We start from the raw sequence: 60,948 nt of genomic DNA, 5'->3' as shown, positions 1-60,948 counted from the left end.
TTTTGGTTAGTTCTTCAATGTATTCAACAAGATGAATCTATGATGCGAATTGAAAGTATATGGCATGAACAACTTAATAATTTAATACCTCGAAAAAAAAATAAAAATATGCTTCACTTCAATATAAACTTCATGAAACTATTACCAGTTATGTAAATAAAGAAATTAACAATGGATATTTTTTTTAAATTCCATAGGGAAACTATTGTAACTAGGTATTATAAACTATTGTAAATTTGTATTTAATTTTGACTATTGTGAATTTATATTTAATTTTAGACACGTTTTTTTACTAATATATATAAGGACATATTTTTTTACTATCATATTACTTTTGTGAACATATTTAATTTAATTTCGAACACATTTTTTGAACCACTGAAAATAAAATATTTTATAGTACCAATATTCCGCTTATTTCATTTCTTTTGTTCAAAACACAGTAACCGTACCAATTTTCCGTTAACAATAATACATAATATACAATACATAATATACAAAAAATAAAGTTTATAAGGTTCGCGTAATAACGATTGTCATAAACCGGGGAGGAGCCAGTGTTTCCCAACTTTTAATGAACCGTGAACTGATATCTGAGTACAAAATAGTAAATAAAAATTTACTATTTACCGATTTTAGCATTTGATCATCGGACAAAGAATTGCCGACTTTTAAAAATTTCTTAGAGTGGGAAATTTGTCATAGTCTGCTCCCCCCCCCCAAATTAGACACCTGGTTGTCGAGCTCACATTTGCCACGGCGTAGAAAAATATCCGATGCGAATTCGTTCACACCGCAACACGTTTGCCGTACACGCCGGACTCGCGTAGACCACGGTGTTACACCATCAAAATGTTTGCGCAAATGGTTTGATCGTATATCAGAGGACACTTATGATTATTAACTATACACAGCTTATATTATTGCCTATACTAAACTCCTCAAAAATGGTCCGATTGTAATAGAAAAACTTCTTTCATCTGTTGTTGCGACAGAAATTGTCAGTCTAACTAAAATTTTAAGATATTATGTATGTATTGGACACTAATTTTAATCTAAATGATTTAATGTATCTCGATTAAACATTTATATTTTTAAACTCGGGATTAACTAATAAAGAACTATTGTTTTTTTATTCACGGAAATGACCGATGGACGTGTAACACGCGAAGGTAAACGATTCCTGCAGTAACGATTATAACATTTGAATTATTTTCATAAATCATAAATTATGAAATTTTTCTGTATAATATTATCAATTGATACAAGATACCACACAATTATGGGTGTGTGGATTGTATGTATAAGAAATTATAACCATTTCTGTTCGATGTAAATTGTTCATATTATTTTATTGGTATACGAAAAATTTAGGATTCTTTAATGATCAATACAGAATAACGAAATAATTTTTTTTTGCAATGAATGAAAAAAACTTTTTTAGGGGATTTGGGGTTTCCCCCTCTCTCTCCCACTTGATTACGCATTGGGAGTTGAGTGTCTTAACTACATTTTCAGATATTTTAGCGTACCGCTATTTTTTTTCAAAAAAGGATTCATGGGACGGTCAAGTTTTTACAAAATTATAAAATGTTATTATGTTTTATAAAATGTAATTTAATAGTGTGTGTTATTTTTAAATACGTGATAAATGATGATAATCAAACATCGACATCGACAATTTTTGTTGGCATACACAATTGTGTACACCTGTAGTTTATTTATTTTTTATTTTAATTATATTTTTGGACTTATTATTTAAGATTGAGAATTTTTTAAATTTTTTTACGAAAGGTTATGTTTCAAACTTTGATAGTGAGTGTAACAAGTTATGGAACATTCATTGGTTTGGGGTAACATGTTTGAGGATGTCATAAGATGTGGATTAGGTTCAGTTTTTAATTAGGAAGGGATGCAAAATTTGTATGTATTATTACATCTCTATTACTATTATTATTCTCTATTATTTTTTTCTAAGTTAAACACTAGTTGAATACATAAAATACACAGATCTGGTAAATTCTTTGTTATTAAATTTTTATTAGTTATAATTTGAACCCTGAACATATGGTGTTATTTTTTTTTTTATTCTTATCACTTATATCCTTATCATTTACCAGCTGTGCGGTTGCGGAACTAGTGAGACCTATGATACCGTGATCGAGTGGGTGTCGAGATCAGGAACAAACACACAGAATAGATTAAACCACGATGTAGATAATCTACATCGTGGATTAAACTGTATCTCGGAATACGCATGGAATTATATTGTTCCAATTACAGACTAAGATAGGCACGACGATGTGATAACAACGTTTAAAGCAAGTATGGTATAAACAACATAGTGATAAAGACGACGTCGGACATTAACAACAACGGCAGCATCAGGAGCAGCAGCGACAACAAATGACAATGTCGACAACGGTCGATCGTAATAAATCTGTTGCAAACACAGCAACTGCTCAGTCGAACGTGTAAAGGTTTCGTTTTTGACCCGTGGCGAATCCACCATCGCGTGAGTTGTGCGTCTTCGCATTTTCCCGCCCGCGTACGGGTAGTGGGCGCGCGAGAGACGAACAGAAAAGGAAATGTCGTTTGGAGTTTGGCCATTGCGCAATGTCGATCCTGTGAACGGCCAGCAGTTGAAAAAACGTAATGTTCTTGATACGGAATGATACGTCGCCTGCAGCAGTGGAGGAGGAGATGGCAGTGACGGACAATGCACGGAGTGATGGCTATTGCATCGGTGGTCACATTCAACGATCGGCATCTGACGTCAAGTGAGTTCTATGTCTGTTGTTTGATCGATTTTTTTCTTAAGTTTCGTCGACCCGTTTAAGCTTTCTAACTGCTAATACATATCTGACGAATTACGCTATTCCGGTATGTAAAAAATTTGTTTTTACGGTCATAAGTGGCATCTAAGTGTGTGAGTTAGTTGAAATTTTAATTTGGTCCGTTGCTATTTTCGAACGGTTAAGTTAACCGGATTCCGTTGCAAATGCTCTTGATATTTTCTCGCGTTTTTCACCCATGAAGTTACCCGGCCAACAGAAGTAGAATCTTGACAATCCATTTATTACTTAAAAAAAGGATTTTATTTTCATCTATTCTCATTTTGTCGTTGTTATTATAGTTGAAACGATTCTCGATAATTGTTATCATCATTATCAGTTAGAAATAAACAAGTTAATATATATATATATATATATATATATATATATATATTATGTACTACGTCGGAACTTACTAGCACCTATTCATTTTTTCTGACATTTTTCTATGGTTCTAACAACGTGATGTTATTATTACTAACCAGTTTTAATGTTAAAACTGTAAAATAAGGGATGAGGTTATTGGTACATTGTTAATTTTTTTTTTTATCAATTTGTGTATCATAATTATTATATATTAGTTAAATTGAGAGGTATACACGTGTGTATCTGATTTGAAACGATTTTATTACTATTTTATTAATGACGAAAATGTAATTTAATTCAAACTATTGATCTAAAATTAATCTTTATAAATCTATTGTGAATGGCAAAATATTGAAATTATTAATTCGAGTTACAGTTAAAAAATGTACCAATCGGTACCAATTGGACTTGGAAATTTTATTAAATTTATGTTTTATTTTTAGAATGAAATTCATAAACGAATGCATACAGGAAATCAATCCTGCTATGGAGACAATTGTGAAGAAATGTAAGTTTATCACTTATTCTATGTAATTTATTTAATATTGATCCACGGAACTTTGAATTTTTTACCCGGATTATGAATCGGTGAAAAATCATTGCTACTCGCACTTGGTGGGAAGTGAAGACATTTGAGTGATCGTGAATTATATTAATATCAAATGTGCTTGTTGTTTAGAACCATGACTGTAGATAGTAATAAAGAGATGAATAGATAATAATAATCTAATTTTCATATTAATTCAAATGATATTTTTATCTCAGAGCTTGCGCTAAGAAAATTTTAGAACTGCCTAACATTTTAATATTTTTGTACATGTAGATTAAATAAATTTTTCACTCGCTAAATTCGCTTAACAACCACTGTTTACTAAACTACATATTGACTACACATGTAAACACTTAATACATTACTTTATTTATTACAATTTATTAATAATAATAACAGATTAAAATTTTTTTTTTTTATTTAACAAAAAATATTAAATAAAATACATAGCTAATTTAATTAAACAATATAACATATTTTAATAAAACAGAAAATTCATGATTTTTGGTACTGACCAAATTGGTTTTTAGAATTGCCCATTTTAATTTAGAACTACCATTAACGCAATCTCTGTTTTATCTTAAGATTTTAAGTATAATCAGGCGTAAATTGAGTTAGCGTGAAGGATAATCGTTCATATTTGTGGTTATTAAAATTAAAAATATATTTCATTTCAAAGTTTACCCGGCGTGGTTTTTGATAATAAATCGAGGGATATTTTTGACTTTTACATTATTGAGTATATTATTTTTATTTTCCTATGTCTTACAAAATACTTTTGCCATTTAACTATTTTGTAAATTGTATGAAAACTTAATATTGTAATTATTATTGTAATAATGCGAAAAAATAATAAGTCAAAAATATACTATTTTTAGATTTTGACGCACCGTAGTATCGTTGCGTTACGCATTACTTTAGAACGTTTTTAATTTTTAAACTTCGTGCGAGCAGCAAAATTTTTTTTTTGATTCCTAATTAGTTTGAAAATTAATATTGATTAAAAAGTAATACTTTGTAAAGTAAATTTATTCCCAAGTATCTGAAAGTTTATTTTACTAAGGGCACAAATTAATGCTTAAATTTTATTGTGAAAGACACATGTGTCTAAATGGTAAATCTAAATGGTACCGAACTTCAATTAATTGAGAGAGGAAACAAAATTAATTTCCGGATACCCACCTCTTAATTCACCCTACTCATTATATTGGTCCCTTGTATTATAAGTTCCATATTAGATGCCTAAAAATATTTTTTTTTCTTATAGAATGTTGATTATAAAATCCTTACTATCATCTACTAAAAAAAAAAGAAAGACAACTGTACCTCTTGGATTATAGTCTATATCAGTGGTGCCCAACCCGCGGCCCACGGGCCATATGTGGCCCGCAAAGATATTCTATGTGGCCCGTTACGAATTTTCTAAAATTCATAATGTCGTTTGATATTAAATTCTTTAAAAACTGAAACCGTTTCACGACACACAAGACAAACGGCTTTCCATTAATTTCAATGAAAAAGTAATTTATAGACCATTAAAAATTCGGCAATCAATATATTTGCGTTTTTTTTCTGTCTGCCATTTTCATAGGCAAACTTTACAATTAAATATCGATATCAACCGTGTACTTAAAATAACGTAATGATCAAACTAATGTGTACCTACGATGTGTACCTTAATTCATAATCTTTTCAATAGACAATAAAAGATAAAAAAACAAGTCCAATATATAAGATTATTTTTGTACTTTTATACTTTGTGGCTCGCTTGAAGATAATTGTTTACCAAGGTGGCCCGCCAAACAAAAAAGGTTGAATATCACTGGTCTATATATATAGCCATTGTCTAGTTAAATATTTAATGCACTTCAGAAGTTTAATTTTGGTTTTAAGAATACCTATATAATATATATAATAATATAATATATTTGAAATAAATTTTAAAAATTACTTTCTGTGCCCTAGTTTAATAAATATTATATTATCTATTCTCTTTTTTTTAAAAAAACCAGATCATATTTACTAATATAAATATTGTTAAAAATGTTTTTAAACTTAAATAAATATTTTGTTTGAAATAGATGACGTATTATTCAATGGTATGGTTCAAAATACTACGCTTACAAGTTTAGAAAATTATTCTTCCAATAATACAACAATTGATATTGGCTCTACTATAAAATGTATGAGTTCTGTTGAAGAAGTATTATCATCTGACAATACAAGTTGTATAATTAAATTAAAAGATAAATATAAAGGTTTACTACCATCAAGTTTAAAAAATTATTCAACCAATAATGAATCAATTAATTTTGACTCAACTGTAATAAGTGTGAATTCTGTTGAGAAAATATTACCATCAGATGCAAATACATACTGTGACACTAAATTCAAAAATAAATTTGAAAATTTATTACCATCAAATAAAACAAATTATGTAATTAAAGGAAGTGATAGATGTAAAATATTATCAATACCAAATCATATAAGTAATGAAGTAAAATTTAAAAATAATTGTGTTTATGTGAATCATATAAATGAGAGTAAAATTGATGACAAATTTGTAAAAAATAATAGTTCTATAGAAACAAAATCAAGCTTAGATAATGCATTTATAGATTGTATGGGTGAAATTCACAGCAACTTATCCTTAAGTGACAATATTTTTGAAAAAATAATTACAAAAAATGAAAATGTAACGATTCCAATAATACATTCAGATTTACACAATCATAAAAGAAAATCATCATTAATTTCAGATAGTTGTAATAGTATAATTGAAAGTGATAGCTCTTATTTTAATACCTCCAAAAAAATATACTCAATTGATGAAATTAAAGATTCTGATAATCTTCCAAAGCCAAGACCAAAATCTCGTCAAGAAATTGCTGTTGGTATTCCTAATATTTTTGCTGATCAATCATCTGAAGTAGAATATTTTAAAATAACTTTAGAACGGTTTTTGCAGCAAGGTATTTGCTTAAGTTTACCACCCACAATTAATAAGTGTATTGAATGTCGTGTTTACCAGATGAAAACAAACTTAACAAAGCGTGATTACGATAGTATAACATGTAGATTTTATGCATTCCGGCAGTTAAAATTTACAAAAAATGGAAATTTGGCTGTTGCTGGTTATCCTGATCCTAATAAAAATATTCAATCTATGGATATGGGTATGTGGTTACCTGGTCAGTATTCATCAACTCCAAGTGATTTTAACATTCAAGTTTCAAGAAAAATTTTAGAAGATGTAGGAGGTCAATTTTGCAAATTTGTTCAAGATGAAAGAGAAGCTTTAAAATTGAATTGGTCAAGTCAACAGCACAAACGTAAAATTGTATGGAAAAAATGTGTTAATGGTATTAGAGAATTGTGTGATGTATGTAAAACAACCATATTCAATCACCATTGGTCTTGTGGTAAATGTGGATTTGTAGTTTGTGTTGATTGTTACAAGAGTAAACTCGAGGATAAACAACCAAAATCAACTATAAAGAATCAATTTAATAAAAAAATTTGGTTACCCTGTTCTGATCAAAAAGATCATGAGGTTGATCAATTATCTATTACTCAAATATTAGCTGGTGATGCTTTAAATTTTATTTCAAAACTTATGCATAAAGTATGCATTTCTCATAACATATTATTAGATTGTAAATGTGCCAGAAAAATGAAAAATTTTATACCTTCTATTTCTACTGATACTATTGCGGATTTTTTTCTGAGTGATAATTATAGAAAAAATGCTGACAAATATAATGATAATGAAAATACAAAATTGAATATTTTATTGAAGAAAAAATTGTGTGAATACCGTAGATCGACAAAAGTTACTGATATATATAAATCCAATGATAAAAGTAAAAGTATTTTGTCTAGGAAGAACTTTAAAGAAAAAAAATGTTGTTCATTTAAATATGTTAAAAGAAAACAATTATTTGCCCCGCAAATGTCATTATTACTTGAAAATAATCTCAGTTCACCTTGTATGTGGCTTTGTGAAGGAAACCTGTTATTTTTATTAGATCCAAATGATAACAACAACTATAAACTTTTTCAGGTATTTATAATTATTAAGTTTTTACTATATTTTAAAATAATAAAATAGGCAGTTAGACATTTTTGTAGATGATAAAATTTATAAATATACAGAATGGGATAAAATTGTATAATGGATAATTTAAAAAAAAAATGCAAAATTAAGGTTTAAATTTAAACTAGGGAAATTAGAACTAAAATATTACAAAATTAGTTGATGTAGTGATACAGGAAGATAAAAAGAAAATATTTTGCAAAAATACATACAAAATAAATAAATTTAATAACTATGAATAAATTAATAAAAACTAGTGGTGGATTGAATTCTTATTTTTTAATATTGAACATTAAAAAAATTTTTCAAACCTTCATTGAACTTTTATATTTTTTTCCGAACTAAACTTTTGAGAGTATTCAGTTGATATCAAACACAAACTTCAATTTTTTCATTTAGATATAAAATATAAAATAACTTAATTATATATATATATATATTTACTTTTTATTTTCAAGTATTCTACATTTTATGTAAAACAAAAGAAATTATATTGAAAAAGGTAAAATACAGAAACAGGTAAATAATAGTAATGTTTTGTTTTTTTAAACTTCAAATGTACCATTTTTCTATAAAGAAAAAAACAATTCTGATAGATAGATTGGATCAGCTTTTATTTTCAAAGATGATATAGTAGTAGAATCAATTCTTAATAATGGTAGATTGAACTTTTGCAAAAAAATATAAAAAAAAGACATCTACGTAAGTAAAAAAAGCTTTTAATTATAATGCCATATATTCCAAATAATAATGTTAATATTTAGTGAAAATTTCAAGTTTTTTAACCCTTTTTTAGGTTATGATGAAAATAGACATTTGATTTAATTGTTAAAACCTTAAATTTTAAATATTGTAAATTTTTCGTGTTTTTGTAATTTTGTATTAGCTTTTCGCAATTTTTCAGAAGACTATGGAGAAATTCATAAACTTTCCCATTTTAAAGTACTAATTAAACACTAAATAATTTTTTCTATTTCCCATGTTAGGTTAGGTTAGGATAATCAGAGAAATATTTTTGGTTGAAGTCATGAGTAGATACAGAAATAATGTCAATACATGTTAAAACCAATAAATTCCTCATATATAATACATTTCGCTCTGAATCTAAGAATTGAAAAAAATGTACACTCACACCAGTGGCGTATATAGGTTTTCATTTCGGAGGGGGCCAATTATGTAATTGATTTTTGGGTGAAAAGGAAGGAAGAAGTCAGAGCCGTGTCAAACATTTCAACGCCCCGTGGCAAAACTGCCAAAAAACGGGGCCACTGGGCACAGGTAGCATATTAAGTGCAGATATGGGCGCCCCCTTACTTTTAAAAAACTACGGCGACCAAGGGCAATTGCCCCCTTTGATCCCCCCTTAACACGGCCCTGGAGGAAGCACATTTACGAAAAAAATTAATTTAACACTATAAGACTTCTCGACTGTCTTTACACCATCAGAGAAATAAGAAACTCAATTTTTTTAATGATTCATTATTTTTTAAAAGTATAAAAACTACATTTTAATAAACAAATTTTTTATTTGAGTCACTCTAAATTCACTACATATTTTCTTAAAAGAATAAACATATTTTATAAATATAAAATTTTAAATTATTGCGTAAGCAACATTCTCAGTGTCGCGACAAATTTTCGGAAACCCCCAGTATTAAGACATATCCATGTTAAAAATAACAATCTTTAACAATAGTGTTTTTCATTTCGGAGAGGGCCCGAGCCCCCTCGGTCCCCCCCATAAATACGCCCCTGACTCACACTGTTTCTAATTAGTAATTATGCTTCGATATTATTACATTATAAAACAAATGATCACAATTTTTTTAGTTGATTTTTTAAGTTATAAAAATTTAATTATCTAATTAAATAATTAAATTTTGAAACATCATGATCAGAGATTAGAATAGTTCGACCTATAATTTCTTTAAAATATTGACTCATCATCAGTTGTGTTGATTATCCATAAAAATATTAACACTTTTTTTTTAAAAAAAATATTGAAATAGTAGATATGTGTTTCTTAATTAATGTTATTTATTTATATCATGTCATACTTTAAAATCATATAAATTATTTCATTATTAATTTTGCAGAAACAATGGAAGCGTGGTCAACCAGTTATGGTAAAAAATGTTGGTAACAATTTAAGTTCTTTGTTGTGGCATCCAGAAGCATTTTCTCGCGATTTCGGTAATTATACTAATGACTTGATCAACTGTACCACTGGAAAAATAATCTCCGACCAACCCATGTATAAATTCTGGGATGGATTCGAAAATGCTGCTGAAAGATTATGCGATAGTCATGGCAAAACAATGCTATTAAAACTCAAAGATTGGCCTCCATCAGCAGATTTTGCTGAGACACTGCCAGATAGATTTCAAGATTTGATGAAATGCTTGCCATTGAAAGAGTATACTCATCGTACTGGTAGATTCAATTTGGCTTCCCGTTTGCCTAAATGTTTTGTTCCACCCGATTTAGGCCCAAAAATGTATACAGCTTATGGTAATGCAGGCACAAAGCACAAAAAAATAGGGACTACTAACTTGCATTTAGACATATCTGATGCTGTTAATGTTATGGTTCATGTTGCAATTACAAAGAACTGCCAAGAACTTGGCTTCAATTGGCATGTGAATAAAGCTTTACAAGTCATTGAAGAAGCAGGTTGCGATGATTTGACTAAAAGACGTATTTATATTAACGGTGAAATTCCGGGTGCGCTGTGGCATATTTACCATGCATCCGATGCAGATGCCATTAGGGACTTATTAATTAAAGTTTCTGTTGAACACGGATTACCTCTGGAACAATGTAGTGATCCAATACACGATCAATCACATTACCTAGATGATAATCTCAGAGAACGTTTGTTCAAAGAATATGGAGTTAAAGGATACACTATTGTTCAGTGTTATGGTGATGCGATATTCATTCCTGCAGGAGCTCCACACCAGGTACAGTGTATTACAGTGTACTATTTGTAGCATATCTAGTGCTGGATCTATGGAAGGGAGGAATGGGTGTGCTTGCCCCAGGCACTGTAAATACAAGGATGTTTTTTGAGTTTATGAAAAATAAAATAAAGCTATGTAAATAATCAGTACTTCAATCCGCATAAGGGCGTTACATTTTAATTGGTCCTAGATCTGGCCATTGTATAATATATAATTAAATAAAATAATAATATTATATTGTGATATATTGTATCATAATTGAGTAATTATTTATCCCAAAAGATATTAAAAACAATTATCAATGAATGATTAAAAAAACATAATTTTTTATCAACCATTTCAGGTTAGAAATCTACACAATTGTATTAAAGTTGCTGAAGACTTTGTGTCACCAGAAAACGTCCATCATTCATTTCGCATGACGCAAGAGTTTCGTAATTTAACTGATAGTCACACAAATCACGAAGATAAGTTGCAGATCAAAAATATTGTTTTTCATGCGGTAAAAGACTCAATTTCAGTATTGATGCATAGCCAAAATAAATATATATAAAATATATTGTGCGTGACTATTTGTATAGTGTTATATAAATTTTAAATAATTAAACTTTTCGTTGCAAATTTACTACCTTATACTCATTTTCCTTTATTAAGATTTGAAAAATGAAATTACCTTTAGTTGTCAGTTAATTTAATATAGTTTGAATATTTAAAAAATTTTTTTTATTTAAAATCTATACAAATATATGTTGATGATAAATCTAAAATGTATAATAAATAAGTTAAGTTCAGCTATTTTAAATTGAAATTGATTAATTTTATTAATCATAAAATATTTATGTGATAATAAAATATGTATATTTATTCCATTTAATGTAAATTTATCACTTGAAATTAAATAAATTATTTGGATAAAATTAAGTAATTAGAAAATGTTTACAGATATTTTACTTGTTACTGAATTATGCGAGTTTTTAACATTTTTGAACAGAATGTCATACATTATCAAGTGTCTTAATTATTCTGTGCTTACGTTGTTAAATATGAAAAAGATAAAAATATCTATAAATCATTTGAAATATAATCTTTAATATTATTAGCAATTTATCATGATAAATTAAATACATAGATTTTTTCTCTTATTGTTTAAATAGTAACTATCCCAATCAATTGTTTTTTATTATGTGTTGATTGTTAAGATTTAGATTTTGAAATAAATATGAACTCTTAAAAAACAATAATGTAATCTAAACGTGATCAATTTTTATTTTATTTGTACGTTTTCAGTATATATTTTTAATTCTTGATGATTATAACTTATAAGTATTATTACTTTTTATTTATTTATAATTATATACATTTATAAGAAGTTATTACAGTTCAAATGTCGAAAGATTCCATGTGAAAAATTTTAAAAGAATAAAAAATAAAACAAAATCTTACATAATATAAATGTATTAAAATGTAATAAATTATCTTTTTCTTAACTTATCAATATAAAATACATTTATAAAATTACAAAAGATTCAAATTTAACTTTTATGAAATCATTAATTTAACGTCTAGCTTTTTTCAATTTAGGTTCCAATGTCCCTATAAAAAAATTGAGTTAATGATTAAACCTTAAGTATATTCTCTTACAATAGTATAACTCACTCATATCTTGGAGATTTTTTACGTCTTCAACATTCTGACCTATGAGCAAAGCAACTACTTTATCCTCATCTAAAGCAGAAATATGCGGTGAATTTGTTTTTTGTAGTTCTGGTAAAATCTTATTGATATCAATTTTCCTTAACAATTCAGGTTGTTTCACCTTTATTTTGTTAATTATTAATCTAGCAGCTGCTTCTACAGCCTTAGTATGAACAATATTTTCATCAGTATACAACGGACATCTGTTTAATCAATTACATAAGTCACATGTTTTACAGTCATCTTATTGCATAAATTAAGAAACTTACTTATCTTCTATCACATGACTGTGGTAAAAATGAGAGTAATTATCATTGACTGGTTTCCTACATATATAACACATTTTTTTGCCACAACTACATGTCATTTTGTTACAACCATCTTCCTTCACAAACTTCCGTTTACAGTAATAACAAGTTCTGCATTAAACATATACACAAATAATTATTTGATTACCAGCAGAATTTACTTAATAAACTAAACTGCCAAAAATCATACCTAATAAGTACATCAGTCATTTTGTTTTCAATCATAGTTCTAATTTGCACTTCCGGAGTTTTTTCTATTTGATCACATTTGAATGGAAAATGGCTTTCTTCTCGACACTCCCTATTTTTTTTTAAATATTTATTAGTGTTAACATATCTATTTATTTTTGTTTAAAACTATTTATAAAAAAATGTTGGAATTCTATTTAGAGTGTATAACATAAGTTACGCGAGGAAACATATATTATAGCATGGAAAAGCAAAGTATAGATTTTGATATCTAACAATTAATTACAAAATTTTCTGACCTGCAAGTTTCTTTTTTGCAATCAGGATTTAAACAGTTGATGATTTTGAGATCGGAAGATAAAATAACTGAGTAATCACAAAAAGCACATGTTTCCAGTCCTTCAATATCGGCTGCTTTGATTTCCTGGGCTTGCTTTAATCTCAATATACGTTCATACAGTTTATCATCAATAAAATTCTAAAAATATAAAACTAAATATAGTCACATTATGCTTCAAAAATGAGTAAGAGTATTTACTTTAATCATTGTTAAATTTAAGTCTTCATTACAATTAGCAAAACACTTAAAATCTATTTTACCTATACCAACATATGCTTCAATGCCTCTATAACATAAATAATAAAATAGGTAAATTAAGTTCATTCTATTTTAATAGTAAAAGTGGATATTTTAAAGATAAAACATTTTTTTAAATAAAATTAAGTATACAATTTTGCCTTCCCATTTTATATCATTCATGTCAAAAAATAAAATACTAACCTCATAAACATTTTTTTTCACTTAAAAACAATAAATACCTTTTATAATTGATAATAGTATAATTTTATAAAAATTTTCCAATTCATTTTTGCAAAAAAAAGTTTTTATTCTTTTAGTATAACTTTTATTTTAAAAATGTAAACTTACCTTTTAATGCATGATGCACAAAATTTATGACCAGCTTGACAGAAATAAGCTTCAGAAGCTAAAAGTTCTTCATCATAACAACATTCGCAAGTGCTTAATTGACCAGAAGATTTAGCCTATAAACATAATAAGTAAAATATTACTGGGGGGAAAAAAATGAAAATAATTAATTTTAAATATTTTACTTCTTCAATTTTAATTTTATGAATGGTTTTTTTAGTTTCAATATGATTCAGAATTTCATCTTTATGATCAAGGAATGCAATCTAAATTAAAAATTAATTATTATTAAAATTATATTTTAATTAAATAATATCTTTACTTCTTTCAAAAATTCAATATTCTCTGTTGTTTTATAATCATTTTGAAAAAATGATTTTCTTTTACTCTTTAAATATACGTGGCTAGTATCTTTACATAGAGCATCAACTGTAGCAGTTAGATTGAATTCATTTATAAGTAAAAAAGTTCGAAGCTTAGCTATAGAAATAAGATCAAATCTGAAATAAAAATATTTCTTTAAATCAATACACAAGATATTAACAAACAAAAATTACCTTTTACTCAAATAAGACATTGATTCTTGGTGATGATAAGAGCTTGAATTCAATTTTACATTTTTGAAGTAATGAATAGGATCAGGACATATTTTTAAATACTCCTCTACTTGGAAATCTTCAGTTAAGCTTTTTATAATACTAATAAGTTTAATCCGATCATTGTATTCCTGTAATTTTGGATAAGTTTTCTTTTTTGTAGTAACTTTTTCAATGAATTCACTTAAACCATTTTCATCATATACAAAAACTTCTCCAACGAGATCTAAATAAATAGGATCTGCATCTGGTAATATGTCTTTCAAATTGCTAGATAATTCTATTGCTTTAGAGGGTCTTCTTAAATTATCTCTGCGTAGTTTACGGACGGTAAATTTTACATTACTACCTGTTAAATCAAGTGTAATTAGCAAGCACAAACGATTTATTTCACTATAATCATTGACAGCTCTTAACATATTTGTCATATAATTTGTATACATAGTCTCCCAGCCATTATTACATAACTTTGGATATTGAAGACATTCATCATGTCTTTTGAATACGGTATTTGATTGAATAAGTATAGATTTATCATTTTGTTCCTAAAAATAGAATTCAATCAAGGATTAAATTTTTTGATGTAATAATAGAAAATGTATATTATATTTCACATTATTTATGGTTTAGTATTTTAACTTGAATTTATACTTCATATAATAACTTTTATATGTTGTTTTACACCATAGGTTCTAAACCCGAAGTCCATAGACCCCTTGCACTCCGTAGATGGTTACTCGGGGGTTCACAGAGTATCTGTGAATTTTATTGAAATAAGCCAAAAATAAATTTGTTTTGATAGCATTTTTAAGATAATAATAATTGTTGAAACACTTGAAAAACAAGAATGTTTTTAAACATAAAACTTAGATTATGATAATCTTACATGCCATATAAAGTTATCATAATCGTAAAATAATATAACATGGCAATATAATCTAATGAGCATTTCAATCTAACACGGAAACCTATCGCTTCTGCTGACCCGTTATCATATAATAAAAATTATATTTATATATATATATTTTTTTTTAAAGAGGGGTCTGTGATTATATTTTATGCTTTAAAGGGATCCATGGCCAAGAAAAGGTTAAGAATCTATGTTTTACACTGTAATTTATCTTGTTTGACTATAATTAATGATTTATTGGAAATCAGTGCTCACAAACAATAATTTAGCTTAAATGATAAATAAAATAAATATTTAACTCTATTATCAGTTTATATAATTCAAGTACTCAGCCATTACAAAAATAGCTCCTTTTTTGTAGCATTTTATGTATAACCTTATGTCAGGCCCTATTATTTGTATAATTTCAGACTGCACGCTTGATATTGAATTTAAAAAAATTCAATAATACTCATATTTCCTAATAGTTGGCTTATTATTTAATTTTTGTTTTGTAGACCATGGTGCACACACATTAAAACCGTAGTGCAAACTTGTACATTTATGGTACATATTATGTGTCAGGGTGCACATAAAAATAGGGCCTGCCTTGTGTAAATCTTTAGGGATAAGAGTAACTGGTTTATAAAGTTTTGTAGAATGTAGTACATTATCGATCAAAAATAATAGTTTAATTAATTTAATTAATTATTTGGTTTTGATAGAATCCCAAAAAAAAATTTTCAGGAAAATATTAATAATTAACTTATAACCATAACACTTTATAATGCTTAAAACAATATAAATTACAATAAATACAGTATAAATTATGGTGATATTGTTATGCTTTATATGATACTTTTATAGTTTTTCTATATGATTAAAATAGCAAACTTGTTATGGATTCAGTTTAATTAAATGCTAGCTTTCTAGATTATTTGACATGAAACTAAATGAATATTAGGTTATAAAAAAATTACTTTAATAATTGAATTGGTCATTTTGAAAAGGCCATATCTCCATAAAATGAAAATCATCAGGAAACGTAAAAAACTATTTTTGGAGATCAAAATTAAATTTAGATAAAAATTGAATAATGGGTTGAATTATTTAATTCTTTTATAAAAAACCAACTATGATATGGCGGTCTCGCAGGAAATATGCATTATTATACATATATTATTATTAATATGCATTAATTAAACACATTTATCACATAAAACTAGTTTTGAAAATGTATGGAGAAATGGGCTTTTCAAAATGACCAATCTTCAATGCACATATTTTTATTCTATTAAGAAATATTAATTTTTTTTTTTTTTTTACTATTATTTTATCTTAGCAGGGCATATATTTTTACATCATTAGATATTTATTAATAATTAATGAAAATATATGAATTTATAAATTTTTTTTTATTGAAAAAAACCAATATGCACAAACAAATTTGGTTAATAAGTTATAATGATAAAAGAAATATTTTTAACACGTGATAGGTTACCAATTAGCAGGGCTAGAATTTGTATGCAACAGCAAGATTTTTTTTCTATCTACAAATGGAGTTTTAACGAATAGTATCAACAATTTATATAATTCTGATGAAAATGATATTATTTTTATTTTGCATATTAGTATTGTATATTTAGTATGATCATATTTATTGTATATGCATTTTATTTTTTATAAGATATACTTAAAAATAAATTTACAAATAAAATACTATTTTTTGAAATACCTAAGTAATTGGTTAAATGTTTTAATATAAAATAATTGAGATTAAAAATTAAAAATTATTTATTAATTTTTCGAATGTATATTTATTGATCATTATTTTAGAAATAAAATGTCTAATTCACATTTAATAGTGGAAATATGTGTGTTATATTCTATGACTAATTTTTTTTTAAATTGGCAAATATAAATGTTCGGTGATTAGATTATAGTATTGATTTATATTGGTTAAAGTTTCTTTTAATATTACAAGATGTAATTGGTATATATTTAAATATAGGAATTTTTTATGTGTTAAATTACAACTAAAATTGTCCTTGTCTGATTCACCATTTAATATTTTATTTATTGATTGTAGTTTTAAATCCTTTAGGATTGTGTGTAATTCACTAATACCCAACAAATTACATACTTTTATTAATTGTGTTATCTTTCTTTGTTAAACTATTCAATCTTCTAACGCATATTGTATCATAGGACTGTATTTATAAAAATAAAATTTATGTTTGACAAAAAAAAACCAATTTATAAACTTTGATCAGTTTTATTATTATGGGCTCAAATATAAAACAATCATGCTAACTATGCAAAAACATGCATAAAAGTCAATATATGCAAAAACATACAAAATAAAAATAGTACCATTTTCATTATAATATAAATTGTGGACATTAATCACTAAAACTAAATTTGGACATGTCAAAAAAATCATGCGGTTACATACAAATCCTAGCTCTGGTCAAAACAGTCTTGTGGTTGACTGTTATGTTCATTTTGAGGGAGTCTTGAGGGGGAACCGTCATATAACAAAGAGAGGGCGCATTTGAAAACCGAAATGAGGGTGTATAGAATGTAGGAACTATTTTGAAAAAATAAGAAACTAATTGTTTTCAAATGCTTTGCCTTTTGCATTATAAATTAGGACAACGAAATATATTAAATGGTAATTTAAGAAAGTGTATTGTATAATCGACTTGGAAATTAAATTTTTCCGACTATTCAAAAAGCCACGACTTACCATGGTTATGGAACAGATCGCAAACAATGTCTAACAATGCAGTTCGGCAGTTCTCCGATATCACACCGCGCGGTCCAAGTTTTATTTTTATTTTTTTCGGATGAAATATTATAAATTGACTCTCGCTTTGACAGACAGCGATGACAACTGGACCAAATATTATTATAACGACATGTAAACGCGAAAATTCACAGAATTTAGCGGAATCGATTGACGAACCAAGTCGACTGTGGAGAATCGAAGAAAAATTATTTCATACAGAACATCGATAGGCACAAATTGAAATGCGAACGTTAATGATCAATGAGGCCGTGGAAGGGAATGGCAAAGTAAAAAATAATATAACTAATGCTTATTGGCAGGTTGGCGAGCCGAAGCTCAATGATTAGTAGTTCAGTAGTACTCACTACTTCGTACTTAGGTATGAGCCCGCGACAATACGATGAAAATTACAAAATTCACCACATTTATTGTTATCATCCGACGTCTGGTGTTTTTTGTTCTGGCTACCATGGTTTTCCCCTTATCAACAGTGTGACCAGATCTATAATGATTGTGGTTGGGAGAATATGATTACAATTTCCGTACCGGATATGTAATTACCCTCTAACCACGATTATAAAGAACTTTATAGTTATAGTTCTTATAGTTCTTTATAATTCTGCCTCTAACACAAGTCATTGGAAGAAATTGTAAGATATGAATTGTTACGGATTCTCCATAGGCACAATTTGGGAGTGGGCTTGGGTGTGCTTTACACCCCCATTTTCGAAATTAGCACTCCCAAATGTTCATTTATATTTAAATACTCATTTTTCATTATGTATAGAAAAACATAATAGTTCTAGATTTTTTTTGTATAAATACATTTTTATACAATACGAAAATATTTCGCAGTACGAAAAAAAAATATCTTTGCTATAAGGTAAAAGTTTCAAGTTTCTAGCCACATTACTTTTGGAATTATGACTAAATAACTAAAATTTGAAATGTGAAAGTCTTATTTACAGCATATTTTTATCATTACAGGACAGTTTTTTTCTCACGTCTATAAAAACTATTAAGATTTAAAAAACTGACCTATCTAAAGTACCACCGCATACTAATTTAAAATCTAAAAAAGGTCCTAAAAAAAATTGTGGACCAGTATTTCTATCCGAAAAAGTGTTAAACAAATAAAATACAAACATCATTAAAAACCGTTATATCCTTCGCTTCAGTCAGAATCTAAAAGTGATCATGTGATAAAACATTTGTGTTTACAGACAGATAATTCGTTATATGCACAATAAAAATATAAAATCAAAATGAACAATTTAAATTTAGGAATATTCATATATTTACCAAATATTTTATAAATGGTGAGAATGCGCGATAACGGACGAGTTTTGGTCGCTGCCTAGTAGCACTCTCTCAATTGCCGTACCATAGTAACTGTTGAATTGTACGGTTTGCAGGTGTCTATAACCATTAAGGAACATGAAAAAGATAGAAGGACTTCAGCACCCCCAGTTTTTTTATTGAAATTGCGCCCCTGGGATTCTCCATAAAATTCGCTTTACATTATTTTCATTTGGAATCAAACAAGCAGCTTAGTCTTGATTTGGTAACTTTTGCGTAAACTTTAATAGGAATACCGAAATTGTTTACAATATTTTTTTCATCGCATACTTTTTTAGTATTTTTAATATTAATTTATATATTTATAAATTTATTAATTTATTAATATTATATTATATTATTTTATTTTATTTTTAATTTATTAATTAATTTATTTATTTTTATTATTAATATTTTCTCTCATAAGGCACGAAATACTTCTGCTTTGGCAGAATCAGGAATGTGAAATGTTGTTGGAATTTTAAAATTTTGGTTTTCGATGAATTTGACGTTAGACTACGTTTACAATGCTCTTCCTTTTGTTGAACACAAGCAGTAGCGTAGATACAATTCTTTTCTGGGGGGGGGGGGGTGTTTAAGAGTAAGTTTTTAAGTGTTCGTAGTATATCTTAAAACGAGATCATATATAATAATATTACATTTAAAATAGTGTTATTATGTCCCGTATTAATGAAAATTATTTTGTTATTCAATTTTTAATATATACCTAATCATAGTAAAATCAAAATATTTTACTATAATATATAAATATTAATAAATAATAATCAAATATCATTAAAAAAAAATCTGTGGGGGGGAAACCCCTTACACCCTCCCCGTAACTACGCCACTGAACACAAGTATACCTAAGTTCATTAACAACTTCTTTTTAAAAACATAAATCATTAATAATTTATGTATTATTAATTACTTCAATTTCATCTCTTGAATCTGAGTTTATATTGAATGAATAACTTTTAAATTAAATGAACAGACTACAGAGTACAGGCACTAAATAGTGACTAATAGTTATAGACTATAGGTTAGTAGCTACTAAAGACCTGCAAGAGCATAGACCTACAAGGCCCATCCCGGTTCTCAAAAAGCCCGGCCCGTACTTACACTGGACCGGGCCGGGCCTTAAAAGACATAATGAGGGCTAGATCGGACTTTCGTTTTCGTAAAAATGTTCAGGCCAGACTCTCAAAATAATAAAACCAAGGATGAATCGAGCTTTTTTTTGTAGAACTTTTCGGGCTGGGTTGGGCTTAAGGATTTTACGTCTGGCGGAGCTTGGACATTTTATGGATTTTTTTTTTGTATGACAAATAATTATTATTTAAAATAAAAATGATAAATTCTCATTACGACGTAAGAAAAACCACAAATATTATTTAATTCGTGGAACGTGGGTACTGAGTAATGGGTATAATAAAGTTATTTATATATAATTCATAAATATGTCATTAATAAGTAACAACACTTCTACCAAAATATATGGCATATTATGAGTGGAGTAAAGGTATTTGTCTATTATAGCGAGATTATTATTTCTATAGTATCATAGTACTAAGTACCAATATAAAATAGAAACGATAGTTTGAAGTATTTAAAGAAAATCTATTGTGTTTGACTATGGAGATTGTTAACAATAATATACGATCAAAGGCGTATTTTTGTTGAGGCAATGGGAGGGGGGGGGCAAAACTAATTTTTCTGCAATACGAACTTAAAAATAATTGACAGTTCATTACAGGAGCGTACTCAAGGGGGGGTTCTGTTCCGGACCCCCCCATTGAAATTTCTACATACTCAATGGTTTAAAAGTAAATAGTACATAGCATATTTTAATTTCCCATTATCTTCAATATACAAAGTTTATAGATTATATGATATACCTATAATGGTTAGTCTAACCTATAATGTATAAACCATGTTTAATTTATACTGCTTTTTCAATATTATTTATTATTGTTAATTAATAATGTATTTTTTTTATAACATTTTACTATCAAATAAAAATTGATTTCAAATTATAGTACCTACCTATTATAGTAAGCCTTTCTGAAGAAAATGTGTGAGGTGTGTTTAACTATTGTGACTATTACTATAGTTATTAACAGTAATTTGTTGATATTGAATTAAACTATAATTATAATTAGAGAACATTTTTTGACCACCTCCCTAAAAAATTCCTGGGTACGCCAGTGGTTCATTACCTACAACTCATGTTCCTATTGTTCATTTGAGTGAATAAATAAAAATACAAGTACGAAATTGAATTAAATATTTATGTAATAAATATATTGAAAACCTACTGCAAATAAAATAAGTATTAATAATAAAAACACAAATAGTTCTTATATTAAAATTGTACCTTCAGTCTGAATCCTATATAAAAAAAAACAACAAATAATCATAGTAATAATAGTACCCATTATTTCTTAAAAACTTTAAAAAACAATTAAGATAGGTAACTTTTTGTATGGAGGAGACGATCAAGCATACTAAGGAGACGATGACAAAATGCTATATCATGGTTGTATGGTATGATTATATGAAGGCTTATAATCAATGAGGAGAACAAGTAAAATAGTTCTTATAATATTAAAACACAATAAATTCTTTAATTTATATGAGAACAAAAGTTTTTGGTTAACAAAACATTTTTTTAGTAATTAATTGGAAATAATTCAAATAACCGTATCTTTCTTATCGTTTTTATTCATCCGTCTGCAAACTGTACATATTATAGAATTACCGAATGCTCTCAACCACGTCCGTACGTCTGGCAACACTGCTTATTAAACACATGGCTGATGTTTTAGTATTTTTTCCATTGTGCATTGTTGGAGTCGGCGTCCATAGTATATCATGTATTCAGTGAGCGATGAGTGGTTAGCGAAATTATAGGAATGTAGTGTACGCCTGGACAAATCCTTTTTGACCTCTACCCCATAGAGTGATATAGAGAGGGCATTATATATAGGGATGTCAAAAAAACATCGATGTTATAAGCTAAAAAAATCGATGTTCAACATCGTTTCTATAATTTGCATCGATGTGTAATGTTTACCGATGTTTTAATTTCGATGTTTGCTTTATTTCTGATGTTCAAGGATATTACACAAAATATTTTTAAAGTTTTTCATTCGTATAATTATAAACGTATTATTATTATTTAATTAATATTAATTTGGTTAATAAGACAAGTCAGGATGACTGTATCTTGATCTTTATTCATAATAATAGCCTTGTATTTCTATAATATTTAATTATAGAAATAAACTAAAATGTTTCCCAAATATAAATAAATGAAACTTGTTATGTGGAAAATTGGCATCAAAATTGATTTTTTTAAACAACTTGGCCGATCAATTTTGGCATCGTTATGAATGACAACATTGGTTTCAATTTAAAATAATATTTAAAAACTATTATACATAACTTATGAATTTATTGTGATTATATTTGAGTGTAAACTGTATTTATTTAATTTAAATTTAATTTTCTTACACAATGTTTTTTTTTTTCATTTTTCTAATAAATAAGTAAATAAATTTAGTTGGTTGTGTATGTTTAAATTTTAAATGTTTATAATATAATATAATTTAGCATGTGTGCTATGGCAAAGAATAACAATTATAATAAAACGTATGTTTGTTTTTTTCTAAAAAACATCGAGTTCTTGACTTTGATGTTTTTTTAATTTATCGATATTGTCATCATCGATGTACACAAAAAAAATTCTATTCCTAATTACATATCTCAGCTACACATGGAAGTGAATATAAAAAGTTGTATGTTTGCTAGTTTAAGGTAATAGTTCCAAAAAATTATTGTATAATATATGGTAAAACGATTCACCTATAATGCTGTTATCTTCGATACTTTTGTTATCTCGAGTGTTTTTAGTAAAAGTGATGGTTAACGGTGACTAAATTTGGTCACCGTGACAATGGTAACAGCTATTTCAATACCACAGTGACTTTCAATGGTGACTGGTCACCATCCGTTTTGAGTGATAAATATTTAAATTACTCAGTCGTCATCATCGAGTATTATATTGGCTGAATTAGGGCTGTGCGATTAATTGAATTAATCGAATATTTTAATCGATTATTCGATTATTAATTAAAATATCCGAAAATATACGAATTATTGAATAATCGATTATTGATTGAAATATCCAAAAATCAAATAATTGAATAATCGAAGAAAAAAGTTTATTATTAAATGAATTATAATGAAAAACATGGCTATTTTCGATTTATTTTAATCTTTGCTATATGCCGTTTTAATCTGTCGTTATTCAATGAAATGTCTTTATTTAAAAGGTATATTTGGATTTTGTTTTCATTTATTTTTAGCAATTCTTTTTCTGGAAACCGTCGATGAAGGCGACCCGCCGCGATGATGTATTTTTAGTAAAGGTGGCTGTGTATTAATTGACCATAGATCGCCGGTAACAAATGAACATGCAAGCCAGCTAATTTTTCTATCCGCCAATGAAGATTATATAGCAGAACCAGCGTTTTAAATATGTATAATATTAATTTTAGATTTAAGTCAAGACTCAAAATTGAACTTTAAGGTAAACAGTTATTTTTTGTACACAAGATGATGTTATTTTATTTGTTATATTTTTTTTATTTAATAAAATTTTAAATCAGGATAATTATTTAATTATTACTATTATTAAATAACTCAATAGTAAGATTATTTGATTCTAAATTAATTGATGATTATTTGATTATAAATCGATTATTCAATCAATAATAAATTATTCGATTATTAATCGATTATTCTATCAATAAACAAATTTTCGATTATTCGATTATAATCGAATATTATTTAAATAATCGATTATTCCAGGGAAAAAATAATCGCTCAGTCCTAGGCTTAATTAGGGTGACCTCAAATATAGTTTTATAGTCACTAACTTACAGTTAACCCAAACGTACCATTATCTTTGTTGTCGCCACTCGCCATCACCGTAAATAATAATATAATATTAGAGTAATAGTGCCACCTGTTTACTATTACTCACGATTAAAGATAGTATTAGATTAGAATTAGAACTGATAAAATAGATAACAGTCACCATAGTCATAGTAACCGAATAAAAGTAGTACATACACTGTACACATAACTATATTGATACATTGAGAGTTCAAGGCACCAAAGTCGCTAGTTCCCATTTATTTTTGATATTGTCGCAGTGAATAACAGCGACAGTGTTGTCGTGGTGACAAAGCAACGACGACGTGATTTTACACCCATCACTAGTTTTTACCTCGTGACTCGATGTCAACATACCGGTCACCGACTCAACCGTCGTGCTTACATACTGAATATTATATGTTTAAAAAATAAATGCTATTTTATTTATAAGAGTTATCCATTAAGTAATAAACTATAAGAATAAAAAATACAATATATTATTATACATTTTTTTATTTAAGTCAATAGTAGTTACAATATTTTGGGTAAGAAGGAATTAAGTCTTGATCAAAATGGATGAAGTCATACCGTACAAGTATGACTGTTGGTTAAGTCATAAAAATCTTGGAAGTATGAAGTCTTTGGCATTCTCTAGTTAATTTTGCTTTCCTCCTCAATATGTGCCTCATTTTATCCCTTTTTCCTCCTACGTCTTTTAACACTCTTATTTAATTAGTTTTCAACTTATGATGTTCTGCTCATTTTATTTCAGATCCAAAAATTATTATATTTAAATCTCTATTAACAATAAATTTACAAATCTTTGCAATGACGTATTTATAAACTCATTTTATCGTGCATTTTGTAGTTGCATAAATTTATTCCACTAGATAGGCAATACTGACAACCATATATCTTTTCTGTTTCACTATTTTTTTGAACGGCATATCTATATTATTCTGTGTTCCACCCTCACTACTAAAGGAACGGCCTATATAGTGGCACAATCAGGGATGGGGTTAGGGGGTTGTAAACCCTCTCGACATTTTTCTGAAATTTTTACAAATTCTACGTAAAAAAAAAAAAAATGGTTTATCTTGAACACACGAAACAGCTGAAATATGAATATTATTCGTAATATAATAGATAAAAATAACATGATGTTTTGTAACGATCCGATCAACTTTAAAACAACAATAACCTTGCTACTACGAAATCTCAACAGTCGATTGTATAATACTTTTTTTTGTGGTATCACAACATGAAATAGAATTTAAACAGTTTAATTTGTAATTTAAATATTTTACTCATAATATTAACTTAACATTACTTCCTTATCCCCACCAAACAGCTGTTTTTTTTTCTAATTCACAACCTAACCTAACTTAACCAACCAGATTGTTATTTTTGTATTGTAAATATTACTGGTATAAATTGAAACAACCACAGTATGTGGAAATATTCTGATTTAGCTTCTGCAAGATGGCCTGTTCCTCATTTAGACAAAATTCCTATTCCAACGTTTTATCAACATTATTATAACAAATAATGCAGAATTTATTTATTTACTTGTATTTTCAAACATTATAATACCTCAATATTTTAAATTTCGTTTTTTTTCCAAAAAAAAGGTGTATTTCCTAATTATTAAACAACAAAATAACAATAAACATATATATATATATTAACTGTTTTTTTTATTATTTCATCAACATACACTTACCCTAACATTACAATTTGTTTAGTAAAAAAAAAAAAAAAACTACTAGATAAACGCATGGGCCGTCTCTCAACGCATAAGACGTTGCCAGGTCGACGCCAAAAAAAAGTGTGTCGCTCCCTGGTGAGCAAGTGGCTGTTACGACCGCTAACCCCCTTCCTTATCATATATAAATAATTTGCTATTTACCCAGCATACACAACACTAGAAGAACACTACAGTAATTTGAAACGCTCTAAAAGTTCCTTTATTACAGTGGTTTTAAAATGCTCAGCTATTTCATCATCACTTATATTATGCTTTAAATGCTTTTCTATAATTACGTTTAGAAGAGGCCTAACCATTGAACTAGAACAATATTTTTCCCCACAAAAAATGGTGTTCATAATTTGTAGAGGTTTAAACAATTTGATTAACGCTTCAATATTTGTCCATTGATGTTCCGTCAATTTAAATTTGTGTACTATCGCTGCTGTAGTTATCGAACGATCAGCAAGAACATTTAAAATTGGACATCTATTTTAATAAAGGCACTCAAACATCTTAAATATAGAATTCCATCTTGTTTTACAGCTTTGAATCAAGCTTTCTGTTGGCAAACCTAGTTGTTTTTCCTTATCTTTTAAATATTGACTAGCTAAATTTGAATGCTTAAAACGACAAACTATTTTACAACTTACTTGAATTAAATTTTCTATTTTATCATATTTTAGGGCATTTTTGACAGCAAGTTGTAAAGTATGTACGGCACATGTTAGATCATTATTTTATGTGATATTTACCAGTAAAATAACTGGATTAAACACATTTTTTGCATTATCATTAACTACTGACATAATTTTTTGGTCGATTTCCAATGTTTATTAAAAGTAATTTTTAGATGATTTGAAAGATTTGAAACTGTATGACGATCGTCTAATTTGCGAGTGGTCAGGGTGTATGATTTTGGGCACCATTGGTCATCAATAAAATGTGCAGTAACTATTATGTACGATTCTTGAGCTATTGATGACCAACAGTCAGATGTGTAACTTACACTCTTGGCATCTTTTAATTTTTTTTTATTTAATCTTCAACCGAAGATTTTAATTCTTTGAGTCTCTGTTTGATAGCATCCTCCTTACAAATTATATAATTTGTTTCAATTATGTCCATAAAGTGTTTAAATTTGGAACTAGAACAAAAGGATAAGGGCATTTGATTCATTGCGATCATTTTAGTTAACGCCTGATGGATTTCTTCTGTTCTTTCAGAAGCACAAATTCGGTTTCTTCAAAGTTAACCATTTATTGGAATATACATTACATTATATTATTATAAATATACATATTTAAAGTGTATATGAATTTTGAAACAATATGTAATATACATGGGTAATAATAAATAAATATACGGGTATGCATGGGTATTAAATACACGGCCTTTAATATATGTTTTACCCGTATACCCGGGCTCCGTGTACCCATGTATTCTAATACCCGTTCACAACCACGACCTCTAATTTGTATTTTGGAAAACATTGTGTTATGCATTTCAGAAAAAAAAGATACTAATGGATTGAATTCTGAGCCCTATTTATTATACAATTACTTAATCTATTTCAAGATATTTTTGATCTATTATATAATTCTTATCTCTATAAAATGATTTAAATTCTTCGTTAGTGTGCATTTTTCGTGCTATTTTCTAAAAACAAAAATTTTAGTTCCAATTGTATGAACAACATTTTATAGTGCTTTAATATCAAACGCACAAATGCATCACATGTGTACTAATGATATATACTATTATATACCGTAAGTAATGTATAAATATTTATGAGCCTTTCTAAATATTTTAATATTCCTAAAAGTACACTATCCAGACAGGGCCGGATTTAATCATTATGCCGCTTTAAGCACCAAACAAATTGCCACTATTCAATATAACAATTTTTCTAGTCTAAAAAAATGTTATTTAAGCATACAATTATAGTTGTTTCCAAGGGCACCCATAAAGGGGGGAAGGAAGGGACATGTCACTCCCTGGAAAATATCAAAAATCTTGGAAAATTGTTTACTGTGATTAGAAAATATTTATTTAAATATAATTTAAAAATTGAATTTAATATATGCAAATCTATAATTTTGTTTATAAAAAATCTATTTATTTAGTTTGGAAAATCAGGTTATCAGCTATAAAATTTATAAAATTTATAAATTTATTTATTTAATTGTTATTTAATAATAATACGCTTTTTCGTTTCTATTCTATGGATAATTATCAATTCTTAAAATATTGTGTCTTTCCAGAAATACGGTATGTATAAGTGTGTGTGTACACAACCATAATATTTATATAATATTTTAATAAATATAACTAATGTTTTAAGTTTCCAATTTATATTATTAATTAAATAAAAATTTCAATAAATTACTTTTATGGTAAATTGGTTAAATAATAAATAGTCTTCCAGATTGATATATATAATGTTATAGTATAATGTAAAATTGTAAACTCCGTTCTATATCGTGGGTCATTCCTATTTATTTAATAGATTGATAAATTAAAATGTTGTCCCCCCTTGAGAATTTTCCTATGGGCACCCTTGGTTGTTTCCTTTATTACTTATAATTTTAATGATATAAAATAAAAATATACAGCTGTTAAAACAAATATTCATATGAAAAACTTAATTATAAAAATATGGTACAAAATATAATGATAAAAAACATGGTAGTAAAAAATGTTAAAATAGTTCATTTTTCACTTTTAACTTGGCAGAAATAAAAATATTGCACTAAAATTCCAAATTATCGCTATTTTTAAAGATTAAAACCCGTAGAGTTAATTTTTAACCTTATTTTTAAAAATATTAATTTTGTTTTGAGATATTTTGAGTGAAAATGTGTATCTTTAAAGATACATCATCTCAAAAATGCTGTTTTCAATTTTGTGTCTTTTAAGATACACTACCTCCTAAACTATGTTTTATTTTTGTATCTTTATGGATAAATCACTATGAATTCCCCATTTTGAATCTAGTATCCTTTTAGTGTACCTACATCTCTTGATTATGTCTATTTTAAGTTTTATTACTAAAAAGTTACTAAGTAAAACAATGTAATAAAAGGTAAAAAAATATTGTTTTTATTGCTTTTTAATATAAAAAATTAAAAAAATTATAATAGTACATAACAGTTAATGAATATATTTTGATAAACTCTACGATTTTGAAATTGGAAAACAAAATATAAATACTACCACAACTTCGTTGGCCTAAAATCGTTTTAAAATTAGTTGCATTTATTTTAAAAACATATAATAAAAATGTAATATTAAAAATTATTTGCCGCCCTAAGCACTAGCTTATAGTGTTCCTGGGAAATCCGTCACTATATTCAGAATTAACGTAAATCAAAAACCACTATTGCAAAACCGTTATAGCTATTTAACAACTACTTTATTATTGTCACTAAAAACCTGATTTAAATTTCGTATACGCATGTTTTGTTGTTAACTTTTTTAAGTACGTTTAAAGTCGTAAAGTACAATGCAATATTTGTTCGATTACATAAATATGTAATTACATTGTGTACTGATGGCCTAATAACGATAAGTCACATTGACAGTTGTAACCGTCACCCTTGAATGTTTTTTTATTATTATATTATTATATCATTGATGTAACAAGTAATAGTATGTTTTTGTGTGAATGGCCTACTTTTATTTCATGTGGCATGGTCCAGTCTCCAGGCATCACGTAGAAGTTTCACTTGTGAGTTGCTCTTGCTCAATGCGTGATCAAATAATAATTACTGTGCCGGTTAAAAAATTCTTATTTTACTCGTAAAAACAGTTACAATTTTACTTTACCATATCCCATTTGCAGTTTATATACAATATGTCAATGTTCTAATTGTGATATTAAAACTCTAAGGTTTTAATCGGATGAGTGTTCTTTTTCAAATTTAAAAAAATGACAGAAAATAATATTTTGTGCGCATGCATGCTTCGGTTGTCTATTCTCATCGGCCTTTTATCAGTTGTGGTTACTATAATTTATTATACACCTGTACCTGATCTCGGTAATTATACAAGTTCTCATAAGTTATATATAATTATTACACAATATGTTTATACTAGCGAATAAAAAAATATCACTGAGTCAAAGAAATAAAGTTTTATTAAATAAAATATAAATGATTGAGGTATATTAAATTTTAAAATTGGTACTAATCAGTGCTTGACTTGAGGGGGGACGCAAGGGGATGAAGTACCCCTATTAATTTTCAGAAATGTTAGCGTTCCCCTATTATTATTACGTTATAATTATAACGCTTAACAAGTCTCGGGGACGCTATTTTCTTTAAAGTAAACAAAAAAATAAAAAAATTGACCAGGGAGACATAGGAACAATCGGATCGATAGTGTTATGATTAATAAACATTAACATAATATTTAATTTTAATTTTTCTATTTTTATTTGTACATTTTTATAAAAATATATATTAGTTAAAATGTGATAATCAGAGCTTATAACTTATAGCATTTACATATTTTTTTTGAGAGGTTCTAGAAATAACTATATAAGCTACACATTTGTTTGAGATAACTAAGAAGTTAAATACAAAATTTTATATTGCATATTTTTGCATATTTCAAAGTATAAGTGCTGTTTTGCTTTTTTTTCTATTTTGCAGACTTATTCTTGCATATTTAGAAAATTGTTATTTGCTATAATTCTTTTTTTAGTCTTTTTCAGTTCTGTAGCGTTTAAAACATTTTTCTTAAAAATAACAAGTAATTATAGTATTATTATTTTCTATTTTTGTAATTAATTCATGTTAATTAACTAATTCTTCTTCTTTTGGTTTAAATTATATATTTATTTGTATCATATAGCGAAGCAATCAGAATTTTAATAATAAAAGTTTAAATTTTCATTATTATACATGATATGTTTTTTTAAATTATAAATTAAAATTATTTATTTTTCATGTTATATTTATTTTTGTATATTTTTGTATTTTTAGTGTATATTTAAGTCCTTTTATGAATATTTTTAAGAGCATATTATAGAGCTTATAACTCTATATATATATAACTCTATAACTATTATAACTACTTTTTTTAGAGGTTTAAGTTATGAGCCCTGGTGATAATAATAGTTCCAGTTGATTATCCCTGAGTACCCAGTCTACTTCTGATAGTAAGAATATATTCATGTTGGTATTAATTATTTTTAATATTGCATTAAAGTAGTAATTAATATTTTACATAAATATAATATGTATTGTATGATTAATAATTAAAAAAATTTAAACACCCATTTAATACGAACTTTTGTGTTGGATATCTAAAAAAGTTTTTTGTGATTGATGGAATGATTTTGTCAAATGTGTAAGAATTTCTCATTAGTCAATTACTTAACCAAAGTAAAATATTTTGTTATTTAAACGCTTGGTCATTTCCATCTCATATTTTTCAATGGCCATAAATAGGAAAGGTAATGTCTTATTTACTATTTAATTACATGTTTTTAGTAATTACTTTAATTATTGAAGATATATTAAAAAAAATTTGGCGTTTAAATATATTCGAACTAATTATTAATGCTTTTAAATTGTATTGACTAAAAAAAAACTTATAATGTGGTTATGTAGATATGCGAGTCTTGTGACAGTTGGGTTATTAGTAAGGAAATAAAATATTTATTATTATTGTATTATAATAAATTATATGAAATCTTACCATTTTAAATCTGGTGAAAATAATATTTAAGAGTTCACATTATATAGTGTTAATAAACGAGTGAAAGTTAATGGTTGCGACGAAATCCTTATTAACGTAATAATGTAATAGTAGAAGATTTCTATATTGTATAATAAATAGGCATCGCAAACAATTCGTTAACTTGGCATGTGTCCAATAATAATAAAACGGGGGACGACCATACGAAGAATTGATATATTAATTAATCGAATAAGTGTGTGAGTGGATAATTTTTAATTTAATGGGAGGGGTAAGCATAGAAAGGCTCATAGCTTCACAGACAGGGGCATAATTTTTTTTTTTTTGGGGGGGAGCAGACTATAGCAAATGATCCATGCTAAGAAATTTTAAAAAGTCGGCAATTAACTAACACAGTATACTACGTAATATTCATCAAAAATTTAATTAGTTTTATTCATTTATGGTTATGTTTACTGTTTAGTAGTTTAGTGCGTTATGTGTATTGGTATGTCATTCAATATTAGTAACAAATTATTTTTTTTTACTTAACGATAACTGAGTCACAGACCTATGCATTTCGGCAAAGATTAATTCAAAATTATAAACAGCATTAAAATGAACGAATTCATTTGATGTGAGTTCGGTACACTAATATATTAAAATGTTTTACTGAACATGTATATTTTTGGTGTAGACGCCAAGACTAAAATTATTTTGGACATTTCCGAGTTAAGCTTTTTACGACGCGTGGGGTTCGCATGGGATATTTAAGATATTTTGTCGTCTAGGGTATTGGTATAGTTTCATCGTATTAAGTACAAGTTGATGTGTAATTAAAGGGGTAACAGTGTATTATACCAAAATATTTGTCTAGATAAGGATTATCAGCTGAGGAGAGATTTATGTAAGAAATTAAATTTGAATCGGTGATTGTAAAAACCACACTTGTCACATATTTTATGAAATCGTTTTTATTTAAGTTATTTAATCTACTATAATAGACGCATGTTGTATGTAAAAAACCACATTTGTCTTGCAATGTCTTGTGTGTTTAAATAAGGTCTGAAATTCCCGCATGTTTTTCCATTCGATATCCGCTAAGGTAGATTTGTGACAAGTGTGGTTTTTACAATCACCTATTCATTTAAAGTCAAAGACTTCTGCAGCTAATTTTAACCATGTGCGTCCATATATAATGTAACTCTACAGTGTGTATAACAATAAAAAGAAATTTAAGTAATTTGAAATTTGAAATTGGATTCAATACATTCGTATTGTACGTTTATAACGTGTTCTTTTGTAATCAGTCAATCTAAATAATAAATTTTAATTGATTTTATGTGTGAATGTATGATATCTACATAGGTAGGTATATGGTTAATAAAATGTATTGTATTTGCTAATTTTAGAAACTTCATTTTAAAACGATACATATTATATTTTGTAAAGTAATTTTAAATTATCAAAATAAAAATCGTTCAGAGAAAGTATATATATATTAGTCAAACAATGCAATATTAAAGAGTGCGGGTATGTTAGATTCTTGCCTCGTCTAGTCTTCTTGAAAGGAAAACTGTATTGGACTATGTCAAAAGTACTATCTGAAAGACACATTTAACTCAAGTGCGAGCTACAGTAAGAAGTATGGCTCCTGTGAGACAGTTAAAAGGGCTGACTAGTAGAATTTCAGTTGTTGTAGGAGTAGTTATAATTACTGGATTAGTTCTTTGGAATACCGAGCTACCAAGTGAGTACTCATCTAAAATCTGGTGTAGTGTTTCGTTTTGTATTTCAATGATGATATAAATATTGTACATCCCATTTACATAGATTTACATAGTTTAAAAAGATTAATTTCGATAATTAAATTTGGGTTTGAAGCTTACGTTACTAAATTGTATTATAACACTATAATTACAAATTATTTTATAATGTTTTAGAAGCTTCAAAAGAAAATTGTGATAGAAAATGTCATGAACTGGATTGGCCGTTAATTTGCAGATTCAAGATTGTATTGGAAACTCAAAAACTTCAAAAGTAAACTGAATTTGTATAGTATCTAATAGTTATTACTAGGGTCTGGATTTTTATGCAGATGCATATTCTTTTACAATTCACCTAGAATAATTTTGATTAAAAATGTTAATGTCTCGTACTTAATATATTCATATGGACTGATCAATTTATTGATAATACATTTATACTTTAGAAATTGTCAAAAGTGTTCAGGCAATCAAACGCAATGCCTTGATGACATGTATTGTGACAGATACTCAGAAAAAATTATAACAGCTAACAAACAAGTTCCTGGTCCACCAATAAGAGTAAGTGAGATAAATCATAATTTTAGTATTTGTTTATTAAATGGCTCTTTATAATCTTTATATACCCATTGGTATATTTACACATTTTATATTTATTATTTTAAGTTGTACTAAAATAAATTTTGATTGAAATATAAAAAACAAAAGTTATAACATATAACAAATATTTTTTTTATTGTTTTCTCTTGTGATTTAACAATCTATTTTATAATATAATTTGTTTTTCTAATATTTTCGATAACATCCATTCATGATTAAATATTTTACTAGAATACAATTATTTAATAGGAAATCCATTAAATATTTTTCCATACCATGTCAGGATATGATTAATTATTTTAAACGTGATTTGATATTCGATTTAATTAAATCACATGATTTATACAAAGATTTGTACAAAATTTTATTCTTCGATAGACTGGTTGAATTTAGTTTTATTACTTCAAAAACATCCGCATAACATTATTGTTTTTAATTAAACATTTTTATTCGTCAACGGCATTGGAACCTTTTATAGTATTTTTCAATTATAAGTTTTTTTTTGAGAGAAATACTCATGACTAATTTCATCTATATTACTTATATTTATAATTATTAATTTTAATTAGATTAAATTTTATATAGGTTTGTGAAAATGATATAATGGTTATAGATATTGTTAACCGAATACCAGGGCACAGTGTTTCGGTACATTGGAGAGGTCAATGGCAAAGAGAGACTCCAATAATGGATGGTGCACCTATGGTAACTCAGTGCCCAATATTACCACATACAACATTTCAATATAAATTTAGAGCTGCTCAAGCCGGAACACATTGGTGGCAAATATTATCTGGTAAAATTAATAAGAAGTCAGAGATTTTGTTTTAAGTTGAAGAAGTATTATTATAATTAAATTTAAAAGATTTTGAAACGATACATTTTTCTGTTTTCTGTAGTTTTCTCAAAAACACACACATCATTATTATAATATTAGTCGCAATAAATATTTTATACAATTTATATTTTTATGGCTATTACCTGTATGTATAACTTGTTTTAATCGAATCAAATGTTTTATTAAAAGGCGATGAGTTGTCTGAACGAGTTTTTGGAGCGTTTATAGTAAAACAGTCGAAACGAAGAGAGCCACATGCTGCCATATATGATCATGATGAAACTGCATATACTTTACTTGTAGAGTACACAATATCTCAAAATAGTATCGATGGAATTCGTATAAACGGAAATACAATGAATACGGTAAATTAAATATTGGGTAACTTATTTATTTATTTCAACGGACGTAGTTTGTACTTGAATTTATTCTTATACGAGTATATAAATAAAATAGCAGATATTTTTAATATATCAATTTTCTGATAACACTTTTAAACTTTTTTTTTTTTCATAGAATTGTTCTAAATACCTCCCAAAATTGCTCATTATTTCATTTTTGGTATAAAGAGTAGAAAATAAGGGATGTATTGTATTTAAATATTATGGTTTTTCGACGAGATTTTAGATAAACAATACCAGTTTGTCCAAGAAGAACACGATCCGATCAAATAAATATGAGTTTTCTTGGATAGCTATCTACGATTTGGTCAAACGTTGAACAAAAGTATTTTAAAATAAATACAAGAGTTCTATTAACACAAGATATAGAATTAAAATTTTTTTTTACATTACTCCTGAAAATTACTACATTAATTTTAAATAATGAGGATGGATACATCGCAAATGTAAAAAATTAGTAGTATCAAATAATTCCCTGGAACAAATCGCATACAATTTGTACTTAAACATAACATTTTTTTAAAAATCAAAATATTGGACGATTATGCATACGAGCTATTTTAACTACAATAAATGATTGAGTTGATATAATAAACTCGCTAAAATAATTAATAAATTTAAAGCAAATGAATTAATTTTCTTTCGATCAAGTTTTAGACAATGAATAATCATAACATTTTCCTCCAGTTATAACATTTACAAATGCCATCTGGTATACTTCGACATAAAATATTATTTTAAGTTGTTGTTTTCATTATATTATTATGACATTCTTATTTACCTAGGTTATGCAATTGGACTAAGCTCCGTATTTTATCTCTTACAAAAAATGTAATCAAAGCTTACATTTTGACAGTAATATGTTGTATATATAATAGGTATTCAGTTACTAAGGAACAATTGACATAATATAAAGTATTTTCAATAAGCATAGACTACTATGTATACAATTATTTTAAATTATTTAATAAATTCATATTAAATAATTGCTGATTCATTGAAAAATCAGTTTAATTCACAATTTACAAATAATCTATTTAATACAACTTACGATTTTAAATTAAATTAATAAAAATAAAGAGATAAATTGTCATTTATACTATTTAATTTCATATAAATCATAAAATTTTCCTAACCAACAAATATTTCAAAATGTGAATAATACTATACGATATATATATATATATATATATATTATAGGATATTACACAATATTACTTTTATCTACTACCCCAGAAGGTTAAAATATTTTCCATATAGAGTAAAAAGACATTAATTTCACTAAATTAATAAATTTCACGAAGTGGATGTTCGCTTGCGCTTTTTACAATCTAATTTTTTCGAATTGAAAATTTTTTTTTGAATCCATAAACATTTGATATTTGATATTTATACATATATTTTTAAACTGTTTCGTTTTAGTCGATTGTGGTTAAAAACAACGAGAGATATAGATTCAGAACAATTAATACCGGAGGAGCTTCGCAATGTCCAATTGAAATCTATGTACAGGAACATCATTTAACGGTGATATCGATTGATGGTAATGCGGTTGAATCCAAAACAGTAGATATTGTTCGAGTAGAACCAGGTTTGGTTTTAAATAAATAATGATATTGTATTTTCTACTTAAAATATCTATGTGATAATGTGTCCTTAAAGGTGAAACATTGGATTTTATTCTAACAGCGAGTAAAAACCAAGGCATTTTCGACATGATGGTCATCTCTGAGGGTCATTGCAAAGATTTCAATCTTACACACACATTAAATTTACACTACGATTCATCATTAAACGATATTATTTTTGATATGAAAAATTCTAAACAACTGGTAAGCATGACGAATAAATTTCTCTACGCTCAAATGTGAAAAAAAAATATTATACTTTTGATTTTCCAACGAATACATAATATTATGAAATTATACTTTACTTTAAAAATATAAATAGTTAATGGACATTATTATTTAGTTTTAATAAGTTAACGAGTGTAAATTTTGTTTTGTATTTTATAATTAGGGGTATGTAGATACTTTATTACAGGGGTGGAAGAATAATTTTAGAGGGTGTAATTTTTGTAATTATTTAATATTTTTAACTTGATTATTTTTAACTGATATTAGATTAAAACTCAATAAATATGATTGTATATTAATTATTAGGGAAAAATTCTTGAGAAGAGTATTTGATTATTGGTCTATGATCAAGCGTAATTTTAACATTTCCCCCGAGCGTAAAAATTCCTAGTTCCACCTCTGCTCTGGTATTGGTGTACTAATATATCGATAGTACGTTATATAAAACTCATAAAAAGAACAGCAAATCTAAAATATTTAATTTTTCTTTTTCAATTTTTTTTTTAAAGATTTCTAGTTTAATGTTTTATATAAAAATAAAAATATGCAATTTGTACTCGTGCATATTAAAAGGTTTATATACCATTAATGGCAAAAGCCTTTATTAATTATTTTGGAATGTATCCAAATTGCATTTGCCGCTTTTTAGTTCATTAATTTTTTATTGGTGTGTGAATAGTTTTGTTCTGGACTGATTGTATTTTCATATTAACTGTTGACAATTTCTAAAGATGGCAAACAATGGAATTCGATTACAATGATAAACATTAAGTTAATGGATGTACGAGACGAAACAAAACTAAATTTAAAACTCACACTCTTTGATTTATTAAACTTTTAGAAATAATATTCGATATAAGCATTGGTTTATACTAGCGTTCGATTTATTATCTATCGCTGCATCATAATAGGATTAACGGAATTTAGTGATTTCATATTATTATACAGGTCTGATTCTCAAAATATTTCAAATTGCTTTTCATACGACAGCAATTAATGATGTAAATGGGAAACAAAATATTGAACACTCAATAATATTTAAAACTGTAATTTTTAGAAAACTGACAGTGTTGAGAATCGGCACTTGTCCACCACAAGTATATTGAGTTTACCGCACGAGTTGTCCACAGAAAAATTGAAAAATACTATATACTTGGGATTTTCTTCAATCAAATATCAACTCGGTGGTAAGTATTGAACCAACAATAACATAAGAGTATAACAGAATTTTCAGTACAAAACAGCCACGCGCATTTGGTTAAATGTAAAGCAAGCATGTCAAACACGTGGCTTGCGGCTACCAATATTAATTAATAAAATAAAAAATGAATAGTAAAAAAACATTTTAAAATATTTATGTCGTGTCGTAACTATCTTAAATTTGTAGAGAATGTTTTACTTAGTATAAGTGTTCTGCATGGTCCGTTATTTAAAGGACCAGACCGGACTTCAAATTTTACCAGAGGACCGAACCGACGACTTCATATTATTTTTAGACCGGACCGAATCAGTAATAAATAACATTTAATAAAGAAGACCGTGGACCGGACTGTCAGTCTGATCTTAAAACATTAATACCGTTTATGGACCGGTCCGTAAGGTTCAGTCTGTATTAGCTCAGACCGTACCATATAGATGCGTTTAGTATTATACTGGTCCGGATGCCAGTTAAAATCATGAAAGTAAAAATCGCGAAAATAAAACGGCGAAAATAAAAATCGCGAAATATTTTAACAGTGAAAACATTAATAGTGAAAAGTAAGAAATATACCTGGATATATCTTTATAATGTAATAAGTAGAGCTTGGAACTTAATGCATTTAAAAATTACTAAATATGCATGCACTTATGCACTTAAAAAGTATAAATATGCTCTAAAAATATGCACTTATATTTTAATTTTGTACACAAAATTTTCATTGCACAAATATTTTATAAAATTATAAATATAGAAAAAGCAAAGTGTTAAAAATAATTCTGATTAATAAAATAATAATAAATTAGTATTAAAAGTGTTTCTTGAATAAAAAAAAATCCCCCGAAAGAATGTTCAATAATCATTGAGTTATTTTCCTAGAAAAGTATTTATAGAAAATTATTATTTATTAATAATAATATAATAAAATGAATAATTAATAATTATTTATAGAAAACTATCCTATTTGATAGTTGTATAATATTTAATTTTAAATAAAGCTAGCTGTAGTTATAATTTATAAATAAATAAATATATATATATATATATATTATTTAACCGATAGGGGAAAACATTGTTTTTAATGTCAAATGGAAATTTTAAAAATACAATACAATTATATCAAGAAAGTTCTCTCAATATGAATGTATTTTATTTTTCGAATTTCCATACTAAATCTTTAAAAATTATAAAATATGCTCTAAAAAATATTAAAATCAAGAAATATGCTCTATCTAATCTAAAAATCACTAAATATGCAAAAATATGCACTATAAATTTTGATATGTTTTACGTAGTGTTTTGAAATTAATTTCTAGCTCATTTAGCAATAAATCAAATAGTGCAAAAAAAAACATGCAAATGCAATAACTTTCGAGCTCTAATAATAAGTAATAATTAATATTAAAATCAAAATACTTTATAAAATAAAATTTAAATTTGATATTTTTCCTATACTTGTGTAAGTATATAAAATACATCATCACACTATACTATGATCACAATATATATGTATATAATATATAAAGCTTGACAGCGATTAGGTTTAATCACAGCTTATATTTATTACGTGATCCAAGACGCAATATTACAAAATTAAATTATTAATTATCTAGTATTATTATATTATAAAGGTATACCCACTAACGAAAATAATTTCTTTCTTTTCGCTATTAATGTTTTCGCTGTTAAAACATTTCGCGATTTTTATTTTCTCTAATTTATTTTCGTGATTTTTACTTTCACGATTTTCATATGGACTCTACTGAACCGGACTAACCGACTTTACAAATAAATATTTACCTAAAGATGTAGGTTTTTTTTCGTTTAGTATCATGATTAAGTACCATGATTGGCACCGGACTGAGACCGGACCGGACTGATTTTCATTTTAGATTCTGAACGGAGTGATGGAATCTATTGGTTTTACAATTATGTGATTTTTTTTTGTGTCTGTCATCACGTTTTGGGGCAGTAAAAATGCTTCGATTTTCTTAAACAGCAACTTTTCTGAAAGGAAAGTGAATGAAAATGGTTCTTTGGCAAGTCAAAAATCGAAATTTTTCAATACTTTTTAAAAGCATCGAAAAAAACCATAAAAAATTACGAAAAAACGGGAATTTTTACGCAAAACCACGTTTTTGAAAACAAAATTTTTTTTCAAAAGCTCTAACTCAAAAATGAAAAACCGCATGCATTTGAAATTTTCACTAAATATTTAAATTAGCGTTTTCTATACATAGTAACGTTTTTGAAGTATTTTGAAAAATGTTGACTTATTTATAGACAATTTAAATTTCCAATTTTTCAAAGTTTTTTTTTAAATTTCTATAAAAAAAATTTGGCTGTCCAAAAACTCTTGAAAATTTAATACAAGGTTCATTATAAGTTATATTTACTTATATTATTAGTTATACTTTTCTAAGTTTTTTTTTTTTTTGAAACACCCATAAAAAAATTTGGCTGTAAGAAAACTTTTGAAAACTTAATACAATGTTTATTATAAATTATTTTTATCGAAACTAAAAAAAAATTGGAAATCGTTTCACACAAATTTTTTTATAAGCCCATAAAGTTCAAATTTGTATAAAATGTATCGAAATCACGATAGTTTGCAAGTCATTTTGTAGATAAAAATTCATAAAAGTATTCTGTGTATACTTAAGGTTCAAAATTTTAACATTAGGTTATCCATAAGTTATTCTTCTAATAACTTTAAAAAAATTTCTACTGGATTTTAAAGAAAAATTTTTATGATCGTTTGAAATTTAAATTTTTACGAAATTGCATATAATAACAATTTTTCCTCAAACGATTTTAAATATTTGTTATTATTCAAAAAGTGAAAGTCGCAGAAACTCGAAACTTTTATTAGTTATTAAATTTGGCATTTTCTTTAAGCATATTTTTTTTTCGTTAAATATTTATGTGTGGCTCGCATAGTAAATTAGGTATCCAATATTTTTGACCCACTTGATACTTTGAATTTGACATGCCTTATGTAAAGGATATTAAAATATGTAAAAAAATAGTTGAAAATAGTGTCAAATATATATGACGAAAAGGTTTTGTCTCTTATATACATATTTCTTTCAATAGAGTAAAATCGATTTTTTTGTCATAAATGGAGATGCTAAACTACCATAAGCATTTATAAGAACTTCTCTACGTATTTATACTATTTGCTGTGGTAGTTTTTACAATGATATAATTGTATTTTGTGTATTCCAGAAGGGACATGGTCGTTGCCGAATTTCAACAACTTGTCGATGGTTCTTCCGTCCGCACCGTTACTATTGCAACAGCCCGATGACGTAGTTATGTGTAACACTGAAAATGTGCCGCACAAATGTCAGTCTAGTTTAACGTCTTGTGAGTGTACGCACGTCATTGATTTACCACTAAACTCTGCCACGGAATTGGTTATTTTCGATACAGGTATACAATATAAATTGTTTTTTTTTGGACCACTGAAATATTATTTTTTATAATATTTTTGATTCCGAGGAAAATTTATGCATTTTATTGGTTATATCATGATTAATTTAAATTAAACGAAAAATAAAACGATTTCGAACCTAATGAGTGCTCTGATCATTCTCAAATAATTAGTAAAAGATAAATCTTGATGTCTATCTGATACCCTGGTAGAGGAAGTTAATTTTGTATTTAAAAAGTTTTTCGAATAATTGAAAAAATCAAAGAATAATTTCTAAAAAACGTCAACAGAGATTAAAATTTGAACCACACACAGTTTAAACTTAAATTTTATCACACACTATTAGTGGATAGACTAAATTTGTATTTCTCAATTTTTTCTTTTGGGTTTATGTATTTACACGATTTTTATCAAAATATTTTCTCAGATCATCATAATCATGGAAGGTTTTTGAAAGGAAATGTTATTCTGTTGGTAATTTAGGGAAATTAAGGTAATTTAAATAAAAATTACAAAATTAAGTTACACTGATTTTCGACACTGATGATTTAGTTTTTTCATCGCAACTTAAACAATAATAATGGGAGAGACTTGAGATTTTTACTGAATATTTATTAAATCATTAGTTTTTTATATTGATATTATAATTTCTAAGAGATTTAGACTTTTTTTGAGCCATGTCATGTTAAATCTCAGCACATAATGATTATAACATAATCATCACGTTCATTAAATTTTTGGGCTCATACAGATGTATTATTAACCAAGACATTATAAGGGTTTATATCGTTTTAACCAATACTATTTAAATATTGTTAAAAAACGTCTAAGTGTTGGTTTTAAGTGAAAATGATTTCCTTAGAGCACACACTGTTTAAAACAGACCGATCGCATTCGTTTCACTTGCACGGGCATAGTTTGTACATGGTTGGTGAGAAGCGAAAAGTATTCATCAAGTCGGCAGATCAAGCAAAGAAGTTAGACGATGAAGCACAATTGTTGCGCAGGAGACTCGACATGCCGGTATTGAAGAATACTGTTGTTGTAACAGCAGCGGGCGTATCAGTTGTACGATTTATTGCCAACAATCCCGGTAAAGATGGTATCTTATTACTCGTAAGGAACAAGAGGGGATCCTGGATTATATCTTACTATTAAATAAAATCATTCATATTTTTATTTGTTTGTTACGGGGACAGTAGTCTTTAGAACTGCTAATTTTTATTCTAGTTCATTTTTATCTTGTTTTGAATTTACAATAAAGGATGAAAATCTTATATAAATATTTACCCTTTATTCAACCGTGACATTTCATCAAGTTGTCCTAGACATTTTTATAAAAATTGCACTTTGAATATATTAAAAAGTTCATTAAAATCCTATTATTATTTCTTCCGTAAATTAAAAAGAATTCAATGAATCGTTCTAATTTTTTTTTCTTTGTATAATTTTTTACTATAAAATTTTACCCGTTTGACTTTCCCATTCATACTTGAATATGATTAAAGTAAAATTCACTTAAGATGCTCTTTAAGGGACCACCTCAATAGATGGTCCTAAGCGGGAAAGCATTTTATGCAGGAATTGAAAAAATAAAGTGATTGAAATATCGAGTTTATTTTTTTATTATTGGATATAGTTAGGTAAATAATAGGCAAAACATTTATAAAATATAATTTCATATATTTTTTTACTATTGAATTTAATTAAAAAATAAATAAATACATTTATCAATATAACTATGTATTTTTATTATCATTTTGTTATTTCATTATATATTAAAAAACCAATTAACCAATTTTGTTTGACATTTTTGGTTTTGAAAATTCGTTTCAACAAGAAAGTTATCGATTTTGTTGACATAACTTAATATTTCTTTGGCATTTTCTACAGAGAACAATACTTTTCGAATTTAAAATAGGTGTTGCAAGTGAGTAGTAATTGTAGGAGTCGATACTGGATTGTTTGGATCTTCTTCTTGATTGTCTTAAACTTCGTAATACGATGAAATACGTATCTACTCATTAAGATACTGTAGTTATTATGATAAAATAAAATTATAAATACGATAAAAATTCATAAACGAGTGAAATTTCGATTTTTATTTTCACACAGTTACTTCCCTTTATCGTAATCAGCTGAACAAAAGAGCGTTTTATCCGATTGGATAGAAAAAAACAGAGCGTCTTAACAGGTGGTTTTTTTTTATAATATTGACTAGTATAGAAAATTTCTAGGGGGCCGATGGATAACAGTGTCTCATGTGAGAAAGTGACTTAAGCTGGAGAGTCTTAAGCGTGTTTTACTGTATAAAGTAAAAGCTCGTGCACAATGCTTTTCTTGTAAACGTACTATACATAAAACAAGATTATACAAATTTAAGTTGAGATAAAAAAAAAAAATAAAATAAAAATTCAAGTAATTGTCAGAACAATTTTTAAATAGGTAACATAAATTGAAAAATTTCTTTGAAGGAAGTCTCTAAATAAATTAACTACATTTTTTTGAATGAACATCAAAGTTTTATCGTTAAAAGAATTTAAGGAATGTATGAAACTTTAAATTAATTGAACCTTGTGTAAGAATAAAGATAGATGAATTACTTTTTCAGAGTAGACTTAAAACTATAGCTGATGTTCTATTTTTTGTTCACCTTAATATTATATATATATTTCATCCTTTTAATTAAAATAGTAAAAAAAAAATTATGAAACCATAAAATGTTGTTACATCTTTTAAAAAGTTTAACTAATATAATTTCTTTTTCCGTTGAATGAAATAACTATTTATTAAGTAATTAAAGGTAATACTATATTTCTAATTATTAACAAAGGAATACTAATTTTAATTTATGCATTTTTGTAAATTATTTCAAAGTATTTTGTTATAATGTATATTAAGTTGAATATGCACTTCATTATTATACTTTATTTTATTATTCATTGGGAAACCATATTATTGAGAAACTATTGATTTAAATAACAAATTGATACTATATATTGAGGTTCGTTGACTATGATAAGTTGATAAATTTGTAAAAATACTTTAAAATAATACAATATATTAACAGTCACTTTTATATTTTTTCATTAGTAATATACATTCTTAGATAATAATTATATATCCAATAAACATTAGTAAACGAAAACTCTATTGTCTAGATAAAAAAAATTTGTATTTATTCTAATAACATTGATTAATATTTCTATTTAATATTAGATTATTAAAATTAATTTTTATTATATTGTTGAATCTTCAAGCAAATGTTAAAAAAACCATTAAAGTACAAAGATAAAATAAAAGATAATAGAAAAACACTATTATTTTTTAATGTAACTAAAACTAATTTAAAACAATGCATCAAGGATTAAGACGTACGAAAAACTTTTAAAGTATATTTATGTCTTTTCTTATGTTTTGTTAATCTACAGAAAAGTTGAATCTTTGTTTTTTAATTTACAATTTGTGGAGGGTACAACACTGTTGAATTTTCGTACAAATCTCACAAGATATTATTCTAATTAAAACTTTGAACACAGATTATAGTAATCAAAACAACATTTGAACAATGAATAATTATAATATTATTTTTATATAAATTATTTCAAGGGAGGTTTTAAACATTGTACTTAAGAATAAATCTTATTATTAAACACGTTTATATTGTTTAGAATAAAACTATTTCTGTTTTAAAAGAAAATTTTTACCCAAATATCTATAAGGTATACAAATATTTTATTTAAAATACTGTTTTCGAGAATATAATCTATATAAATATAAGATATTAATTAAATAATGACTTTACAATTAAACAAATTCTATTTAATGAAACTTTTGAATTTGAAGCATAAAAGTAATATTTTTATCAATATTTCAATAATCAACACGTAAACTTAATATCGTATATTATGTAAATTTTTAATCTTATTCATAATCAAACTGGTTGTAACTACGAGTACATAATTTACTTATAGACTATAGTACTTGTACTTACGATCAGGGCCCCATTTACTTACACTTAATTTGCCAATATATACATACTACTTGTACATTCTTTTACATACGTTAATAGTTCGAGTACAATAAAAATCTTAACATTTTCATCTTATTGTAAGGCGAATGAGATTATAAAATAATTTTGCATAGAGCCTGAAACGACGGATCCCGGGACTCTAGCCCTCCTGCTCTACCCTCACGTTTGCCCTGTTAGACATATGTGTATTAAGATAATTTATTTATACTATAAAAATTGTAGTGAATATTTAATAATTGTACATTTTGTATTACAGGGTACTGGTTATTTAGAAGTGAAATAACATCAGAATGGTCCAGTGGCTTGTCATTGATTTTTAGAGTTTCAAACCCCTCTGGAAGTTATCAAGTACCAGAGGATTTTCCCAAGTGTGGAAATTTTATTGGTCCAGAATTTTTTTTGGCTTGATTTTCAGTTAAGTAATTATTAAATTGTTGTTAGTATCAACATATTACCTACTGTATTTAATTATGATCTCCAATGTTATATTTTAATTGCATAGTATTGTATAAGGAGCTAAGGTAAGAATGGTAATTATAAACTAGGTATCAACGTTCACATCAATACGTCTATTAAAATTAAGTTCTTTTATTCTACGAGTAATTTGTTGGTAGTAAGTAGGTTTTAAAGTATCTGTTAATTCTCGTACCTAATTAATTTTAAAACCATAGATATAACCATGTTATAAAAAGTTAAATAAATATAATTCATTCTCAAACTTATATAACCCTGATTGCTAAAAACATTACTTAATTTCAAATTCGAAATAATTAAGTAATTTAAAATAAATGCAATTGCAACTTAAACATTTTAAATTATTTAATACTTATGGATGTGTATCAATATTTTAAAGTAAATATAATATTATAATATATATATAAATATTCATTTATACATATTAATACAAATAAATAAAATAACTATTTTATGTTTTATGACCAAAAAAAAAAAAAATGTTAATAAATACTTTTATTATAATTAAAATGTACAATTCTAAGTATAAAATTGTTTAAAATTCAGGTTAAATAACCATTTTTTATACAAAATATGCCATTAATAGTATAGTATAGTTTCTGTTGTTCGTTAAAAAAAATATATGTTTTTTTTTATTCAGTTCAAAATATTTAAAACTCTTAGTTATACTTACTGTAAAAAATATGATTAGAAGGTGTAAAATATTATGTGTAAATTTTTTTTTGTGTTCTTAGTAAGTATCAAACGTTTATTAAAAAAAATTTAAATTATTGATTAAAAATTATATTTAGTCAAAATATGTAATATTTCTTTGGAATAAACTTTGATTTAACATTGAGTAATAATTTTCAAGTTTCTAATTCATTGAAATAAGAATATATTGATGATAGAAAGTTAAAAAATTTAACAAAAAATTAAAATTAACTATTTGAAGATAAGATGTTTGTGTTCAAGAAATACAACTGAAAGTAAAATATCACGAAGAAAATTGTGAAACTTAAGATAAAAATAATATTGATTGTAAAAAAACTTTTACGTTGAAGTTGAGTTATTAATGAACTTAATGTTTGTTTGCGATATAAAATATTCATCTTATAATATAATGAAAAAAAAAAAATGATTCATTATGAAGGGTTTTAATTTCTCTTTCAGATTGGACTCGTTAGTTTTCAACGACGTTGAAATGGATACGCCATCGTTAGTCGTTAGCGTTCAAAATAATTACCTCTAAACGCTTATCTTTAATTTTATGTTATACTCATTGAATTGTTAAAAGTTTTAAAAGCTATAACAACTGAAAATTAATAATGCTTTTATATAACCGTAAATTTTCCCGGAATTTACAGTTTAGGGATTTTATTTATTATGGATCTTACCGGAAAGCCTAGTGCTTTTAATAGTTCACTATTATGTCAGAGTACGAGTATATTTTATAGAATTATGTAATTATTTTCATAATAAGTTATGAAAAATCATATTTCGTATCTTAAAAATTATTCATTTTCTATCTACTGTGATTAGAAAAACGAACGACTGTGATTAGATATAATGTGATGGCCATTTTATGACCATAATGTTTAATTATATTTTTGCTTATATCAAAAAAAAAAAAAAAAACAACAATATTATTTGGAATATTTCAGAAAATTAAATAGTCAATTTTCGAATAAATTTATTTTTAACTCAATTTTTTCTCATAATTATTTTCTGAAATGTTGGTTTATACAACAGTAAATTGATTTTTTTGGCTTATGTATACCTTATCTACGAAGAGTCTCCGTCTACTCTATATTGTTCCTTTTTTATTTTTCTACAAAATATCTCAATTGATAGTTGTATTTTTTTTTTAATTTATTCAATTCACAAGAATGCAAGTACTTATTTTATTATCATATATCATAAATATTTATTCAGAGCTTACCTAATTACTGAGCAACCAAGGATTTCTTTAATAATTAAATGGTGATTTATTGATTATAGCAGAATTTCAGTATTTGAAAAACTCAAGGGACAAAAAAAAAAAAAATTGACATATCGAAACTTCAAGTTACCGATGGAATTTACAATATAAAAAAAAATTGAAATAAAATTTTTTATTTATTGGGAGACATTTGTATTTATAATATAAAATGTATTTATATATTGTCTGCATATCATTATACTTATTTGTCTTTTGGGTAGATATACATTATTTTTTATGGGAGTAAAAAATCTGTCATTTTTGTTTATTCTTGTTTAGTATTAGAAGTATTTTCAATAAAACTAAAATATAAAATATCAAGTGCAGATATCTATATATGAAACTCCTGACTATTATTGGATGAATTTTTAAAAGTTCATGGATGTAATTCACAATTAGAGCATCACGAATTAAAGGTTTAACAATAGCAATATCTTCCTTATCATTTGATTCATCGGCAGAATCTCTCTGGTTCTGATCTAATTCAAGTTTACGAAAATATTTTTGCATTATTTTTTAACGGTAATTGTGCTTTACATTTTTAATTATACCCTGATCCATTGGTTGCAGCTTTAAGTTATATTTGGTGGAAAAAATATAATTTTAATTGCATTCAATGTTTTTTTGCAGAATTTTCGGTTGAGCCGAACAATTATAAAAAAAAAAATAGTACATTCCTTTTTTTATTAGCTAATTGTTTATCCATTTAATGTTAAAAAACTTTTAACATTTGAAAGGTTATCCACGATTTGTATTACATTTATATTGCACATATAATTATTTTACGTTCTTGGAGTATCTAGGTTTTTGATATTTGCCAATAACAAAAAGTTTATTATTTTCTGTGCCAGCTATACAGCGTGATATAAAAAACGTTGTCATTTATCTTATATTTTATCGTATAGGCATTTTATAACATATCTAATCTGTCATATATTTGAGTTAGTGGAACGTAATGGGCAGTAGGTACGGGATAACGACTAAGACTTACAGAAAAAATTCGAAGTATGGAAATTTGATATACAACGATAAATTATCATGTAAGTCTGAAACTGAATGATCGGCACTGAAAAAAAAAATCGGAATACAGAAACCGGAGTTCAAGTTCAAGATATCGAAGTTCCACTGTATAAAGTAATTTGTTTTATTGAAATTTATCTTTATATATTGAAGTTCTATCAAATGTATCAACGACGTGTGTAATTTGTCAACATAAATATATAAAATTATATAACATTGAAACTTCGCTTGTTCTGTCTTCTTTAACTATTTTAAAGAGGTAAATATTTGTATATCAATAAATCTTAAAAGTTGAAATGTTAATGAAATTGGAAATTATTGTTTTTAATATTTGAGTGTACATTTATACTTTATAGATTATTTTTTTTTAAGACTATCTTATAATTAAGATATTTATACAAATAAAAAACAAAATTATAATGATGAAAAATATATAAGAACAAATATCTAATTAACTTTTTGTAATCGAGTGAAAAGAATCAACCAGAGCACGTTTCAAAATAATTGCTAATTATTTTTGTAATAAAGATCGATTATGTGTCAATACTTAAATGTAGGTAAATACAAATAATTCATCTGTTATTAATCAGTTTTATAATACCCAGGTATCACATTAAATATTAGAAATCATCAAACAATAACTAACAGCATGGTATTTAATTAAAAAAAAATAATTGTATGTTCATATATTTGTCAATTTAATAAAAAATGTTCACACTCAATATAAATTTCAATAATTCTATGCATAATAATTGAGGTATTAATAGTTTAATAATTTAAACGTTTATTCTTTATAACAAATATGAGGTGACGACATATGGTTGAAATAATATGCACTTTAGTTGACTAACCGATATTTGTGTGGGCAGTGTCACGTTGTAATGTATTTATGTTGTCAGACACCGCTTAAACTCGAACAGATTCTTATCACTGTTGCATATACTACGGGCTACGATTTATACATTGTTTACATGTTCAATCCGAAAAGTATATGTAATCCAGAAAATAAAAATTCCTGTAGTTTACCTGATTGTCACATCATGCCATTTCGTATGTACGTCAACGCCATTGAGTTGGCGCACGAGATTTACAGAACATTATTAGTTAATGATCCGTGTAAAAATCAGTCGCGACCACGCCGGGCTGAATCGGCTGCTAGAAAAATGATTTGCAATCGTAAAAATATAGTAATTTTTCCAAAAAAAAAAAAAAAAAACAAAAAACAACTCATCGTAACAGCAAAAATATATTTATCAATATTATTCAAACAGATCTTAGTTCGTTGTACAGCGATCTTCGTGTTCAAGCTCATGGATCTAGTTGTGCCTGTTTACTGAATGGATAAGGAGAATGGAAAATATAAAATCCAGCGATAACAGTTTATTCGATGGTTTCCGGTTTTCGTAAATGTGCCAACACTAAGTTAACAATACGGTCGTTGACTCTCATTGTACAGCCTAACGACACGGGTGGGTCGATATTGGAGGTTTAACATAACAATTATTCGTACCGTCAGGTTGATATCCAAGACCGGAGTTTACACTCTAATGGTCGGGAAAATCTTTTACCGTCTAACGCATAAGTCGAGTACAGAGATCTTATCACCTCGTAAACGAAACAGAGACTGGCATTCGATGTCACGATATTTTTTACCTAACGTCAATATCAGTGGTGTAGTTACATGGGGGGGGGGAAGATTAAAGGGTTTCCACTTCCCACCCCCCAGATTTTTTATTAATAATATTTTTAATTATTATTTATTAATATTTACATATTATATTAAATATCATTTTTTAATTTTAATTTTAACTATAATTAGGTATATATTAAAAATTGAGTAGTAAAATAATTTTCATTAAATACGGGGCATAATAATAATACCATTTTAAATGATATATTTTTATATAGGACCTCGTATTATGATATACTAAGAATATTATGAATCAACTCTTAAACCCTAGAAAAAAATTGTATCTACGCCATTGGCCAGGATTAATAAAAAAATTTAATCGAGACGTGTTCTGTGACAGACGATGCAAGTTCTTTTTAGTTTTTTTTGATTTGTTATAGATCAGGAAACCGGAAAAATGCTACTGTCTATAAGATCACATTTAATGAGAAAAGAAATGTACAAATTATAATGAATATTATACAAAAATATTACGCACAAAGGGGTGTAGGTATGTATTTTTGTTACTTTCACGTGTTGAATATAGTTAGTTGGAAATATTTTGTGGTGTAAATCTACCGGCATTTAAATTTTTATGGAGGTATAATTAATTTAATTATTGAAATTTATGAGATGCATCATCGTAATCGATGCATTTAAAATAAAACCATTGTTCGTATTAAACTATTACAACAGTTACTGGTATATATTCCATGTGCTTTGTAATTCGTTTAGTTATAACCATCAGATAACTAGATAAAAAAATACTCGTTCATTTAAGCTCGATTTTAAATAATATATATATTTTTTTAATACCTATGAACGGTTTGCAGCAACTGGCCGCAACGATTTTCCTCAACGATTAATCGTTGCGTATATATTGGATTCCTACAATATGGATGAATGCTTACGGTTGGCATTTATTTTCAGTTTATTTTAGTTCAGCTGGATATTTCGTGTGCACACACGTATATATTTTTTTATTGGTCGTTATAGATCACTAAAAATGGAACACGTAATTATAAATAATAACAAAACAATCATACATTTATTAGAAGAGAAGAAAAAAAGAAAAATTAATGTATACTTCAAATATATATATATATATATATAGGACTTCTTCAACTAACAGATCATCGACAGTCATAGATTTTTCGACGTTTTTCAATTGAATAAATTCGTTCAGAATAAAATCGCAACGCGACGCAGGCAATACACTACTTTCATAGCACTACAGTCACCAAACACAATGACTATTGTTGACTCGCAAACATCGATCGGACGTTGGAAACCACGATTAGGTATTTACTTATAAAGCAGTCAACTAAAAGACTGCATCTAAACTCCTACACGAATGAACTTTTTACCTGCCGATAAAAGATGGTGTAATTTCCTACACAGACCTTTTTTATATAGGAGTTAAAGCTACATGACATAAATGTCGTATATTATAATAAATACTAAATAAGTTCTATTAAACAGTCAAATTTAAAATTGTGTTTATATCTATAATTTATAGTCTACTCAAAATGAGATCAATACTGATGGTGACCAGTTTTGTCCACGAACTTTAAAGGTCTACTTTACACATAACCGTTCCGTGTCTGTTCCGTAACCGTTCAGTTTCAGTACTATGGATTTACACCTTACCGTTTCATATATGTTACCCGAGTCCGTCCAGTATCGTTACTACTTACCTTATAGAGAACAACTTCGAGTCAAAACCATGTCCGTATCAGTGGAATTTACAAAAACATTGTCGCCGACAAATCTAAAAACACGAAATCGGAAAGCACTGTACTGAACGATCACGGAACGGTCACAGGACTGATATGTGTGAACATCACCATTGCATACCAAGTAAAAAAATTTAAAACATCAGACACGCAACGGACGGTGCCAATACTGAACGGGTACAGAACGGTTATGTGTAAATAGACTTTTAATGACACACATAATATGACACTCTATTGTAATCGAGCTGATATAATGTGTCATCATCAGTTTTTCCTCCGAAATTATGGTCTACTAATAATACGTAAATATTAGAAGCTGTGATACACCTCGGCTTCGATAGCCAAAAACAATTTTAAAATATGAGTACATAAAGGAACAAAAAAAAAAAAACATACAAAAAATGAGAAATTTCACGTCATGAATTTTTTAAAAGGATGTGCTATCAAAATAAACGTAAATAAATGTGTAAATAAAAATTAATTTGTATATTATAAACCATGTAATTTTAGATAGATATTTTTTCTTAAAAAAAATTAGTTATTGTTTAGTTAAATTCAATACGTATAAAAATATACAGTTAAACTACTGTATTAAAATAAAAAATAAGTGTTGTAACTAGGCTTAAAGTCTTTTAGTATGTATTTGTATACTTTTGTTAATTATTTGTGTTTTTTTTTTTTTTACAAGGTATTAATTTCTAATTCAGTTTCATCCCTAATAAATGACCTCTTGAAATGCCTTGACCCACAGTTGCCCGACTCTGGATCTGCCCCTGGTATAAATAATCCCATAAACCCGTATTGACCGTTTATAGGAGACATCGGATAATAGATATTATTTTATTAAATAATTTCGATTACTTGTACAGTGTTCAATATAATATAAATTCTAATAAAATAAATATTTAATTTTATCATATATTGGGCATATCTTAGTGCATATATGATATGGGCAAAATTGTTTGAATATCGATATTCAATGTATCAATACATCGATTTTTAAAATATCGATGTGTTCGATATATCGGTGAAAAACCATCGATGTTTAATACCACCGAAATTTAATAAAATAGAAAAAAATTTTCCCTCTAGAGCTGCCATCTTATTATCTGTACAGTGTACTATTTTCCTGATTAAATAATAAATTCAAAAGTTAAAATACTATTGTTTAACTTATATTTTTTAAATACAAATTAAATACTTATAATCAGGGATCGTAAGTTCATACAATCGCATGTTTTCTTTGCTACATCGGAAAATATGCCAATTGAGATAAAAATCAGTTTCATAACAATGGTAATAAAAATCTGAAGTTTTATAGAGCATGTTTTTGCATGTTTTGTGTATATTAGCATATTTGGAATTTAGTTGAATTTTTTTGAGTAATTAGCTCATATTATTTTATCTAAATTCAGCAAAATCGTTTTTTGTGGAAGTAAAAAAAAAATTAGATCAATAAATATTTGAATTCATTTTTATTTACTTTTTCGGACTTGTACATAAAATCTTAGTATATTATTAATTTTCAAATTTTTTTATGGAATTAAGTTCTATAAGTTAAAAACAGTACCACGAATACAATAATGTTATTGAGCATCAATTCCACTCACCTTTTAGTGACGTATCTATTGAAATCTATCTACTTTCTTCACAACGTGTGTTCATTAATTATAATTTTAATAAAATGTAACCGAAAAAAATATAACTTTTAAAAATATGAATGGATAATTTTTATTATTTAAAAAAATGCTTATACATATTTTTTTGTGCATAGTTAAGGATTTTTAATGCATATTTGAATACAAATTTGATCATATGTTAGTGCATTATTGCATGCTTATTTATGCATTTTTTAGTGCATGAACTTACGAGCCCTAATTATAACTGTAATGTGTATACTGTATAACGATTGTTTTATACTGCATACTAAAATAATACAAACAAAAAAAAATCGAACATTTCGAACATAAACATTGATGTTTAATCGATTAATCGAAAAACATCGATGTTTTTTGCCCATCCCTAGCGCATATACGGTTATTTTTATGTGCATATTTTAGAGCATATTTGACCATTTTCGGTACATATTTGCATGCATATTATATCATACATGCATATATGGGTATTTTCTAGAGCTACAAGTACCTAAGCCTAATTATAACCAAATTGATTTATTCTTATTTTAGTAGTTCAGATTTTTGTTACCATCGTATAGGAGTTAACACTATGTCCATATAGGAAAATACTTATTTTTTTAGAAGTTTATCATTCGCCAACCACGCGGTGGTTGCGGCTGGTCGTTACGGCCGGACGCTGCAACTAGTCTTGGAAACCATACCTTACCTAACCGTACAACTCGTGAATAATAAATGGTTATTAATTTATTTGAAATATAATCTGATTTTTGGTCTTGTGTAACGTAGTGGATTAGGTAAAAAAAGCGATGACAATTTTTACAGAATCCATATAAAAAAAATGTGACTAAAATAATAGATCTAAAAATAACTTTTGGTTCTCGAACTAGTTGTTGTCACTGCCGATGACAAACCTAAACTCGTTTTGGATGGTTTTTTTTTGTAAAGTTAGTTTGATTGTAATCATGATCATTATTACATATCGATTGATATAGACAAGTTGACAATAAACGAGCTAAATTTAGAACAAGAACGGAAGAAATTCATGACAGGAATGACTGGAACCAGAATTGTCCATTCGGCATGAACGATTTAACCAAGATGTTGAACTCTGGCCAAGTGTACTTTATATCTTATACACTGATAGAATAAACGATCGTAATGACAGCCTAGGTCAAGGACATGGTTTCTCACTATATATTTAATTGCCGTCTCGTGTACCTACATATATGTCTATATGTACTTAATGTCACATACCAGGCAACTGAGGTAACCAGTTGTTATAACGTTTGCATTGATCACATATGTGAAACATCAAAAATAAAAAATACTCCTTAGGGGGCTTATGAGTATTAATACTATACAGCATTTCGAGGACTACACCATTAGCGATGTAAATTTTTTTTTTCATGTTTTAGAAAGTCCTGCAAGTGTTTAAATATCATTGATCCACAATAATTCTCTGTAGGTAAGAGATCTATAGTTTATAATAAAATATTATAAATATTATAAATATTATACCATATATTTATTTTAAAATATTATTAAAATACGGCAATGTTAAAGTATACAATTTTTAAAAAGTTTTATAGGAAAGTTGTTCAGTTATATGTATGTGCCACAAAAGTATATACCTATATTATGTTATCTTTTAATGTGAAATCAAGTAAATATGTGTGTTTAATTTATTTATTAAAAATACTAATAAGTATTAATCAAATCAATAACTGTAACTGTATATTTTACATGTACCTAATCTAACTTTATAACATCGAACAAATAGTATACGATGAAACATAAATTAATTAATATCAATATTAAAATAATAACATAAATTCCTTTTAAATGGTTAAAAAGTTAATAAAATAATAACCTTACATCGATATACATTAGACGCCGTTTATAAGACTCACGGATATAAGGTTCAGCCGCTTATTGGACTTAAAATCACCTGGAATGGTCCGGATGTATTCAAATACATTAAAAAAAAAATAGGTTTTAAGTATCTAATTTTGTAAGAAAAATTGTAGTAAATAAACTTCTGTGTTGATAATTATTTATTTACATCTTAGTAGAAACACCATGAAACAAAGATAGTCTAGAGCAGTGGTTTTCAACCTTTTTCATCCTATGCCTCCAGGCAAGGCCGTAAGTGGAAAAAAAATTCGGGGGGGGGGTCTAACATTATTATTTAATACAATTTATAGTTAATAAACTATATTCATCACTAAAATATTTCTACTTTTGAAAATTTCGGGGAGAGGGTCCGGATCCCTGGACCCCCGCCAGTTACGGTCTTGCCACTCGGTAAATTTTCAAAAATCTCATTCTCACCCTAAAATTAGAGTTTGCCTAAACTAGGCGAATATAAATGTAAAATAACAATTATTTTCGTAATTTTATCATCACTTTACCCCCCTACCCCCAACAAACTTTAAATTCCTCCCTGTTGGGAACCATTGATCTAGAGGCTCTTGAACTACTGAGGAGAGCTGCTTATCACCGAATTATTCAGTTTAATATAAAATACCAGTACGAGCAGTATATTTCTAAAGTAGTTAAGAATAATAAAAAAACAAACTAAAATCACAAATGTTTTTAATAAATACTATAAATCGTTATAAATAATAATAATATATTTATTTTACAATACCTATTATGTAACATTTAATATGAAGTAAAATAAAGTTAGTTATTATATTCAGATTTTTGTTTGTAATTTTTTCCACTTCGCCTATAAGACTCATTCGGTTATAAGACTCACTTTATGTTGGTTCTAAAGTGAATTTTTTAAGCGGCGTTTACTGTATTAGGATATGCAATGTTGAGTAGTTTAGTTTTTACTAGTCGGAAAAAACTCAACATATGTTGACCTGCATTATCATATAATTTTATTATTATTTTTAATTTAAAACTTTAAAAAACTATTTAAAATCACAAACATAACTCGATAATGAGAAAAGTTATCAAGATATTCGATATTATTTTAATCACGTATATATATAACAAATAAAATTACTTAATAAATGAAACCCGTGAACATTTCTAATCCTTCGAAATATTACTTTGTGAATTTCTGCAAAACAATAAAAATCGATTTTGTTAATGGCAGATGGTGTTCAGTAAATTCCACCATGGAGGGCCAGGGAATGAACCCAGGACCTTTCGCGTTCTACTGTTAAACCAACGGTTATAGTTTTGGTTAAGGAATTTCGAAAAAACTATTGGAAAATTAAAGTGATCTTTCTGAAGTACCATCTGGGCTCAATTTTCAATTTATATAATGATTACGGTTATAGAGAGGCCATACAAAAACTTTTAGAGCACTCCAAAAAAAAATGTTAACATAAATACATACAGTAGACATTATTATTATTTTATACACATAAATATATAAATATTATACATACCTGAATATAGATACATAACGTAAGAAATAAAAACTTTTTGTTTTCGTAAAAATTAACAGTTTAATTATTATAAATATCACTATAATACACTGAAATATTACAAAAAATAACTATACGCCCTCGTAGTTACTACCACTTTGATTAAATTATTGTGATAGGAGAGTATTCGATTTTTCTATGTCTCCCACTGATAGGTTATTTATCACAAGTAACATAGAGTAATAGATATAAGACCAATAGAAAACAAAATAAATGTTTCCTTATTATCGAAATAACTCCACATCACACCCTTATTCTCTTAATGTAACGATGTTTTTCAAAAATACTGAATTTAAGACTAACAATTTAAGCAATTGTAAAACAATTTATTATTTGAAAAAGAATTGAAATATATTTTCCGCAGAAATTAGTATTTTTTTTTTTTTTTTTTTTTCATAATAATTCATATAAAAGGATTCTGGAGAGCAAACATTTAAGCCACCTATACTAAAACTATCAACGTTTACCACATTATAAGTTCATATTTTTTTAATTAAAAAGCTATTAATTTATTATTCATTAAAATTAATTAAAGTAAAGGTTAAGTATAAAAAATTAGCAAAATATAGAATATAATATTATACATCCAAAAAAGAAAAGCAGACATTAAATTACTGATTAATTTTTATTATATTTGAAAAATGTTATCAATATTTTATTCAATTATAAATTTACTTAAATTTGATCGTTATTAATTTATAATTATTATGATATCATTTAAAAATACTAGTACCAATAATTGTTCAACTTCGTTCAACTTCTTATGAAATATGTACGTAATTATATACATATTATATCTTATTATGTTTGAATAGTGAAAAAAAAAATGTTATCCGCTTACCACCCAACTGGGAAATGTCGTTACCAATGTATTGTATAACAGCGCAATTGTTAATAGGTATAAATATTATGAATATAAATTGCGATTTGTCGATCTTAAAGTTTATATTACACATTTCTTAATTATATGAAGTACGCATTGCATGTAATGTAAATCGTAGCATTGCGCATTCACACAATCTAATTAAATACAGACTACTAAATGAATGTTCCATATATTCAAATGAAGCAATAGCTATCCTTAAATCATTTTATAAGATAACATGAAAATTTCTAAACAAAAAACTTAATAGTCACCAACTCAATGAGCACACTTAGCAGTTTCGAAAACACAATAAACCCATCAGACATAACTAAACTCATTCAAGAAGAAACCATTGAGATAATGCAAAGTGGTATTAATATAATTTTCATTTGAGTATGGGGCCATACAAATATAGAATGAAATAAAATTACAGATAAAGCAGCAAAAGAAGCTACACTACCTAAATATCACATACAGTTTCTAGAAATCACAACATATTCAGACATCAAAATGAAAATTCAAAACTCAATTTAAACTAAATGGTAATTCCACTGGTTGAAACAACAGACCAAACTTATATGAGTCGAAAAATCCATAATTATACAGGAAGAAAAAAATTGTATTTAACCGTCTCCGCATAGGACATACAAGTAGGATTGCCTTAAATTTAAAAGGTGAAACCGGCTCAAAAGAAACACATTATTGAAAAATATACTTTTTATTACTTTAATTACTTTTAATATATTGAGAGGACCATTAATGGCAGGCAATATAATATTTAAAATAATTATATATAATATTTTTGTGAAATAAAATATATTATATATATTTATATGTGCAAATTATATATTATATTTTTATAATATATTGTTAATCGATTACGATTAAAAATTTACTTTGAGATAAAATCTTCGAAATTAAAAATTAATCATTCATTCAACATTTCCTCTAAACGTCTAAGCCGGGACGGGCGATTGTAAATTTCGCCCGGAAAAATAAATATTTTTAAACTAAGCGTTCTGTGACTAATATGTGATAATATGTGAAATATATATTTATTTAAATACCTACTTAATACTTTTATATATATTTTTTTTTATATTTAAATACGTACTTATAAATTATAATGATTAATCTATGTTATGTCAGTAATAAAATGAGTAATAAGACACATTTAGAAATTTGTTTATTAACAGTAAATATAAATGTATTCCTTATAAACCTATTGGCTATTATACCTATACGGTTTTGATTGAAAAATACAAATAAAAATAACTTTAAACTTTTAAATTCATTAAGTAATAAGCACTTCTTACTTATAATTTATAAATTATAAATAGAAAATGTTTATTAATTATCAATTTTTTTTCGGGCGGAATTTACATGTACCTTATTTTACCTGTAGTTCATTATGGGCGGAATTTACATGCCCTGCCGGGACATAGAAAGCCTGAAAAAAATTTTCGGGACACCGGGACAAAAGTCCAAAACCGGTGACAATCCCGGTTTTCCAGAACGTATGGCAACCCTACATATAAGGCTAACCCATGGGTTTTTGGTGGTTAAAGAGGATGGTCCTCAGTGCTCAACCTGTTAAGTTACTTTTACTATCAAGCATATACTAACGGATTGCATTCAATATACAGATAAACTGAAAAAACACCACATGGATGAAGCATTAGGACCAGCCACAGAAACTAATAATAAAATGATAAGCTTCTTAAGAAAAACCAATTTATGTAATAAAATCTAGTAAACCTAAACGCAAGACAATATAACTATATTTAAATTGTATTATGTATATATATATTATATTAACAAAAATTTAATTAAATTTAAGTAAAATTTATACTATGTACCTGGTTTTGTAAACCAAAAACTGTAGCCTGTTGCCGATGTTTATTTAAATCAATAAAAAAAAAAAGTATAACATATGCGGCGTGCGCAAATAAAATTAATTATTTGACATAGTATTTCCAAACAACATGCAATATATTTTAACTGTAATAATTTTAATTTAACTGTATGTAATATTTTGTAAAAAAATATAACATAATCTAATTTTTTTTTTTAAGAGTACACACACATACACAC

At 26.7% G+C, this 60,948-nt stretch overlaps 3 protein-coding genes across 4 annotated transcripts; 2 read left to right on the top strand and 1 right to left on the bottom strand.

Annotated features, from left to right (window-relative positions):
- The first annotated feature begins 2,153 nt into the window (after nt 1-2,153).
- On the top strand, nt 2,154-11,417 carry LOC112687664 (lysine-specific demethylase 3A-like). Its single transcript, XM_025560512.1, has 5 exons — nt 2,154-2,780; nt 3,644-3,708; nt 5,832-7,813; nt 9,943-10,809; nt 11,153-11,417. Exons 1-5 carry the CDS (start codon nt 2,656-2,658, stop codon nt 11,360-11,362), a joined length of 3,249 nt encoding a protein of 1,082 aa, XP_025416297.1. The 5' UTR covers nt 2,154-2,655; the 3' UTR covers nt 11,363-11,417.
- An 874-nt stretch (nt 11,418-12,291) lies between these two features.
- Nucleotides 12,292-18,641, bottom strand: LOC112687703. The gene is made up of 11 exons (XM_025560575.1): nt 18,164-18,641; nt 14,487-15,070; nt 14,252-14,429; nt 14,115-14,195; nt 13,930-14,045; nt 13,540-13,627; nt 13,301-13,479; nt 13,003-13,113; nt 12,774-12,923; nt 12,466-12,707; nt 12,292-12,402 (listed from the first exon to the last, which is right to left on the bottom strand). The coding sequence occupies exons 1-11, from the start codon at nt 18,164-18,166 to the stop codon at nt 12,365-12,367; spliced, it is 1,770 nt and encodes a 589-aa protein (XP_025416360.1). The 5' UTR covers nt 18,167-18,641; the 3' UTR covers nt 12,292-12,364.
- Nucleotides 18,642-29,925: 11,284 nt separating this feature from the next.
- LOC112687698 (laccase-8-like) lies at nt 29,926-48,078 on the top strand. Of its 2 annotated transcripts, XM_025560566.1 has the most exons (12): nt 29,926-30,274; nt 33,863-33,959; nt 34,132-34,246; nt 34,871-35,081; nt 35,313-35,488; nt 36,947-37,115; nt 37,187-37,356; nt 38,438-38,567; nt 41,807-42,013; nt 42,877-43,107; nt 46,304-46,461; nt 47,674-48,078. In XM_025560566.1, exons 1-11 carry the CDS (start codon nt 30,166-30,168, stop codon nt 46,453-46,455), a joined length of 1,767 nt encoding a protein of 588 aa, XP_025416351.1. In that variant the 5' UTR covers nt 29,926-30,165; the 3' UTR covers nt 46,456-46,461; nt 47,674-48,078. The 2 variants fall into 2 exon arrangements, with proteins under 2 accessions (XP_025416351.1, XP_025416350.1); XM_025560565.1 differs by lacking the exon at nt 47,674-48,078 and having other exon boundaries at nt 46,304-46,498.
- Nucleotides 48,079-60,948: the final 12,870 nt, after the last annotated feature.

This window comes from Sipha flava, unplaced genomic scaffold (assembly GCF_003268045.1).
Source record: "Sipha flava isolate LNK unplaced genomic scaffold, YSA_version1 35a_pilon_pilon, whole genome shotgun sequence".
Lineage (NCBI taxonomy): Eukaryota > Metazoa > Arthropoda > Insecta > Hemiptera > Aphididae > Sipha > Sipha flava.
Note: the sequence above shows the minus strand (reverse complement) of the source record. Positions and strands in the feature narration are given on the sequence as shown.

What these genes read in the sequence shown, in the direction of transcription:
- LOC112687664 (XM_025560512.1), top strand. Translation starts at nt 2,656, where the DNA reads ATGTTCTTGATACGGAATGATACGTCGCCTGCAGCAGTGGAGGAGGAG. An exon ending in CGATCGGCATCTGACGTCAA is followed by an intron (nt 2,781 to 3,643) that starts GTGAGTTCTATG and finishes TTTTATTTTTAG; the next exon opens with AATGAAATTCATAAACGAAT. An exon ending in GGAGACAATTGTGAAGAAAT is followed by an intron (nt 3,709 to 5,831) that starts GTAAGTTTATCA and finishes TGTTTGAAATAG; the next exon opens with ATGACGTATTATTCAATGGT.
- LOC112687703 (XM_025560575.1), bottom strand. An exon ending in ATGTCTTATTTGAGTAAAAG is followed by an intron (nt 14,430 to 14,486) that starts GTAATTTTTGTT and finishes TTTTTATTTCAG; the next exon opens with ATTTGATCTTATTTCTATAG. An exon ending in ATAAAATTAAAATTGAAGAA is followed by an intron (nt 14,046 to 14,114) that starts GTAAAATATTTA and finishes TTATGTTTATAG; the next exon opens with GCTAAATCTTCTGGTCAATT.
- LOC112687698 (XM_025560566.1), top strand. Translation starts at nt 30,166, where the DNA reads ATGACAGAAAATAATATTTTGTGCGCATGCATGCTTCGGTTGTCTATT. An exon ending in TGAAAAATTCTAAACAACTG is followed by an intron (nt 37,357 to 38,437) that starts GTAAGCATGACG and finishes TGTAATTTTTAG; the next exon opens with AAAACTGACAGTGTTGAGAA. An exon ending in AATCAAATATCAACTCGGTG is followed by an intron (nt 38,568 to 41,806) that starts GTAAGTATTGAA and finishes TGTGTATTCCAG; the next exon opens with AAGGGACATGGTCGTTGCCG.